General features: G+C 41.8%; 6 protein-coding genes across 11 annotated transcripts in view; 3 read left to right on the top strand and 3 right to left on the bottom strand.

Moving 5' to 3' along the window:
- dap (death-associated protein) overlaps window positions 1-6,717 on the top strand; it is an 11,046-nt gene extending 4,329 nt beyond the window's left edge. The window contains exons 3-4 of the mRNA XM_034560326.1: window positions 1,716-1,758; window positions 5,296-6,717. Coding sequence (XP_034416217.1) covers window positions 1,716-1,758; window positions 5,296-5,415 — 163 coding nt within the window. The 3' untranslated portion in view covers window positions 5,416-6,717. The remainder of the gene's footprint in view (window positions 1-1,715; window positions 1,759-5,295) is intronic.
- Window positions 6,718-11,762: 5,045 nt separating this feature from the next.
- LOC117749756 (ankyrin repeat domain-containing protein 33B-like) lies at window positions 11,763-23,380 on the bottom strand. The gene is made up of 6 exons (XM_034560487.1): window positions 22,931-23,380; window positions 14,358-14,487; window positions 13,931-14,071; window positions 13,455-13,596; window positions 13,059-13,257; window positions 11,763-12,305 (listed from the first exon to the last, which is right to left on the bottom strand). The coding sequence occupies exons 1-6, from the start codon at window positions 23,378-23,380 to the stop codon at window positions 11,763-11,765; spliced, it is 1,605 nt and encodes a 534-aa protein (XP_034416378.1).
- A 3,724-nt stretch (window positions 23,381-27,104) lies between these two features.
- On the bottom strand, window positions 27,105-33,611 carry ropn1l (rhophilin associated tail protein 1-like). Of its 4 annotated transcripts, none has more exons than XM_034560776.1 (6): window positions 33,286-33,611; window positions 32,462-32,594; window positions 31,602-31,722; window positions 31,050-31,211; window positions 30,307-30,482; window positions 27,105-27,766 (listed from the first exon to the last, which is right to left on the bottom strand). In XM_034560776.1, exons 2-6 carry the CDS (start codon window positions 32,590-32,592, stop codon window positions 27,649-27,651), a joined length of 708 nt encoding a protein of 235 aa, XP_034416667.1. In that variant the 5' UTR covers window positions 32,593-32,594; window positions 33,286-33,611; the 3' UTR covers window positions 27,105-27,648. The 4 variants fall into 4 exon arrangements, 3 of the variants coding, with proteins under 3 accessions (XP_034416667.1, XP_034416666.1, XP_034416668.1); XR_004611748.1 differs by having other exon boundaries at window positions 27,106-27,766; window positions 27,935-30,482; XM_034560775.1 differs by lacking the exon at window positions 33,286-33,611 and having other exon boundaries at window positions 27,165-27,766; window positions 32,462-32,694.
- Window positions 33,612-34,105: 494 nt separating this feature from the next.
- Window positions 34,106-46,563, bottom strand: nup58 (nucleoporin 58). Of its 3 annotated transcripts, XM_034559584.1 has the most exons (14): window positions 46,115-46,563; window positions 45,478-45,590; window positions 45,253-45,285; window positions 44,907-45,170; window positions 44,542-44,707; window positions 44,301-44,366; window positions 43,779-43,953; window positions 43,384-43,463; window positions 43,070-43,188; window positions 42,704-42,786; window positions 42,407-42,608; window positions 37,191-37,274; window positions 36,169-36,261; window positions 34,106-35,705 (listed from the first exon to the last, which is right to left on the bottom strand). In XM_034559584.1, the coding sequence occupies exons 1-14, from the start codon at window positions 46,192-46,194 to the stop codon at window positions 35,539-35,541; spliced, it is 1,725 nt and encodes a 574-aa protein (XP_034415475.1). In that variant the 5' UTR covers window positions 46,195-46,563; the 3' UTR covers window positions 34,106-35,538. The 3 variants fall into 3 exon arrangements, with proteins under 3 accessions (XP_034415475.1, XP_034415477.1, XP_034415478.1); XM_034559586.1 differs by lacking the exon at window positions 37,191-37,274 and having other exon boundaries at window positions 46,115-46,562; XM_034559587.1 differs by lacking the exons at window positions 36,169-36,261; window positions 37,191-37,274 and having other exon boundaries at window positions 46,115-46,562.
- A 1,502-nt stretch (window positions 46,564-48,065) lies between these two features.
- Window positions 48,066-61,293, top strand: mtmr6 (myotubularin related protein 6). The gene is made up of 15 exons (XM_034559583.1): window positions 48,066-48,285; window positions 51,357-51,488; window positions 54,037-54,199; window positions 54,304-54,461; window positions 55,157-55,285; window positions 56,872-57,006; window positions 57,114-57,246; window positions 57,352-57,461; window positions 57,764-57,889; window positions 58,083-58,132; window positions 58,253-58,346; window positions 58,443-58,549; window positions 59,777-59,911; window positions 60,012-60,138; window positions 60,635-61,293. Exons 1-15 carry the CDS (start codon window positions 48,262-48,264, stop codon window positions 61,016-61,018), a joined length of 2,007 nt encoding a protein of 668 aa, XP_034415474.1. The 5' UTR covers window positions 48,066-48,261; the 3' UTR covers window positions 61,019-61,293.
- Window positions 61,294-67,612: 6,319 nt separating this feature from the next.
- The window catches only part of amer2 (APC membrane recruitment protein 2), a 3,729-nt gene continuing 747 nt past the window's right edge, over window positions 67,613-70,594 (top strand). The window contains exon 1 of the mRNA XM_034560513.1: window positions 67,613-70,594. This exon is cut by the window's right edge and continues 747 nt beyond it. Coding sequence (XP_034416404.1) covers window positions 67,801-69,888 — 2,088 coding nt within the window. The 5' untranslated portion in view covers window positions 67,613-67,800 and the 3' untranslated portion in view covers window positions 69,889-70,594.

The raw sequence follows: 70,594 nt of genomic DNA, 5'->3' as shown, positions 1-70,594 counted from the left end.
ATAAGAACAATTCCGAAGGAGTTAGATGCTTGTTGGATGTCTGTTCCTCTGACAGTTACACTCCTCATGTCCGTCTGGCTGGTCTCTTATATCTGCCCTCTATCTCTCTAGCCTTCATGCCTATAACAACGTGCAAACGTGCTTCACAATGCTTGGGTTCCTTCATACCTCCCCTCCTTTTTGAAGTCAGTTTTCAATATCTCAGGATTTATCTTCAGATTGCAGAGGCGATCGACACTCAATAGAACACAGACATGTGACAACCCAGCGTGAGGTGAATACCGGCCCACGCTCTCTCAGCATGTCAACATGTCTCCAACTCAACCCCGCTGCGTATCACCTCGCTGGAGCTTCAACTAGAATTGAACAAATTAAGCTACTGTACATATGTGCCGCATTTATTCCCCCCACTTGCTCCTCAGATAACCTTAACATGTCTAAAACTCTACTGCCAAGCCAAATGTTAGTGGCAAGCTAGCAAAGACATAAATTTGAACGAGGAACACTCGCGGCGCTAATATGCCATATAGTTAATTGACTTGCTAATGGAGAACCTCTCAACCCCACGTTATTATGACAAGTAGCTAGTGAGGAAATGATCAGTGAAATTCAACATACCCAAGCATTAACTTAATAGCAAGGTGTGTGCGCTCTCATTAAGATATGTAGCAGAAGGCTATACTGTGCCAAGATGTTGATTGCAGAGAGGGAGGTTAGCCAGATGTGTTAAACATCCATAACTGTTAATTGATTGCAATAAAATAAAGTTGTGCATGGATCATAAAATAAATAAGGAAGTAGCAGATGTTTTAAAATTGTGTTTCCTGAGTGTTTGGACTCTCTCTGCTGAGGTTGCAGTTTGTAGTCTCTGTGAGGAACTTTTCGTCTTTGCAACATGTTTGTGCCGTACGTTGGGATGCTCGCCGCTATAGCTAATGTCTTTTGACTGGAGTTTTGAAGGTGGCTACCACAAATGTACTCTTTTTTCTTTTTTTTTGCCGGGGGGGTGACTACGCCGTTAAATTATACGGCGGTCGTTTGTCATGACAAGGTCGATACTTTCCTCGGGTTCCGCATTCCTCCTCCTCATCTTTTTTCTCTGCCTCCATCCATTCCGTTTCTCTATGTCTGAGTGAGCGCTGGCCTTCCTCTCTCCTCCGTCTTTTTCTCCTCTGTTATTATAGAGGTATTTCGTGTCCCTGTCCTCCCTGCCCTCTCGCCTCTTCCACTCCCCACTCCCCTCTGTCTGCCCCGACCCGCCTTCACCCCCTTGTTCCTACACTTCTTTTTCATCTCCGCCCTTCCAAATCCTTTCCTTTATCACCATCCTCCTCTTTATTTAACTCTTTCTCCCCCTTGCCTCCCTCCTTCTCTCCGGTCATGCTTTCCATCCAGAAGCTCTGAGTCCCAGTGTTTGGCCAGGATGAATGGGAGCTATTTAGGCTGTGTGTGTGTGTGTGTGTGTTTTCTCATTTTTGCACTGTCACTTTTGGAGGTTTTGAAGTGGCCCGCTTGGTCAACTTTTTGTAAACGTGGCCATACAGCAAGATGCACCCTCGGCCGGCTCAAAATACTATTAAATTACAAACAATCGGCACATAATAAAGCACTGGACACACACTCTGATTACTAAATGTTATGTTTTTATGAATTCTCCAAATCATTTTCAATATAATTCTCTCTCTTTTTCTTTTGTTCTCTTTTTTTTTTTTTAGTCCACCAAAGGTCCCCGTGATTGTGTCTGGAGTGGTGACAAAGGTAAGACCCACCCAAACTGTCTCTTAGTCGTCTTAACACTTACTGGACCCAAATGTTGAGTCTAAAGTAATCACTGCAGAAAACATATTGGCAGCATACCTTATGCGAAAACTAGTTTGGAATGTATTTCCTGCATTTTATTTTATTTGTATGTGTCTCTTATTAATGAACATAGTGTAGTTTTGAAATGGGAGAATTCCCCAGTGAATTGATTGCACATGTGATGACCTTATCAGACTCCTGGTGACTTGTTAGCTATCTCAAGTGATTAAAAAAACCTTTCAAGGTTTCATTTCTAGAAGCATATTCACAGCTATGGAGGTCAGGATAATTGTTGGGCGTGCGCACACGCACACACACACACACACCCACATATATATATATATATGAAGACCACCAGTAGTGTTGAAATAAGGTGGTTTATATCTGGGACATGAGCTCTGCAGGAGAGGTGGAGGCTTAGTGTGGAGACTGAACAAGAGAGAAAATGAATCACAAGGAGGAGAAGAAGAACATTGTACTAAAGTAAAGAAGGGTCAGTAATCAAATATCTATAATTAAAGCTGATGCTGTGAGTTTGATTGATAGTTTGTCTATCAAAAGCTATTGTTGGTCTTATTGTTGGTCTTCATATATATATATATATATATATATATATATATATATATATATATATGCAGGCCAGTAACTTGACCATGGAACACATCAGTGAAAAGTGTTACTATTGCCTGACAATATAGACACTTCTGGATTGAAAAAGTGTCTAAAAATATATGACCCCCCCATTTGAATAACTTTTATATATATATATATAATTATATATAGTTGTTATGTACTGTATATTGCACATAATAATGCAGCTGAAACCCCCACAAATATTAGTACAAACAAAAGCACTACGTGTGTGTGTGTGTGTGTGTGTGTGTGTGTGTGTGTGTGTGTGTGTGTGTGTGTGTGTGTGTGTGTGTGTGTGTGTGTGTGTGTGTGTGTGTGTGTGTGTGTGTGTGTGTGTGTGTGTGTGTGTGTGTGTGTGTGTGTGTGTGTGTGTGTGTGTGTGCGTTCTCTCTCGACCTGCCACTTTTGAAAAGTGGGTCAAAGTCCTATGGACTTTTTCGTGTGTGTGTGAAAAAGCGTCCTTGAGTTCGGCCGTGTGTGTGTGAGAGTGTCACACCAGGCAGATTGTTTGCGGAAGATTGCAGCGATATCAGCAAGGTGGCAGGCATTCCATTTATCCCCCGATCCTCCTCTAGCCTTTCCATTCGCCCCGTATCGCTGCCATCAGACCCCGAGGCTGGCACTGCACAAAGCCTCAGAAAAGCCTTTTAGGACTTAAGTGAAACACTTCAATGTTTGTGGCCTGCTGAGACTCTTTTATTTTATTTTTATTTTTTAAGGGGAACAACAAGACGTTTCCCCTGCTATATATTTTCTGTCTCTTTGAACAGAATCGGACTCAAGTCTTTTGGTGTTAAAAGTATTCCACCAAAGGTACCCGAGGTGGCCGTCTAATGCTAGACAGTTATTTGAGTCAATGGATGTGTTCCATCCAGACCACATGTCCTCCTGCCTGCTGTGATCAGATCTCGTCAGAAATTCATATTCTTTACCTTCTTAGTGTCAAATTAAGTCATCATACCTCAGCAAAAAATCTGAAACAGGATATCTCAAGAAGAGAACAATCTGTTAATGTGGGTTTTTTTTTACACGGACAGTTATATTCATAAAATCCATGTAGAATTCCATTGTTGACAAGTACTCAACAAGAAGCTGGTCTGCATATTATGAATATACCTAAATCCATGTTGAGTGAGGCAGCTTTCTTTCGAATAATTTAGCAGAAACATTGCATCTAACCACATACTCTTAGACTGCATGGAAATAAATGATTGATCTTCCATCATATTTTTTCCACTTTCTTCTAAACGTCTTCAAATGTAAGTTGTAATTGTTACATATCCACCGTGATGTAAAAAATAAGTAGTTTAATTCTTCCATTTTTTTACAATTTCATCCTTTGGAGCTTGTTTTGTGTTTTTTATCGAAATTTGATTTGGGAAAACAAAGTTGCAATTATCACCACATAAATGGGTATTTTAGCTGTGTACTAAATGGTAAAAAACCAGCAGGTAGGAAACATGCCTTGCCAATCATCGTGATTTCTGTTCACAGTTCGGTGCAATGATACAGTTAATTAGTTGCATTCCCTCCCATACCTCTGCAGTAGGACAGAGATGGAGGGAAGAGTAGCTTTGAGCTTCAGAAGAGAGAAGAAGGGCAATTGGAGGTCAAATCCATCCACATCCCATCCAGTTAGCTGTGGAATTGGCTTTAAATGAAAGAAGCACACACACATGCACACTGTAAATGTTTTATGCCCACCTACACACACACACACACACACACACACACACACGCATGCACCCATGCAGGAGAACTAGTGCACTGCCTCGCATACAGTACAAAAACCTCACATACAGAGAGCATTAGAGTCAAGCAAGGATGGTGTGGTACGAAAGTTCAGCTAGAGGTACAGACAGACAGACAGTGTTTGTGTTCGTAGAACGTTCATTACATTTCTTATACCTCTTAAACCTTCAATGTTAATCCACTTAATCATGCAAGCTACAGTGTAATGAATGTTATGTATTGTATGTGTGCAATGCATTTTCTATGAATCTCATCTACCCACTTGAACTAATGTTTTTTTCTAATAAATAGGGGGGGTGAGAGAGAAGTGTAGCATGAAAAATACACGTAAACTAAGGTGAGGGAAATAACCAGCGCAGTAACCTTGAGGTGAGGAAAGAAAAGGAAACTTTGAGAAAGACGGATAAGAACGCTGGCAGGTAAAGATGCAAAGAAAGAAGGGAGGAATGGAGTCGTGGTTGTTGTAAGTCTCTGATTAATATTCAGCATTCCCATGTGAATGATCAAATTCCTGCTTTGACCCGATTTAGAAGCGAGCGTCTGTTTATGGGTACTTTTCCTGGAATAAGAGATTGAGGTTGCCGAGCACATGAGCGGGTACAGATGAGTGCGCCATGCTCTACCCTTCAATGTTTGGGATTTCCTCATTGTTATGATTATCAGAGGGAAAGGATTTAAAAATGGGGCATGAAGGGCTCGGAAAGTTACTGCATAATTCTTAGTATTATTAAAAGTATTACGTACTGTACATACTTCCTCACACTTATTGTACGCATTGCTGTTGTGTTTTCTGTTGTGTCCTTTGCAATGATTTTTTTGTGTAAATTCTACTACGCAACTAGTTACAATATTTATTTTGTCTGCGGTGTTTGATCATGAGCCTCTTACTGGTAACAATCACGATCCGACTGGTTAATAGCTATCCCCCGCTTGATGGATATTTGCTGTATGGTATGTGTGCAACAGGTCGGATGCAGCACAGCTTTATGTGTTTTAGCTTTTATCGTCTAAAGGTTTTTGTTTCAATCGCGGTGTTCCCAGCCGGGCTGAGTACGATGCGGTTCACTCTCATGCACTTAAAAGACTTTTGACTGACTGTGTTCCGTTCAGGGCGATAAGGACTTCACCCCCGCCGCCGCCCAGGTGGCTCATCAGAAGCCCCAGCCTGGTGTCTCCAAGCTGCCCGCCGCTCAGCAGATCAACCAGCACATCCACCAGCCCCGCAAGTGAACGAGGCAGCAAGCTGCAATGGCTACGCTTCCTCCACTGGCCGGCCTTCCCCCATGGAACGGCTAGGATGAAGATGTTTCCCCACCAGGCACAGATCTCCTCTAATTAATCAGTGTTTTTTTTGTTTTTTTTTGTAAGCCTCTTGCATTACATATATGAGAAATTTATCAGCAACAGACACCCAATGCGAATACAGCCTTCATAGAAGTCCCAATCTGTACACCCCTGCTGCTTTGCACTATTAGTTCTCCTAAAGAGAAATTGTCTTGACAGCTGTACAGTCTTACGGTGGTATGCATGGCCGGGTGGTCTTCTATAATTGCTACCATTCTAGGATTAAATGATAATGAAGAAATATCAGAGTCTGTGTGAGGGGGGGACTTTCACCACAACGATGTGCCGACCATTACCAAATCACAGCAATCAATCATGCCAACTAGCCGACCAATCACCTCAGCCTAAGCTCCAGCCTTCTACCTATGATCTTCACAGACCAAAATAACCAATGATAAGAAATCAGGGGTTGGACACCAGTTTACCTTTATCAATGTAAACCAAAAAGAACACAATGTGCAGCTTCTCGAATGCAAAACGCAGTTCGATGGGCGGATCACTTAAGAATTGCTAAATTGCACAGTACCGCATGGACCAGAGAGAGGTGAAGTAGCTAATTACATGACAGCATTAACCAATCATCAGTCCTAACGCTGAGGTTACTGGCAAGCTTGACAAGCGTGCCGTTTGGCCATTTCACTATTATAGATGTCCAATAATGAGAACCAATGAGAACATATTGCCCACTTCTCTGTTTTTCTGGTTGCCCTTACCTAAGTAGCTACTTGATGCATGGTGTTAGTGTCATGACTCAAGAAGCCTAGCAACGCTTGTATTAAAGTCTGTTTAGCCTTTGCTAGTTTCCTCCGATGTAATTGTTCTTACCTTTTTATTTAATAGAGGAGTGCCGATGTACTCTCTATTTTTGCCCTGCCTTGTTGGAGCTGTAATGTCTATCCTTCCCTGGCAATGTTCATTTGAATGCAAACTGGACCTGCTTCACGGTAAAAGTATCCCATCAGTGCCTCATTGCTCAGGAATTTTTCTGTCTCATTTGACTCGCATGGATTTACATTTTATTTGCTTTGCACGCGGCGTCAACTGGAATGGAAAAAAAATCCCCAAATGTAATGAAATCTTAAGATGCTGTGAAGCAGCGTCAGGATGCTTTGTGTTTGCAGTAACATGAGCCTGAACATCATCACAATGCCGATCAAAGCATTGCAGAGGAGCAGCTCAGAAGATGGGGAGGATGGGCAAAAACATTCCATATAAAAGTGTTTCAACAAATACGTTGACTATGTGACAATGTCTATTTTTACTTGCCAAGATATCCGCAGGTATAGAAATCTGTATCGGCTCCCTAAAATATCAATACACACAGACACACACACCACCCTTATCCTTAATCACCCATCCCCTTACACTCAAGTGTCATTTGTTGCAACACTAATGTTCAGGTTTCCAGGAAAGTAAGAAAGAAATGTATGTTGCCAAGAAGGAATTAATTCCTATGTTCATTTAATACAATTTAAGAGTTTTTTTTTTTTTCAGTTCATTTTCTTGAGTAAATTGTTCAAATTGTATACATCTTTAGTCATTGAGTGGACTTGGGTATGAGGTGTGGTTGTCATAGTAAATAAAGGTATAGACTATCATTAAAAACCTGCCTCTTTATTTGAATGTAACTGAGGGATGACGTTGTCGTGTATACATTATTTTCACATCAGAGGGCGAACGAGAGAGCTCTCAGGTTCAAAGTAGTCCTACTTGACTGATTGCCTCCTGTACCTCACCGAGAGTGGTTGAGCATCCCGTGGTAAATTAGCACCGTGCGCTGAGGGATTAAGGCTCAGGTGGTGTTTTGAAATGAAACAGAAGCATCTCTCTAAGAGCTGTCCACTGTTTTTCTTCCATCAGCTCTCTCTCACACACACACACACACACACACAGACAGCGAGCACCAGGTGTTAGTGCGTGTAATCCATCTTTACACAAGCATCTGCAACCAGGTGTTCTGTCAGTTTATGTTAGCCCAATAAACCAGCCAGTGCAGGCTTAGTTGGTACGAGCCTCTGTCAGCAAGCTGTAACACCCCATTAAAGCAGACGCAATCTCCTTGACTCTCCATGGTTTTATATAGTTCTCTCAATGTGGCAGAACTCTCATCCCCTGCCATGCCGCATTAGACTGACTGGGGGAACAGAACGAGAGCGAGACACTGCTAAAAATGCATTACACTGCCGTGCTCAGGCATCTCTGGTTGTATGAGTATGAAGAATGGCGAAGGTAAATTGGACCAAGATTTATTCCTAAATACTCAGAAAATGCATTCAAAAAGGATAGCATGTTATTGCTAGCATAGCTAGTTAACATGAAGTCGGTATTTAGCACGTATTAGTGACTGCAAAGAATTCTTCATTCGTAAAACACGTACAAATGAAGCTGTCTATCCTGGTACTGTAAAAGAGCTTTGGAATAGCTATTAAGTTTAATTAAATTGTCTATTTAAATGTGCCTCATTGATTGATTTCTATTAAATTTCAAATAAAGGGAAAGTAGCTTTATCTTTAGAGTGACAGCTTTGTTTAAGCTGGTAGACCCTCTCATTGACTCAGTGGTCTGTTCTGAAAGGTACTGGTGCCTAGTAACCGCAAACAATGACCCATGAGCAAGGCACTATCCTCTCTGTGTATATTTGGGAGAGAATAATGCTTTTGTAGTTCTTTTCTTCCAGCACCATAAAAACAGTAACGGTTACAGTTTAAGGCACTTTACCCTCAGCACCAAGTCCTTATTTAGAGCCACTTTATTGGCCCTGAGTATACTCCACCAGCTGTTAGCCCGAGGTCCTTAGGAACATTAAAACTGGCTTCAGCTAGTTGACACTGGTCATTTCTCTGACGAAGCCACCTGAACACATTCCACCAATGCTAGGGATTACTCAGTCAACAGGCACCAGAGGGAGAAAGGAGTGTCTCAGTCATTTAGGTTGGGACCTTTTTGGTAAGGCATCAAGATTGAAATGACAAAAATATGGTGGCATTTTGGCTCCAGTTTCACCAAAAGCAAACTACTTGCTCTTCCAACTTTCTTTCTTTTTTTCATATTCCGTGCATCACATCATACTATGGGTGTTACTTTACTTTTTCTGCAGTGTCGTTCCTGAACATTTTTAACAAAGTATAATGCAATAACAAAGTCAAAACCCCTGTGAGAAGATTTCTTTCTTTTCTGTAAGAGAGCTGCGCTCTGCCAAGTTTTCCTCACTTTTTATCAGTGATAGCACTGCAACTTGCAGTTCATTTTTAGTTCACACATTGGAGATCATTTTAACGCATTTATAGATAATTTATTCATACTTTTTCAGCTTTTCAGAAATGGGATTCATTAAGGTGGGCCTACTTTATCCTTGATTGCATCACAGTATCATTTCACAGAATACTTAAAAAAAAGAAATTAAAATGATCTGGCTGTCATATCTTCAGCACAGGGATATATTACCCTTAGTTCTTGCTAAGCCCGAGAATCAAAGTGATTGTGACCATAAGGAGAATATTTTTGAGCATGCATTGTTTACAAATATAGCATCAGATTTTCTTGAGAGAAATTAAATAATTGAATCAGTTGTAATTTTCTTTTTCAACTGCCCAGTAGCACTTACCCTCAACTACACAGATTGATTCATGCCACTTCTTGATAATTCAAATAATCATAATAAAAGATTTGACAACTATCTGTAGTGACTATGTAATAACTGCCAGATCACACAACCTATGGCGCGGCAATATTGTTATAATCTAAAAAGCCAAATGTAAAATAATTCACCCAATTATTAATTAAATAAAGCTGACATGTTTTACTCAAAAACATTGAGCAACAGTTCTATGCTATATGATGACGTAATTGTTTTGATAATAAGCAATATATGTAATTGATATGCTTAATGTCAATGCCACTTGTTGTACATGCAGAGATCTTTTAGTGTTGTACTAAAACCAACCAGCAGAGGGCCCCAACTAAGAATTCCCCCACAAATTCACAGGTTTGACAGAAGCATTCGTTCAGCGCTGATCTAGAATCAGGTCATCCTGTTGAATCCCAGCCAGTAGCATCCCGCTATGACATAATAGCTGTCATACTATTAGTGTATAGTGTCCGGTTTGTTTGACCACTACATTTCTATGAGGGATGTGGGTCGGAGTGTGGGAGGAGGGCCGGAGGGGAATCGCTGACCAAGCCTGTAGCGCCTCATAATCTCAGGTTACAATCTAAGCCAACAGCTGTTTGAGCTACAACCATGACCTAAATATTATCTGATGCATACGGGGCTATTAGGTTGTGTCTCTCTCCCACCCACGCACACACACACACGCACACACTCTCACACACACACACACACACACACACACACACACACACACACACACACACACAACGCACTAATGTTCATTCCTCCACACTGTATGAGGGAAATTGGAATAGATGATCAAAACGCAAACAAAATAAAACCGGAATCCAATGCCCTGTCGTGAATATAAGTATGTGATGTATTCAAAGGTATCTCATGTTCTCCGGTTCACAGAAATCCTGCAGAAGCCTTGTGAAGATGCTCCACGCTGAATCACACAACGCTAACAGAGAAGTCCATTTCAAATGAATGTAGTTTTTATTCATGGACTTGTAACAGACGGAAAACTGTAGACATTGTTGCCGATGATACTGCATTGCCAGCATAAATCCATTTTCATATAAAACATGTTCTCATTTCAATGCTAAATGTGTTAATCCATGGGACCATTTACAGTTTAAGGGCATAACTCACTGCAGTTTGGTCTTCGCTTGTCGGGTTAAAATGATTTTCTCTGTGCAGTATCTCAGCCCTTTGCCACGCTGAAGCCAATGAAGTTCATTTGAAGAAATTATTGTGTTGCGCAGTGTCCTTGGAACCCCTTAGCAACTCATCACCATGCATATTAGAAACACACTTGTGGATGACACTTAGGCTGCAATAGCCGTGAGGAGTTAGGGCCATGAAATTGTGCTCTTAAAAACCCTGACAATATCACTGCTCTCCCCATGGCTCTGTGTGTTTTAAACTCAGACATTCTTTTTAATGTTCTAATGTTAAAACAGGGAGCTGACCTCTTGCTCTATAACGGGTTGACTGTTTTACTCAGAGGGTCCATAAATGTGGGATTATCACTCAAATTCTATACTTACTGTCATGTTGGCCGTGGCAAACCCTTCTGCAATTTCTAATAGATTAAACACGTGTCCGTATTGCTCAAATATTTGATAGAAATCCCATCATTTTGTTATTAACTTCCCAACAGAACATAGTGGAGGCATTTCAAATGATAACTGTAATAAAGCATCAATATTTGGCTCAATGGCAATTGCATCCATCGTTAGCAGAAGTGTTTATTTTGTTCACGCCATCCATACCCTGTACACACCTAAATCAATCTCAGAGTCGCATTCAGCGCAATTAATGAGGTTTTTCCAATGTCAACATTTGAGATTTAAGTGTCCCATCACATTAGTGCTTCACATGTCAGTCTTGGTCTCGAATGTTAAGACTAGAAAACATAGCTTTTTTTAATATATCAGAATGTTAAAAAAAAGTCTATATTCATTAAAAAAAATAAAAGGTTTCTCATCAAAAAGCATGAAAATCTCAAATATAAAATGTATATGTAAATACATTCATGGAAGAGTCATTATAAAGCACAACAAAAAGCATCTAAAATATTGCTGTAAAATGCCATTATTATTTATATAAGCTTGTGTTTAGCTTTCTCATTCAATATGACACACCTATTGGTATTCTCCACTGAATAATTAAAAGACATCCCATAATACCTTTAATAAATTGCTTCCAATTTTTAGGCAGGAAGATGAACACATTTCTGCTGTGGTTACAGTTTGAGAGAATGTGGGTCAATAAATGTCCTCCGCTCCAAAACAGTTGAACTCACTGTAAAAACACACAATAGAATATAGACTATAGGCCATCCATCAAAAAACTATAAATATGAAAAATAAGTTAATTAAAAACATTTCAAGTATCAAATCCCCTGATTGACATCATAAAGGACACTGAGCATTGTGCATGTAATGCTGTCAAAGCTGCGGCAGACATTTAAAAGAGGCCAACTTGCATTCCCCCTTGCAGCCTTCAGTCTTTGGTCCTCTTTTAGGAACACATTATTCAGAACTTGTAGAAAAATATTAAAGCCAAATCTCTAAAAGGTAATAGTCTTTTGAAGGGTACATCTTCTGAGGCAATACTATTTCCTTTTCCCGGCCAGATGTCTCTTGGTTACTGCCTCCAGCCTCCTCCTCTCAGCCTCCTCCGCTTTCCTCCTTTCTTCTTTTAGCTCCTTGTACCGCCACTTTGGTAGTTGCAACAGCTCCACCCCTCCATCTTTGGAGCTGCTCTTCCTCCGTATCTTCTCTGGTTCATAAGTGGGCGTGGGGGCCTTGGAGACCCTCACTTTGGGAATGCTGAACCCCGGCCTGACGCTGCTCCTCCTCAGCACCATGTGCATGGGCAGCAGGCTGGTTCTCCGCAGCTCCAGGGCCTCGTTATAAGCCACCGTGGTCAGGCTGGAGCTCCTGTCTCGAGGCAACCGGCTCTGGGCCTGAAGGCTGGCCCGGCGGTCCGCTGTGTTCTTGGCCACCAGAGTGACCCGGGAGTTCTGGAAGAGTTTGAGGTGGCTGTCCACCCTGTCGGGGTTGATGGAGCGGAGCTCCTTGGCGCGCTGCTGGCGGATGATCTCAGGGACTGCATAACGCCGTTTACCCACACTTGGAAGGCTGTCTGGACATACCTGGAGCAAAATCAACAGTCCCTGATTGGTATTACTTGTTATAATATCAGTATTCGTAGCAATAGTAGAAGTGATAATTGTGGAATTCTGTTTTTATATTAAACAAATTGCAGTGCTCAGTTTCTGTATTGTTTGCACTATTGCAGTACTGGTAATCTTGCATGAATAACCTGCTTATCTGATAAGGCTGCCGTTAATTATATCCTTTAATTATTAGGAGCAAATCCCATGAAAAAGCAGAGAATCTGTTGATTAGAGCAAAGATAATTTAGCGCCAGATTTATCCTTTAATAGCATAATTACCACAGTATTATCCTTCGTTTATTTGCACATCAGCGATAGTACTGCTTTATTCTACGACTTTGTAAGAACAATAAGATAAGTCATTTGCATATTGATACCAAAAAAAACACAAATATCAGTGGAGTCAGTGGAAGGTGATTTCCACTTTGTACAATAATGTTTGGTTCCATCTGAAGATAAGTGAGCTCTGCTATCTCCAACTATGCTGAGTATTTACAAACACTGGCATAGTGCAGAGGAGAGTGGCTTTAAAAACAACCTTTATCACAAAGAGTAGTCACCTGCGTAGCCTTATCTCCGATTACATTTGCAAAATGCTTAGTTGGTGTGAGGGGGAAATTGAATGACATGTGGGTTGGGGTTGATGGATCTGGTGGGACACTGTTCAATGCTGATTAATGAATACCTGGATAATGAAGAGTACACATGATCTAGAGCCTAATTACTCACTGTATGGCATGCCACAGCAATGACTGGGCTCCGCATGGCAGTTGTTATAGAAACCATGTGGTCGATAACCCCTTGGTCCTCCGGGTTGGTGACATTCGAGATGTTGAAGATGTTCCGCACGGTGTCAGACAGACGCTTCAGGCAGCCACGGGGCTCCTGGGCTTTGGCCGCCAGTGATGCCAGTGGGGGCCACTCTAGACTGGGAGAACACATTGGGTATAAATCCACTGCACAGCAGCAGGTAGGGTTTACTCTTCTCACCATCATAAAGTAAGTCATAGACTCTGCATGTATTGTATTTCCATGCAGTTTCTACAGCACCTCTTCAGATATTGGTTTATGATATGTTCCATGACAGACAAGCATACAGAGAAACGATGTGAGCTATGAGTTTACCTATATGTATCACAGTACTGGTGCGGGCAGGGCCGTTCCATCAGACGCGTCATCACCCAGGCAGTTTCATAACGGCCCGTAAAGAAGGCCCACTCCCTCGCAGTGAAGTGGCGGCCGAGGTCCCTGGCATTCAGGGTGGCTCCTGGTGGTGACACACAAAAAAAGAAGGTTACATGTGTCAAAGAAAGGATAAAGCAAAAGGTGGATGCACAAGGATATGGGTTCAAAGATTAGAAGAGGAGAGCATACATATATGAAATGAAAGTTTGTTTCCAAATGCTGCCATCTGTCTCGGTGTGCTCCACAACTCATACACACCACTCATACAACCCGCACAGAGCCCATTTATAGATGTATAATGAATGCAACAAATTACAAAGATGTTTAAAATGGTATCTAGAGGCAAGTGTATGACATCTACACATATCCTCCATTCTGATTGTACATCTAGTGTAATCAGACACATTTCTCTTCACCTGCCATCATGAGTGAGCGCACACATTCCACCCTGCCCTGTATGGCAGCTTTCATCAGAGCGGTGAAGCCGTGGCAGTTCCTCCTCTCGATGTCCAAACCGGAGTAGTAGTTCAGCAGATAGTTGGTGATTGTTATGTGGCCTGGAAGAACAGAGGGACGGACGGTTGCTACCGTAAGTTATAACACAGTCTGCAATCACAACGCCAGCTTGGATGAGGGCTGCTCAGGCATTTACACTCATATTTTGGACAAGCGAGATCCACAATCCATACGCTCGTCCTTATTTGCTTTCACACAACACGCTCATCACTTCTCCTTCATGCATGTGTACAACAGTGCTCTGAACCAGCCTGTGTGTATTTCACTGATATACTGCTGTGTGTGTGTCTGTGTGTGTGTATGTGTGTGTGTGTGTGTGTGTGTTACCTGCTTGAGCAGCTGTGATGAGAGCTGTGTTTCCCTCGCTGTCCTGCCAGTTGACGTCCAGATACGGACACTGAGACAGCGCGATGACGACGTCCACAAAACCTTGGTAACATGCGACCAGCAGCCCTATCTGAGACAGAAGGTGACAGGAGAGGAGTTAAAGCTATAATATGCAACACTTTCTGAAAAGAATGATGTATGGACTGAATATAAAATGGTCTGTATCTTTAAAGACCCTGCCCTCTGCCTGTATGTTCTCTTTCCTTCCTATTTAGCTGTTTTGGGGACATTCCCTTACATTCCGTAAGCAAAGACCATTTGGACACCACGTGGGGGACATGTTTAGGCAACCAAAATGTTAATATATTAACTTTCATGAACTGAAAACACACTGTGCGTCATAGCAACCTGCCAATCACAAGGTAGCCACGCTTTAGATGGTGAACATCATTTGGTCTGTATCGCAGAAGACTTGAAACTACCGATTGAGACCATAAAGTCATATTTACAATGTAAATCCAGTAAGAAGTAGGGTCATTTTCTCTTCTACTTCTATAATCAGACTTATCTTTGTAACCAGAGAAGTCGCCCCCTGTTGGTCATGAGAAAGAATGCATGTTTAAGGCACTTCTGCATTGGCTTCACTTTTCAGAACTGGTTGTTGCTGCTTGGTAGAAACCCACAAGACCAGGAGACCTCTGTGCATCTTTCCATACGAATATCTTTAAAAAAATGGGACATTTTTTGTCTTTTAATTTGAGAACTAAACCGCCTAAGTGGAAAAACAAGCTGTCTCGTGTTGTTGTGTGCTCTTGTGCGTTCACGCCGGAATAAGAACCCTTTATGTGTGTGGACGTATATGTAAATGTTAGTCTGTGAGTGTGAGTCTTCGGGAGTTCTGGAAAACTCCTGGAAAAGTTGGGTACTTTCCGGAAGGTGCACACTTCACTTGCCAAGACAAACAAGTTTACCACCAGAGGAGAGATGGAGGGGGGAAGCTGTAAGCTGGATTTTGGAACACGGAGTGCTCAGTTGACATATATATATATATATATATATATATATATATATACACAGTATGTTTATACATATATACATGAAATATTTCTGTTAGAAGGAGACGTCTTTCACGTTCACTCAGATCACAGGTGGATAAATGCTGAGCTTTCATACAGGAAGCTAGAATTCACAAATTCACAAATACCAGGAAATTATAGGATTAATGTGATGAGAATGAATGTGACTGGGAAAACTTTGTTATCTTTTTCTTCTGTTTCGTTCCATCAAAGGTATAAAGCTCACATGTACTACATTTAAATTGACCTTTTACTAGTAAAATATATGATATTCTTGATGTTAAAACAGTTTCTAGGCATCTGAACAAAACGGTGGATACTATGAGATCTTCATTAAAAACAGTAAATTATAGATTTAATTAACTTTGCTCAACTAAAAGCTAAAAATCGACCCTGCGTGTGTCATCAGGGTATGTCATACTGTACATAACGTAAATGAATATGGCATGGTGAAAGTATTACAGCACAGGCCCGGTGATTAAAAAAGGAACTATATCTATCACCTTTGCCATGAAGGGTTATTAATCAGACTTTGGAAATCAATTCAAACTTTGCTGGAAAGCGTGAGGTATTATATAATGTTTTGGTAAGTTGTTACAATGTGTTCCACATTTGATATTCCTTGAGCAGACTTGATTCGTGAACCTTCTTCTGTGACATGATGTTCCCTTCATAACAGCACTCGTAAAACCTACTTGATGTCTTGCACCTCTTTGCAGAGCACACTGTGTTACTCCCGCAAATTATTCTATCAAACTCGAATATAATCAAAAGTTCAGTCTCCCTGAAATGAATAAATGTAATAAAGATTGAAGATTAGTACAGAGAGGGCCTGGAGGCTTATTGACAACATACACAATTGGTGCCCCCCCCCCTTATATACTTACTCCTATACACATACACACACACATCATAGTGACAAGGTGTGCAATAGGTTAGAGTTAAATGTTCATTTCCACAACATCTAAAGAATGTTGCCACTCATCATGCAAAAAGTCTACATCATTCTTTTTCTCAAGTTGCAGCATGTTTCAATCATCCTTACTTAACCAGGATCAAGATTACGCTATAAAATGATACATTAACATGTGACTAATCTAATGCTCCCCCCCCCCCCCCCCCCCCTTTAATTGCATTAACCTGTATCAGACAGGGATTAGTCTGCAGTATAGGCTGTGCAGTACATGTACAGTAAATGTTTTTTTTCACCTGTGAGACAAACTGAATTTAAACCTTTGGCTGGAGATGTAGTCACATTGGTGCTGTCGTATAGTGAGAGGTGAGGTGGAGAGAGGCCCTGCAGAGTAACTGATGCATTGTCTGGGAGAAGTTCCCTTACACTGGCACAGCTCCAGATTGCTTTATCTGGTTAGACACACACGTTGACTATGTCTAAGTCTCTCTCTCTCTCTCTCTCTCTCTCTCTCTCTCTCTCTCTCTCTCTCTCTGCCTTGCTGTGCTGTGTTTTAGCAGCATGCCCTGCAGCATGTCTGGAGCAATCTCAGTCGTCTGGCAATGGCCTATTTTTCTCTGTGAACCTTTTTCCCAAACACGCACAATCACACATAAGCGTTAAACTTTTTTTTGTTCTACCCTTTTCTCCCAGGCTCTAGTTTTCTGCTCAACACATCCCTATCTGTAATATTGGTTACATATATTGGGCTCTGAGATGCTTAACCAGTGGCTGCTGGTAATGTAGGTGACAGAAAGATCTGAGAGAAGAGCACCAGCAAAATGCACACACGACATACAATTGAAGAGAAGCGCATGAATCGAGAAAAGGCAATCATGTGCTACACAATATTACCCCCTCAATGACTAAATGTGAGGCTAAAGGGATAAAAATAACAACACTACCAGGGAGCTCAACAAGCCTGAAACAATCTAGAGAGGCACTTCCAGGGATGGATGAGTTTGTGCGCAGGGCGAGATTGTGAAAAGTGTAAAGTGAGCCTTTGATTACGACAGAGATCAAAATCCTCACCGATGGTTTTGCGAGGATTATGTCTTTTGAATGTAGGCCAAATGAAGATGCACACTATGGCAATTTTAAAGCTTTCATTACTTTATTCTGATGGACGTAGACATATGCCCTCCCTGACTAATCTCCTCTGTCCCATTACACTGGATTGTAGCTGCTCTAATAAATTGAGTTTATTTATTTTTTTAAATAAAAACTTCCCTTCATGAAAGTGCAGTTTTTCTTGTCATTTTTTGACATAATAGCTTGTAAAGTTAAGTATAAAGTGGCATATGTTACATTTGAAGCCCAAATGGCCTTACTCAAATCTAATACATGTAGGTAGCAATTTCCTTATTTTTTCTGCATTCATATGGGCTATAAGTGTGGATACAAAGCATTCTTTTTACACACTGCTATCTAAATACTAGCAATTTAAGATGTCTGTCTCTTCAAAACATTCAACAACGTTCATCTTTCTGGTGAGTTTAAAATTCAAATGTGTTTTTTGCTGATGCCAATTTTGATCAAATAAGTACATATATCATAACAAACCAATGTCACACATAGAGTTTTCTTAGCAAAAATTACTATTCATTTTAGTTGAATTTAACAAAAACTTATATTTTTGCAATAAAGGCCAGTGGGTTCTTATGCTGTCTGAATACTGACACACAAATCCTGGTCAACTTATTATTAGCTGATATAGAGACACATACATACACACACACACACACACACACACACACACACACACACACAAAGTAATCTGGGGAATATCCAGAACTCGGAATAGAAAGGCTTAGCCGTATCAGTCAGCGACACAGAGAGAGGGGGAGGGAGACGGACGTAACTGTGCATCTACAGTTGATGCTGTAATAATTGGCTCCGGTGAGTATGACACGAGACCCAATGAAAGGCTTAAAGTTCCTCATAGACACAATACCTACAGGTATTCCCAGCTCAACTATGGTATTAATTGCTTCTTAATCAAATCATGTAAAGCATGACCAAAGCTACATTTAGCAAATCTTCTACGGGGTAGACAAACGGTATCTCTGCAGCCGGCATAAACCAAGTATAAAACGCTACACTCTTTGGTATTTTACAGTCCATCTTTGTGTGCAAGGACATGCACACACACACACACACACACGGGCAAATACACTCTAGACCGCCCTCAATCACATACAGCAGAAGCACTTACACAGACCGACTGCGCCTGTTTCTGTCAATAGCCTCCCTGTTAACTGTGTTCACATGGCTGTATCAAATCAGATGTGTATGACTGTCGCTTTGATTTTTCCACTCATCTGTGTTTGCTAGCAGCATCACGCCTGCTACCATCTGCAGTGCCAAATCTCTCTCTCTCTCTCGCTCTCTCTCCCCGCCTGTGCCTCATTTAGTCTGCTTGCCTGTTGCCCTGATCGTTGATGTGTTGGTCTGCCTGTCTGAAACTCTGGTTGACTTTGTTGCCTGTCACCTAGATTGCTTTGTATCTGTCCTTTTTCGTTTACAGATCTCACACGATCTGGAAAGTTTGATTGTGTTCTACAGGAGAGAGCGAGAGAGAGAGAGAGAGAGAGAGAGAGAGAGTATGAGAACACGAGAGGGAGAGAGGAGGGGGGGGGGGGGGGGGGGGGGGGGGGGGGTAATAACAGTCAAGCAGGGTGGCCTCATTTAAATTGATTGAAATTATGTGTGTGAGTGTGTGAGTGTGTGTGTGTGTGTGCGTGTGTGTGTGTGTGTGTGTGTGTGTGTCCGCACTTGCGTATTTGTTGAGTATTCATGTGAGCATGACAAGCCACACTGCCCTAAACAACGTCAGAGGTGCATGATGATATTGATATATTAATATACGTATATTAACCTATAATCCTGATGTTTACTGGCTGGCATTATTTTTTTACTTTTTAAAACACAATGCCAATGGTTTGTGGAAATTTCATCCAATACATCCGCTATCAAAGTCACAACACTGAGAATATAGTATCGGGATTCTGACCCTGGCGGCATATAATTACTGTCCCGTAATCATCTACAATGAAAATTAAACACACATACTTATTACCCACATAATGGGCTGTCATTCAGTTCCTTGCTATGTTTAGCCTTTAGGCATGTGTTAGTTGAAACATGGGCAGTTTCCCAGTCGTCTGAGGGTGCAGAGGACAGACACTATTTGTTTATGGTTTATTATGTTGTGATCATGATTACAGTTAATCAAGGTTCACCATGCAAGCTTGGCAGTGGACATTATGTTTTTATTGCTTTTCAAAGGCTGGATTGAGACAAAAATGGTTAAAACAAATAAAAATGTAATAATATATATATATATATATATATATATATATATATATATATATATATTAAGCTGCATAAGCCTTCTCATAAGATATCTAACTTATTCTCAAGTTACCATGGAACATTTACAAAAAGTGCAGTAATTTTGTCAACAGGAGGGATTGTTGATGTTCGCATAACTTTTCATCATGGCCATATTAATGTGATGTAATTATGTGTTGGCTATAAACCAAAGGGCCAGACCTTTGCGAATGCTTTGTTGCAAAAACTGTTCCACCGTTACTGTTTGTCATGAGATATCAAAACACACACATCGTAAATCTTATGTTACCCACATCTCTTACAAAATGTACTTGTTTTTCGATGCAGCAGACAGGGAATACAAAACTACCATCGGCCTAAAGGTCAATCTCTTATAGGCGAACTAGTATGCCATCAAAAAAGTCAACGTATTTCATAGAAAATGTCATAGAAAGTCATAATAAAGTATGCCAAAGAAATGTAGTAAAACGTTATAGTGTGCCATTAAATGTTATATTATATTATATCGGTGTGCAATATGATAATATTAGATTTGAACAATGAAAATATGCGATCAAATATCATAAAAAAGTAATTGTATAGTATGAGTAGTGATTCAAATGTCATCGTATATTTTTCCATGAAAATGTAATAAGAAGTCATGGTGTAGTAAAAAAAGTAATTAACAGTCATTATGACATAAAAAATAACTATTTAAAAGTCATAATATAGTGTTTTAAAATGTCCTAAAAAGTAATTGTATTGTATGCCATAAGAAATGGTTGAAAGTAACTCGTAAAAAAGTAATAGTCATAAAATCATGTGATGAAGCCCTGGTGCGTTTAATGTGGATTTATGTAGTATGTTATAAAGATGTTATAATAATGTCATAGTATTATATGTCAAAATATGTCACACAAATATTCATAGTATAGTATCACAAAAAACGTTGTGAAACTATCACAGTTATCAATAACGTTGTTATTTGATAACCGCTAATAAATAAAACATTTTGACGAAACATTCTGCAGCTGACCCTGACCTCTGACATCCTTGTTAAATCAAATAATTTGTCTGGACCAGGCAAATGTACAACCTTTTCTGCATCTCAAGAGCCTTTTTAGTACTCCAAAATACCCCCCCCCCATGAACTACTCATATTCTGTATTTGGTCAAATTCAAGTCTGGGATGTAACGCCCCTCTCTGTCTTCAAATCCCATTGTCTGCTGTGTTAGGATGTTGAAGTCTGTGTCAGGATGTTGAACACATAGACACAAGCACTAATGGGCTGAACAGATTCACATCAACACGTGTTTCTAATGGCGGGGTTGCCTAAACTGCATTGTGTCTGGGTTCGTGCACCTCCCAGAGGTCACGGGGCATCGCAAAGCAAATGGTGAATGGGCTATAGCGCACATCCTGGTTATGTACGCAAACAAATAACTGGTGCTCACTGCTACACACGCACACACAAAACACACACGAAACACACACAAGCTATAGCCGAGCCTTTTTGGCATGCCAACCAAATGGATCCCCTCTATCTTGCATGTCATACAAAAGAAAATCTTTACGTTTCAATGAGGTCATAACTACTCTTCCTTCCCATGACTTCACGGTTATTACATACATGCAGAGGAACACATGCAGAGGAATAAGGAGAGGGCAAGATGGTGAGCGATTGTCGAAAGGTCAGCAATATCAATACACAGATGAGTGGTGACATTTTCGAAAGACAAAGTAATTGAATAACACACACTACTCCCTGAGCAACTAATTGCACACCAAACTTCTCTGCTAGAGCTCTTTAGTTGTCAACGGTAAGAATCTAAAGTTATCTTCCACATGTGAAGGTATAAAACAAAGTGCTGGTAAGGAGAAAACTCTTTTCTGAATAAAATGGTAATAAATGAAAGCAAATACTCAAAGTCACAACAATACAAAATGCAAGGCCAAAGATCCCTCCTCAGCATATTGCCTACTGCCAGATAATTCAATGACTATTTGCAAAATGTCCAGATAAATGAAAACTAGTCTGGATTCATCTCTTTGCCCTGGGCTGCAGTACTATGGCAGGAGTGAAGCGATACACATAAAGGGGATATATGCTTTGATTGCACAGCAGACAAGATGTCCAATCATTTTCCAATATGCAGTAACTCTTTTGATAAATTGCCTTTCGTGAAAAATATTAACTTGTATTTATAATTTAAAGTCAACGGATCGCAGTTGTACATAAACGGTTGCACATTGCTATTGATATCAATGTTTGCAAAATCAGTCAACGAACAGGCAGCGCTACTTTCTTATTGAGCAAATGGTGGCTTTAAACATTTTTTTTGCTCTTAGACACCAACGGACTCCCAAATGGAATCCAAATCCGGAGTAAGACATGCAGATGCACACTCATACACATATGAAGGGGCCTGCATGACCTCCCCCCCCCCCCCCCCCCCCCACACACACACACACACACACACTCTCTCTCTCTCTCTCTCTCGCTCACACACAGAGGATTGTGTGTTCTGCTAACCATGAGACTGTTTTTATAGAGCTTGAGGTTGCTCCCTCTTGCAAAACTGCAGGTCGCTCAACACACACATGCAAAGACCTGTCAGAAAGTACCAGTTTGGTATGAAAAATGATTCAGGATAAAGGTGTGAGCTTGTGAAAGTGAACGGAACCCGAGCAGAATAGGAAAACATGTGGAAGATTTAAAATGTGGCATCTGGCAACCTGGTAACAAACAGTCTACTCAACCCACATCTCTTTTGAAGTGCCATAGGGGATGTTTGATCACAACTGCTTGATTCATGCATATGATTGTTAGTTAATTGTTGCAATTAGAATACATACTAATATAATTGTTCAGTGAGACAGACCAGAATGGGATGTAAGCATGCCTAAGACACTGCAGCCACATATAGGGCTTACTTGATGAATCTGAGGCTCTTTGACTGAAGTTAACTTAAACGTAAGGGGATGGAGGCTGTCTTGCTGGAGACCATTTATTAAGCCTACTTTCTGCATAACTTGTCAATAAGTTATGTAACCAATTCAGCTAACTTTACTGAACTAAAAACTTCAAGAATGCCATCCTTCTGTGTAATGATAACGCGGACTAAAAGAAGCCCATCGCAGTGACTAAAGCACGCTACCTGTGTGAGGTTTGCGTACTCCTAGTGATTACAGTGGGCTATGTGTGGTATACCCTGTTATTCCTATCCTTCTCCGTGACATCCTCCTCCTTCACTCCGTGCCGCATCATTATCCGGACGATAGCGACGTTGTTGGAGCAGCACGCCTGGAAAAGGGACAGCGGCTGCGGGCTTTCCGGAGACGGGGTGCGCTCCGAGTCCGCGAACACATCATCCGGCGGGTAGAAGGAGTCGTCCGACGCGATACTCCGACAGTCCTCCAAGTCCTCGAAGTCAACTTCTTCGAATTCATCGTCGTCTTCATCCCCACCGCCGTCCTCCTCCTCATCGTCCTCCTCGCACGAGCCCAGATAGTCCTCGTCGTCAGAGTGGGACAGCGGCTCCTCGACTATAGTCGGGTGGACCTGGGGGATGTTTCCCCCGACTTTGTGCTGCTGATGGAGCTGTTTAACCCGGACCGACGAGACGCCTCCTCCATCCCTGTCGTCCGTGATCAGCACCATCTAACCCCCGAGCCTAGGGCACTGTCCTCGGGGCAGATGGCAGCCTGGCACGCGGGACGCTGGCATGGGACATGGGACTCTCTCCAGACAAGAGCGGAACCAAACTACCGTAACTTGCCCTAAAAAAAAAAGAAAGAAGGGGGGAAGAAAAAGTAATTTATATCGCCTATGGGATCCTAAAGTACACCAACTCCTTGACCCGTGGTACGCTGTAAACCTGGGAGTTCAGCATATTGCGCGTGCAGTTGCCATTTGTCATTTTCTAAAGAGCCAAAAGAAACAGCGTTGAGATGTAGTGCCAGTTATTCGAGAGAAAGAAAGTGTTGCGACAGCAGAGTAAAAGTGCTGCACACGGCCGTCCCATGTAGGGCGGAGGGAGCCAGCAGCACGTTAACCTATAGTCGCATAATCCGATTAGATGGGACTGGGACCTCTCTCTCTCTCTCTCTCTCTCTCTCTCTCTCTCTGTGTCACTCTCTCTCTCTCTCTCTCTCTCTCTCTCTCTCTCTAGATTAATTCTAATCTCTCTGCTGAACGCAATCCTAGAGTAAAACATTAATATTCTGAGACTGTCTATAGGATTCGTGACTTTTTGTGATTTTGCAATTGTTTGTTTCTGCGTTTTAGGCCTAAGTATTTTTTTCAAGAGATACTGAAAAAACGAAAATAAAACCCTTTTAGAGAACAATCCCAGTGTGTATGAAAATATGGTACTCTACATCTGATTCATAAAGAGAACTTTTGAGAAACAGCATTAAAGCGTTTCACTTTGCTTTAGCAGCTAAATTAGGGGTCCTAACTTTTACAACTCAGAAGGCAGATTATGTTACAATTAAGTGACAAGAATTATGAAAATGATTATGGCAATTTTTTTGTATGACTGAGATTATTAGCCTCAGTGCGCTCTGTTCAACCACCCCTCTCTCTCTCTCTCTCTTGGTCACTGACCAGTTGAGATAATGGAGACATAGATTGGGCTTCATTACTTGGCACTAAACTATGGATAGATTTTGGCTTGTGTGCATAACCAGCTACCGTGCGGGCAACAGATTCTCTATTGGATGTGTTGGTGTTGTGGTTCACCTGTCAGTGAGGTGACCTTGTTATTACAATTCATGTCCTAGTGAAGCTGGGCTAAGAGGTTTACACTAGCAGGGCTAATATTTGACCTCTGTTTTGACCTCTACATCCTTTTTTGATGTTGCCCAAAGTATCGTTTATATATCTGGTTGTTGTCACTATCCACAGTAAGGTTCAAAATCAAATAAGGAGAGATCATTCACATTGTATGTGACTGGGTGCATGGCGTGTTGTCCATCTATGTGTGGCAGAGGTGTGTGTGAAGTCTGCAGTTCCTTAATATTCTGCTAACAGGCAACAGACTGATTTACAGAGACGCATTCTTCCTCTCAAGAATTAATAACATCAGTTTGCTAACACCACCTGCTGTGGAAAAACCGAGTGCATAACAGTCCCTGTGTGTACCCATTATTATTATACCTTCATCTCCCCCCACTGAGAGCTCTGCTCTCTTGTGGCTCCTCCATCTCTATGGTATCAGTCTCCTGCTGTGTGGGAGACAGTCGGTGTTAGCAGCTCCAGAGATGTATATCTGTGAAATATTGTATTGTCTGGTACAGCCTCCGACATAACCACCAGAGGAGGGAGTGATAAATACGTTCCATCTTCAGTTGAAATGTTTGTGAGGCGAATGGTTCCTGGTGAAGTTAGGGTTACTGGTGAACTGGTGATCACCAGTTAGGATGTGTTGGACCAGGCTTGACTTTCTCAAGTGTGTGATTTTGAGTCCTGTATCTTCAGTATGCCCACATCATTTTCTTTTTTTTGTTTCACCGAAAATATTTACATTTTATCTCTACTAATACTTAGTCTATACTCATAAATGTAAAATGGGTCGACACAATGTGTTAGAAAACCCTCTCAGTATAACAAAACAACAAAATGCAAATATAGTTGAATCCACATATCTAAAATGACAACCAACCATTGATAATGTAGTTGGTATCAAAGTTGTGTCTTCCAGGGCCACTCAGTCAATCAAGCAGTAGGACAAAGCTGCAATAAAGGCAACAATATGCTGCCTTTAAAAAAGGAAATTGGATAATATTGCTTGGTGATAAACTAGTGTTTAACAAGATACAAATGAATAAATAAAGCCCATTACATTGCAGAAATTCATCAGAATTCAAATAAGACACCAGTGCTCAGTGTCTATTCGATACTCTAAGTGGGGCTAGGAGGACACATTTATCTCTGGCAAAATGAAAGGAAATGATTAATTATTTAAGGAGGCTGTCGGTTAATACAGGATGAGAACTCTTTCGCAGCATGAGATCGTTCAGAGGTTCATTTTTAGGTCTGAGGTCAGTGTCCGCGGCACAGCTGATGGGACATTTGTGGTTTATTCAAGTACACTTCATGGGGGCAGATGCCTGCTGATTTGAAGACGTGATTCCAGATTCCAACTATCTCTTACTTGCTGCTGCACAGCAATATATAGCGTTATTGTAGAGTAGTCACATCACTTGCAGTCAATTGCATTAACTCAGTGTGTGTGTGTGTGAGAGATGTCCTGGTCTATACTGGGCTCCGAACCATTACATATGCAAGGCTTTTTTTTTTTTTTAAACGACTACACAAGAATAATAATACCTGTCCGGTATTTTATATTTTCAACCCAAAACTTAAGTGTATTTTTGTGGGAGATTCAATGGGCCAGTAATACTTTAGTATGATTGAAACTCTCTTTGTTGCATGCTATTTGATCAAATATGTGTTGCCATTGGACTTATTTTTTAAGAAGTCATCAGGACCCAACATAGCAACACAGCCAAAGGGTTCCCCATTGAGAGGCTCACATGCACAGGTTACTCGAACACTGAGGCACGGTGGAAGATTCTGCTCACTGAGCAGAGTGTCCCCAGAGTGGTGGTTTTAAATACATATTTGATCATCAGCACAGAATGGATGTCCACATAATTAGCAGTGAAATGTTCCTTTTCACTCAAAAACAACTGCTCTGTGAAAGCCTCTTTATTCAAAGGGGTTATGTTGATCCTAAATACAATTCTCCAACATGCTCTTTCTTAGCATAGCTCAGACATGCCTGCATCCCACATGCACCTAATGAGCAAATTACCTTTTTGCCAGGTAGGGTAGGTTTAGGCAAGCTCCTGTTGTCCTTTCCCCATTCAGTTGTTTATTTATACCCCCAAAGACCACAAGCAGCCAAAACAGCCCAACACACCGTGGTCTCATACCTGAAGCAGGAGTACCACACAAAGATATCCTATGAGTCTCCTCCTGACACAAGTACTGAACTGTTTAGCTTTGTGTAGGCGTGTGATGACAAAGTGAGCGTGTGACCAAAATTGTGTTGCATGTTTAGAAACAGGGTTTTAACGGGAATGCTTGCATTTAAGATTTGGCTGAACATGTGTTCCACTTCATAGCAAAGGCCTACTGTAGTGATTGTCAATAGCTTGATTAAAAACACTTCTTATTGTTAATCAGCTAATGATGCCAGTACACATAAGCTGCGGGGTAAGTCACATAAATCAAGGACAGAGAAAGGCTTGCTTCCAGTTGAAGACATGTAATAGTCCACAAGGGGTCACTTACTAATCAGCCAGCAATGACCCTTAATTAGATCATTGTTGTGTTGTGTGTTCATGTGTGTAAGAACAACTCCCAAACACAGCCTGGACAAATCAACTTCATGTATTGTTAGCATATTCCACAAATACAAAAAAACATGACATAGAAACAAATCTATACTGTTAAGCAAATGAGACACACACACACACACTGTCCTCCAACTTCTCTTGAAATACAAAGTGACTTTCCAGGTCTCACTAATTTATTTGATATCTGCCAATGTGTGTCACAGTGGGGATTGTGAGATCATGGTTCCATTAAGAACATAATTGGGCTTAAGTAGAAAAATGTTTTGGGGTGTTTACCAGTTCCTGTAATAGCGGCCCTGGAGGTTTCTGCTGGCTCATCCCACCCCAGCTATAAGATAATAGTGAGTTGTAAACCCCACGTCTACGCTCTAAAACAGCCCTTGATGAAAGTGTGGTGATGTCAGTGGCATAGCGTCCAGGTTCTTTTAGCACATTAGTGACATCAGATACAGTGTCGTTGGCCACACTGACTTACACATGCTGCACTCACACAAAAAGATCTTTTAGGATTCGGTTCATCTTTCGATGTTAAACGTAATGCTTGGTCATTTCTGTCTTTCATTATTCTGAATCAGTTCTTGATGTTTCTCTGGCACATTTTGAAAGATAAGAAGGAGTTGAGTCCATATCCTCCCAATGGATGAAGTCCAGAGGTTTTATCATCCCACGTTGGAGCTCCCTGAAACAAAGTATTTTGTGAGATATATATGATTGGTACAGTACAATCGTCATAAAACAACAAAAGAGAGTACAGCTGTCCTGTATATAGTAGTAGAACTGACTGATATAATATCCATGTTCTGGAACTTCAGGATACAGCATGAATCATGTTTTCCCTCATCCTTACCCTGAAATCTGTTACACAACAGCTAAAGAGAGGAATGCTAAAATGGAGCCCTGGTGTCCACTCCCTCTTCTTCTGTCTCTTTCACACTGCTCTGCTGCATTCATCATGTCTCTGGAGATGTGATGTAATGAGCAACACTTGAGGAAAGAGTAAGGGTTGTTCAACAATGTCCACCCTGGAGCAGAAATTAATAAGCCACAGACATCTTTGTAATGACATCACGATTCAAACGTTAAAGTTAAAACAATGGAGCATACAGTTGTGGAGCTGTGCTGTATGACCATGAAAATAGAAAAAGTAATATCCAAAAGTCATAAAATCAAAAAAATGTGTCAAAAAAATGTCACAAAGAAGAAAAATCCTACTATAGCAGTTTGTCCAAACAATTCATAAAAGGTTTTGTAAAGTCAGAGTATGTCATCAAAAGGTGATACGTTGAAACATAAATCAAATGTCATAGAATAACAAAAATGAGTTTAGTATGTCAAGAAAAAAAAAAGTCATAGTATAGTATGTCGAAAGAAATCATTACAATGTTTCAAGTATTGAAACAAGTCATAATGAAGTATATTCAAAAAGGTCTGAAGAAAGTAATATTAAAGTATTTTTAAAGAAATAAAAGTCATAGTATCATGTCAAAAAATGACAGTATACTTATTTTGATTTTCACACGCCATATAGTAAGTCAAAATAAATCATAGAATATTATGTCGAAGAAATTGATAGCATATAGTAAGTCAAAATAAATCATAGAATATTATGTCGAAGAAATTGATAGCATATAGTAACAGTATGTCGAAAAAGTCATACTATTATATTATTTTCTTTTTTTTCTTTTCTAGTTGAAAAAAAGTCATAGTGTATGATATCAACCAAAATCGTAGCATGCTATGTCGAAATAAGTGATTGTATCGTTTGTCAAAAAAATCATAAAAAGCCACCCGTCTAAATATTAATAAATAAAAAGTCAAAATATCTCTGTGTGCGGCCTCAGACTGATAAACCTGGGTGCACTTGAACGTGTCCATTTCCAATATTCCGTGGTGGAGTGAACTAAACACCGTGGGTTTTAGCTCTTTAACACAAGGTGAAAACCACGCTCCTGTGCCCTCAGAGCTCATCTCAATACCTCTCCTCTGTTTCATCTGCTGTGTGAAATTAATACGCCAGCAGAGAGGCCAAATGCGGCGAGGCCACCGGCCGTTGGTTGTGTGTATGATGAATTCACTTTGGCTAACCCAGATGTGAGGAAACAAGCAATAAGAAAAGCATACACACCACACCACCTGACCAGTTTGTGGGAGGCAGCTTCGTGCCTCTCTTGCTGCTCATTAAAACATTCTAACCCGACTCAAAATAGCAGCCTTTTTCTGCTGGACAATAATGAATAATAGTCCCCTGTGTCTGCCACCAACAATTAATGGGGCCAATTTCTAGGTAATGAAACAACAGCTGTGCTTGAAGGAGCCTTAGCTCGCCTGTTTATTCATCAAATGCTGTCATTTTGTGGGTTTCTTTCACTTCCTTCCTGTCGTCTGTTGCTTTCCGTCTCTTCTATCCTCACTTCCTGCCTATGTAGAAGTTGGAAATCTGAATCATGCCGCCCTGCTTGTTGCTGTCGGGCAGAGAAACCAGTCTATCAGTGCAACAGCTCTACTCTGCAGGATTCTCACAAGAGTGAATGTTACAATCTCACAGCATCAGCTGAGGCCAAGGGAGCTGGCTTAGCCCTCAAACTGTCTCTGCGTCTTAGCCGGCCAACACTTACTGGCCCCAAATGTTGGGCGAGTCCAAAGTAATCACTGCAGAAAACATGTTGGCAGCATACCTTATGCGAAAACTAGTAAACTAGTTTGGAATGTATTTCCTGCATTTTATTTTAATGTGTCGCTTATTAATAAACAAATAAATAAATGTGTAGTTCTGAAATGGGAGAATTCCCCAGTGAATTGATTGCACATGTCTGAAGTGTTCCCTTTAAGTGTGGGGATGTGTAATGTTCGGCAGCACACAATAATAGGCTATGAGCATGTGTGCTGACATGTTGACCTTATCAGACTCCTGGTGACTTGTTAGCTATCTCAAGTGATTAAAAAAAACTGGAAAGGTTGCACTTGCTTGTACGAATCCCACTGGAGTTTTGAGGTCACGGGAGCCTGAAAAAGTCATTTTGTCTCTGAGTTAATACTATCATCATCATATCTATCATACGACTGTCCATCTTCATAGGCAGCATGAGATTTGACTGGAGAACTGATTCAAATGGGACAAATGAGCGGTTTGAGAAAAGTGGGTAGCACCTATATTGGTTAAATATGAATCAGCCTAATTTTCCACCGCTTACATCCACCCTACAACCACACAGCACCTACACTTGTGCCCGCAGGCCGCTCAGGTAGTTATCAATGTGATACTGTGGCACGTCCCCGTCCAGGTGAGACAGGTAGGTGTAGAGTTTGACAAAGGTGTTGAACGGGATCCTCGCAGCACCGCCCTCCTCGTCCTCGGTCAGGATTTCACACGCAATCTTAAGGGAACTTATTAAGGTCTGAGAAACACAGAGAAGCAGACAATAGGATACAAAACTTTTAAAACGTAACCTCAGCATTCAAGAACGATCACGTGATAACACAAGTACACACTGCAAATACACTTACATAAAACTTAACTTTAACTTATATGCATACACACAGTAACTCGTGGACGTTTACAAAAACAGCCAAACCAATGTAGAACATGACTGCCCTCATGTGGTGAAAGTGTTCAACACTGAGCTGCAACGTCATCTCCAAAGTTCTCCATGCATAAAGGACTTCTCTTTAATGCTTGATCTGCTACTTTGAGATAAAACCATTGGCTTAAAAGCATTGCGAAGATTCAAGTAGTCAGAGATGGATTCATCTCTGGAGTCTGGGGACCTTGATGGACCTTGAAGTCTGGATCACAGATGTCTGGATTTAGTCTAAACACTACAAGACCGGACTGTGAAATGAACAATAGAAAAGACTCTTGCAGGGTCTCCAGCTGTGCTTGGCCTCACAGTAGGTTTTACGGCTCAAAGAAAGTGGTATAAAGTGGTGTTAGCATTTATATCTGGCCTTATATAACATCTTACCGCTGCCAAAGCACTGCAGGCCAGCGCAAAAAAATCCATCCAGTCGATGTCGGAGCCAAAACTGCCCAGCGACAGCATGGTCTCCAGCTGATCCATGGGGAGACACAGACCCTTCCATTTCTTCTGCAGTTCCTCCTTGCTGACTGGTCCACTGGGGGACAGCTAAGATCGGTGGCAGGAGGAGGGGGGTAGATGAGGAGAACAAAAAAAGGTTATCTAGTTTACCAGATATCTGTGCTATTATTCAGTATTATTTGTTTAAGTAAATTCATATGACAAGGATATAAGGAGTTTATTACCGCTCCAAGCTGGTATATTTACAAGATAAATGTCTGAGTGTTACTATAATGTCCACAATACTATTTTGTATTCATGGTAGATTTGGGGCCATGAAATTAGCAGACTTTTAAACAGTTTCAATGAATGAATAACTGTTATACTAATAATACTGGACTCTGGAAAATACATAGTTTTTCTTCCAATAACGACAGTATGAAGCAAAAGGTCACGCGATCAGACATTTAGGGTGTGGTCGTGCTGAAGAGAAAGCACCTGTTTATGGAGAGTCTTAAGTAGACCAGGAGTCAGCCCAGAGTCGGTCTTATGTGTGGCATTCATCTCGAACCTATCCTTGACAGGCAGACTCTCTCCTTTAGACAGCGCATGAAAGTATCTGGTAGAGAGAACACATACATTTATATTTATTATTAAATACTGTGCTGCTTGTCACTCATCTCCTGCGCTAATCAAATAAAGGGATAAAAGCAGACTATGAAAATGATGCACGCATTGGCATTAGGAGTTCTCATGAGGATTAAAAGTTGAAAAATAGCCATTAATTAGTTTTCTTTGTCAGAAATTTCCTGATATTCATGTTGTGTCAAATGGCAAACTGGCTCAGCTCACCTCAGTTTAAATAATCCTAAATAAGAGTTTTGCAGTGAATTCAGAGGCAGCATGACTTTCATTATCTCTGAGAAGCGACAGAGCCTGGTGTTACTTTAATAGCATCGAAACATCTTGTAACCCAGGAGACATTTGAATTGTTTTTGTCTCACCATATGGCTCACTTCACTGCCTTTTGCTGTAACCACTGCCAAGCTACATTGGCGAATAAAATAATATGACTGTCCTCGGGGATACAAAAAAAACCAACAGACGTTTTATATTTAAATTCCACCCAGTACTTCTCGTGTTTTTTCTTTTTGTAGAAGAAAGTCAGATATGGTAGCCACCGCAGTGACCTGGAAGGCCCAAGGACTCAATTACAGCCAGTCAATGCAAAGATGAGAGATGGACAGGTGAAAGGGGCCTGCCGTTTCATGCAATGATATCGTTGACGATATCAAGATTGAAAATCACATGCATGTCTAACCCTGTACCAAACCACCACTGACTATATTTCATCTTACGCTGCAGACCACAGCAGCAAATCCTCGGGCTGTGTACGGATGGCTGCCTTGGTGAAGTTTTTCAGGATGTCTGGCAGCTTGGCGGGGATGTGGATTTGCTGGGCACAGAACACTGTGTCTGGAAGAGGCATGGCTGCAATGTAACACATTGCAATGAATTCCAATTTGCAGATATGAAATCTAGCAGATCTATGCATACAAAAAAAAAAAGAAAAGAAAAATGGCACCTCGGCAGCCACTTAAAACTATCGGCAGTGACAATAACCACACTGTTAGCATAAACATGTCATTCTGGTTCTTCATACTACGTTTAGGCTGTGGAGGTAAAGGCCGTGACAGCAACGTGTTTGAGATACAGACGTAACGTTACATAGCTGCACATGTATGCATGACCTCCGACCGGCGTGGTGATTTCAGGCCTGGATCATAAAAGGAGCCGGGAGACGACGCAATGGGCGACCGTCACTTTGGCAACGTCGACGTTAACGGGATGAGAAACGGCCCCCAGCAGGAGAGTAAAAGGCCGAACGCAACGTGTCTGAATGGACCCGACAGGTGGAGCGTTTTACGGCCCGTTTACACACGGTGAAACGGGAGTTAACGTTCAGGACACCGCGTTAGATACCGGGGAAGTTCGCCTGATAACGACTCGCCTCAAGTTAACGCTAGATCCCTCCGCTCAACACCAACGTGCTAGAAACGGGTAAATAATGATATTCTACGTCTTGTTGTTGTCTTAAATAAATAACGCTAACTGTATTTAGTTAACGTTATATACTGAAATAGCAAACTGATATTATTTTACTGAATAAAAGTAACGTTACCTGGATTGTTGAATATTTAATGTGTGAAAAAGAAATGCAGAAGGCTAACGTTAAAACTTTGGGCGGTTGCTTCGTGAACCGTTGAAGCGTCGTCACCTAGCAACAGCGTTCTTCTTTTTTAAGAGTAGATGCAATGGGTCGTGAGGCGCAATACCGCCCCCTTCTGTTTGAGAATATGAAAAGACAATAACTCACTCTGCATTAATTCAACATTAGTCTTCCAAACAGCAATAAGAAGAAAAAAGAAAAAAACATTCTGATGCATGATACCACACAAAAAAAGCTTGGACTTATTATGGTGGATGCTGAAATGTTACTGATGAATGAAGGATCAAAATGAAAGACTATTGTATACCTTTGTGGAGAATGAAGGGACACTTCTTCATCAACACAGCGCACGGGACCGCAACTGGTAAACTGTACAATCTGCATGGCTTTGTAAATTCCAATATGGGCCTTTGGTGTTAACAGGAACGGCTGATGCATCGTGTTCCCGTAAATAAGTAGTCCCATTTAATTCAATCCAACTATTAAAAATTGCGCTGCTGAAGCAAACAATCTGCAATTTTCCATTGGCACTACGCAATTTTTAAACTTACTCTACAAAGCCGTTAAATAAGTTTACTTGTTTCCCAAGGAAAATGTAAAAGGGACACTGGAAAAAAAGAGGCTCTGGAAATGTTGACAGCCTGATGTGAACATTCCCATCCAAGTGGTCAAACCCGGTGCAACCAGGAATCTTGTCTTCATCGTCAGATTAAAGTCAAAAACTGTCCTAAACCAGGTGACGCACATTCTGACAAACACATGACAGACATCATTCTGTGTCAACACGCACATTTATTATAGCGTTGCCATAAACGGGCAAAACATCCTATTGGAGATTTTATTATTAAACAGCTTCTTGAAAATACAGGTTTACACAGACTGTGATTAGAAAATAATAGTACAACCAACAGTATTTGGTAACCCAACAGAAATGGACAAAAAACAGTATATCCCAACCATCTCCCGACACTCAAAAGAAGTCAGCAATTATGATAGACCAGAGAGACAAATTCATACTTGTGCAATAGGCACACATGCACATTCACTGCCAGGTCATGTACACTGACAAGTGCAAATGTATTTCTAGCACGTGTAAACGTCCAGTAGCTAGAACTTGCTTGTAAAATCCCTTTCAGATTCAACTCACTTAACATTTAAATGGGACCCATGGAATACAAACAGCACGGTGTTTCCTCTCCCAAGTTCTTACATTATGGCAAATTAAATGAGTCTACATAATAACTATGAAACAATGATAAGGATGGAATTTAGCAAAACAACACAGTTTCTGTGGACTCGATAATGGACTATCCCAAGGTGCTGGTGCCCTTTTACCCCTCCCCGTGTCATCTCTTTCTCCACTTGATACAAAAATAAAACTGTGCCTCCCCAAAAACCCACCCTGGACACCCCCTGTGCCTAATTATATTTTTAAAAAATCATACTCTGATTGATACCTTAGGCAGCAACTACACTGTTCCAAACCAACTACACTTCCTTCCCTTAACGTTGCCTTCCCTGGACGAGGCTTAGGCCCAGTCATCGTTTGAGGAGCGTTCGAGTGCAGTTATGCGATCGACACAGTTTGTGTCACTCAATGAAACAAACTGCATTGTCGACCTCAAAGCAACACAAACACATCAGTCTTGTACAATATTCAGACAAAAGCAACGCCTCGCGGACAATTTAACTATTTGTAATCGACGTAGCTCTGTCCGTGTCTGGCATTCCCAAAAGCATCTTCAGAATAGAGAGGGCTGGCAGCATTTGGTCAACACAAATGGGCAAAATCATATTTAAAATTATGCAAAGAGCATTTCCATGCACTCCACTGTCGAATACATTTATTTAGAGTTGCCCAAGTATCGATGAGACCAAATAAATAAAATGTTTAATCCATAGGAACTTGGACAATGAGGTAAGGCTCAGGACTTGGGAATTTGGAATCAAATGTAATGGAAACAAACCAGTGGACAACACAGTCCAATGTATAATAGAAAGATTGAATACAGTATATACACTGAATTTAAATGTGTGATCCTGTATTGCTGTTTTATGGTGGTTTAAATCCCAGTCCTTGTGATTTAAATCATTTTTTTGCAGTTGGATAGTGATTAATAAAGCACTTGTATGCTTTTGGGAGACCAGGCCTTACCCACTACAAACCCGTTAGTCAGCTGGTCGGTCACAGGGTTGTTTTTGGTTCTATCTTTTTCCCCTTTTATTACCAGCAGGGGGTTTCTTCAGCTGGAGAAGGGGTGCTGTGCCAAAGCCTGTAGCGGTTTGGTTAGAAACGCCAAAGGTCAGGCCAGCCGAGGGGTTGATGCCGGGGTTACTGAAGTTAAAGCCTGAGCTGCTGCTGCTACCAAAACCTAGAAAAAGCAGGAAACAGGGGATGCAGGAAAAAAAGAAGAGGAAAACATAGAACATGTTAGAGAAAACTAAAGTAATAGAGCAAATAAAGGATCATAATAAAAGGACGTCCATATGATACAGATTCCAGATTTTGTCCACCTGGTGGAACACCCCATATCCCAAAACCTGTTGGCCAAACTGCCTGAAATCTTGCGTCAAAAGCATACCAGACTACATAAAGGATCATGCTGTTGACAAAGCCTACACACAGCAGGGAGGAAACCACAGGAACCTATTATACAGCATCTGTACATCTCTCTGAGCAGCTTGAGACGGGAGGCTCGATCCAACCGCTTCTGACAACAAAGGCTCAGAGAAATATCCCAATTCTGGAGGTCAGCCTGCAAACACAAGACTGTCGTTGTATTGTAACCTTTTGGGGGCGGCTGTGAAGGGGGGGTATAAATAATATGTATGTACCTGCACTCAGACTGCCTCCTGTGGGCTTACTGGTGGAGAAGGCAAAAGACCCCCCAGTCCCCACCCCACCAAATCCTGGCCCACCACCAAAACCTGTGGGAGAGAGTGACATGGAAGTCAGTTTGGGCGACGCACACAGCCCACACTAGGAATGAATGGAAGGAGCAGGGGCTCAGGAGTATACAAACATATCTGTGCCATTCCATGTCAAATCAGAGTTGTTTTTGTTTGTTTGCATTTTAGATTTTGTCAACCAATAAAAAAAAAATTTTAAAAAAAAATAGGCAACCAATTTCAACCTCGTCTCGCCTTACTTGCCATGTTTGACTTCATACTGAACCCTTGAAATGGCTTTTTGTCTGCTGGCAAATACAAAACAAAAAGCTAAAAGCCTCCATCTGATTTGACCCAGAATTTACCGCAAACAAATGCCACAACCTAATCAATAGAGCTCTATGCACAGCTTTACTTGTGACTGGAGAACAAAACAGTACTCGCAGCACACTGCATGGCGAAGCAAAGACCACAGGGAAGACAACAGCATGAGAAAGGTTTCACCAAACACAAACACACCAACTTGGTGTGCGTTCAGACCACTTGCTACCACACGGACAAGAATATTTGCCAGTTGACATCCAAAAAGGTAGAGCATTGTTTTAATACAACAGGCTGGTGAATTTCTTGGACCACATATCTCCTCATTGGAGGAACATAATGTGTCACGTGAAAAGGTACAGTGACTTGTGGCAAGTGGTTGCTCAGTTTACTTGTGGTGTGAACGCACTTCAACTCTTGCACAAGGAAGAACAGGAAAGACACTGCCACGCTTTGACTGCACCACTCTCTAAAGACACATACACACTGCCTACCACTTCATTCACACAGGAGAACACAACATCCTCAAGCAAAAAGGCTGCTTGGCAACAGGTAGGAGGCATGAGGGAAATGGTAAACTGGTCAAGAGAAGGGCAAAACAAAAAGGGAATATTCATAGATAAAAAAAAAAAGGCAGAGGGTAATACCTCCAAGGGTAGAAGAGCCCAAGCTACTGCCCACTGCCGAGGCAAAGGGGTTTCCAAACCCTGCCCCCATGGGTGCCTGGGACCCTAAAGGCACAGAGAGAGAGCATATGCTTAACTCCTCCTAATGCATTGTGTATGTGGTTGAAGTTAGAAAAATAAATAAATGAAGGTTGTAATACCTTATTTTTTTTCAAGTTTTTAAAAAGCATCTGTAAACAAACAATGTCTGCAATAGATTGTACAACAATAATCTAACACAGCTGTTGCGTTTGTCGGGACATTACAGGTCTGCAGCAGCTAAGTAACTAATCTCTAAAACCGTCACATAAGGCTTTGGAAATACAATACCAAAGTATAACTGCGGAATTAAAAAAAATGCACCAGGCATTTACAATTTGCACAAAAATATAGATTTTGTAAATATTAGAAAGGTTTTAGACTAAACATTCCAGATAATCAGTAGTGCGGTTCACACTGCTGACAAACTGTGGAAAATATGCTGCTAGTTCTTTCACTCAGAAACTTGTCTTTTTTTCATCTATGGAATTTTTATTCTTTTAAGTGGTAATTTTGTAAAGCTTCCAATTAGTCTGCATTGTTAAAACAACTTCAGTCGAAAAAGAAACAAGGACAAACGTTTCTTTGTTTAAAAATTGATTTATTGTCAAATTAATATGCAATTCCACTTACATAAAACACAAACAAACAGTTTAGAACAGAATTGATTGTTAATTGCTAACTGCTACTGCATTTGACAAGTTTCCAAATTGTTTTGATTTCTGAGAGAGTGAATGAACTAGCATATGCCAAAAAACACAATTATTGAATATAGCTTAAAAAAGGCACACCATATTATATATTAGATATACTGTATCGACAGGCATTGGTTACATAGGTTTAAAACACATTCATCTGCAAGTAAAAGGACTTGAGATTTAGATAAGAAAAGTGAATTTGGCATCTACGGCTGCCTCTCAAAATAAAGGAAAACTCAGTGACATGTGACAGTTCGCCTGTGGAAGTCAATGTGGTCACGTTTTGGGCCATTCTTTCAACAGGAATCAAATGACCTCCCATGGTTTGTGTTTTGAACACTTTTCACCAGTGTATCTATCCTTAGACATAATAACAGCCAGATTGTTGGTGGTTGATTACAAAAGCTGCACCGTGGATAAATCCACCCACGATCACAGGCTACAAACACGTTTCTTTGCTGGATCAAGTCTGATCTAGGTGAAGTGACTGGTTAACATATTGTAAAGACAGTCAATCTAGTTTCTATATAAACATTAGCAAATGTATAGCTTTTCAGAGACCGTAAAGATCCCCCAAAACACAACCTGCAATAGTAGTACCTCCTGCAAGCCATATAAACCACTACAAAAAAAAAAGCTAAATGTAAGCACGCGATAAATGGTCAAACGGAAGAAATAAAGAGAGAATAGGAACATTCAAAACAGTCTGTGACAGCCAATTCCTCTAAACAGACCGATTTCCAACATTGGAACCCATTTTAGAGAACTGTGGTGAAGCTCAACATCACACAGAAAGAATAAAAGATATCATATACACAATTCTGAATCATTGAGTTTCAGAAAAACTCAAAATCGAGTTGAGCACTGTCGGCAAATTTTGGCGCTAGTACCGTCAGCCATCCCCTTAGAAAAAAAAAAAATTCACATTTTGATTCCTTCACTAATTGCATTCAAGAAAATACAGCAGTCAGCATTTGCATACACATTACTGACAGATATTAAGAAGATACCCAACGTACAGGAATAAGGTGGCTTAATGTCCACGATCACCTTCGAGTTCCCAAACAGCTTTGACAGATCACCAGTATTACATAATCCAAACGTAATTATTGTGCCAAGTGCATCTGTAGAGATGTGGAAGACTAAAGGGAAAGTGTAAGCTAAATAACACCAAAAAAAGTCACAATTCTGGACAACTCGGGAATCTGGCCAACAGAACACTGAAACTCAACCCTACAAAATGTTGATTTTGAGGACTGGAATATCCAAAGCAGCAGTTTCTCTCTGAACGCGCAGTGGCTCCGCCAAGAAAGAGTACCGGTACACTAGGTTGGGTTCCCCCGAGCGCCATTTTTCATTTAAGTGCTGGAGAGTGAACTGACCATATTATATCAGAACACAAACAACATGTTCATCCTCAACTCTCACCAGTATCTCAATCAATACAACTCAATATCAAGCATAACCTTTTTCCTCATAAAATGGTGGGAAATATCACCCCACGCAACAAAGAGATGGAGACACACAACCTTGCTTACTGGTACTGAAGGACCAGCGGAAAGCATCACTCCCTTCTTCACTTCCAAACACACTAGACTCAAACAAGGAAATCAAACTAACGAGAAAGTAGATTTTCTACAAAAGTTTCTCAAGAAAAGGTCCATACAAAGTACCACCTTGAATAAAATACCTGAAATGACTCGGTACTTGTTAACAGCACTTTTCCTCTACATTTTAATTGAACTGAATGTGAAAGGATCCAGCCGCTGTCAGTAGCCCTTAGGTGATGTAGCTTAAATCAAGGAACAGTGGTATGGCCTCATACAACCAAATGTAGTATTGAACTGTGAGGTAAGGGTGACTATTTTTTGCCACGTTCCATTTTGAAAATGAGCCTTCAACATAAACATTAAAACTTAAGCCATTTGTTCACTTGATTGTATACAAACACCGAGCACACCGATTCATTTAGGCCAGCAGTAAGGGACAAAGACCGGGGCCGTTTTAGAAGTAAGTAAAAAGCAGTAATGGAAAGACGATATCTTAGCTTAAACTACAGTTCAGGTTATAAAATAGTCAATATATAGTCTTTTGGCACCTTTCACCTTTTGTGGCACAAATCTGATCAAGCTTTTGGTCGACACAATCAATCCACACACCAGAGTATGGATCTACCTGTGCAAGCGCCAGCCAGCTGCATGGTTAGTGTTCTAATTGCTGCGATACTGGCCACCCGCCACTATGCCGTTCCAATTACTAAGTTACACACAAACAAAAATTAAATAAATAGGTAAATAAATACTGCAGCGACTAAGACAACCATTTGTGATGAGGCTTAATCAATGAAATGACTGAGTTAAATACTAGTTAATAACAACTATTTGGCAATAGGGATGGGAACTTTGCTAAATATTATTATTGACAATGAAAAGTCAATCTTGTAACCTATACCCAACTCCAGGGTTAACAGATTAGCAAAGCTATGCGTTTGAAATAAATTACAGTGCAACGCAGCCTTTTTAGACAGCTAGCATACCCAGAGCACAGTGTTACAAAAAACAAATGATCAGAAATGTATTTGGCTTTATATTAAATAAAATATAAATAGCAATACGGAAAAAAAAAAAATTCTTCAGCAGGCACCAAGGTAGTGTGTACCTCTACCACGCAGGCGGATTTAACCTACTGTGGCAAAAGGACTCGTTTGTGAGGCTATAAATTGGGGTTCAGCAATGGATTGGTAAAATATTCCCATCCCTACTTGGCACATACTTAAATAGGCTAGATGCTCATTCAGAATAGCTACTACTTGTCCTGTTAAGAGAGCAAATATCCAAATATTACTACACTCAAAAATAAGCCACATTGTCAAATTGACAATTCTTGATCTGATGGATATCTGAGTTGAACTGATGATCCTCCAGATGGTGGCAGCAGCAGATATTTGCAAATGAAACAAAACTTATGTGAGAAATTGTAAACCATGCTGCTTTTGCAATCCCATCAAATTTAAATATTTAGAAATGTTTTGAATTACATTTTTACTCCACTTTACAAGAAAAAAAAGAAAAAAAAACAGACGTCAGAAACATGCGAATATACATAGTAGCTTAGTTTGTTCATAGCGAGTGCACTGATATGCCAGTAAAATGGCCTATAAACCAAAGCCTACAAAAAAGGCTGACATTGTGTTTAACACCTCAGAGATGTGGCAACAACTCTCATGGACACTACTCTTAACAGTCGTAAAATGACTAAAGCATGACTAGCTTCATTCGGTTTTGTAGCGTGCTTTTTAGTGTGCTATTTTTTGGGATATACATTACCAACTTTAAAACAACCCAAAACACCTCTGATGCCAATCTGTGATTAGGCAGTATGTGAAATAAAAAGATCATTCTTTACCTGTCTGCATATGCTGGATAATAATACTGTGTAGAATAATCTTCATAAATATATATTTTTTTCTGCCAGATGATGGAAATAATTAACATTTAAGGATATAATTTCCATTTTTTTAAACTAATAAATAGGACTTGCTTTTTTGAATACAAGTTGATGTAGGCCATTAGTTTAATTATACAAGTGTAAGGTTGCTTATAGATGTGGGTCCTGGCCTAAACTATGCCTTATAATGGGTAAGGCCCCAAACCAGAGATACTCCATGCTTCAATCTTCTTTATATAAATACTGTTCTTAAAAATGAGTGCTGTATTTTCAGTAAAGTAAGATCAGCCATTTGGCATCTGATCATTTGGAGCTCTGCCACAAAGAGACTTCTTGAAAGAGTGTAGGCGCTACAATACAATTAATTAATACCTTATGGACCAACTGATCACTCAGACAACAAAAAAACTACAAAAGACATCTGAATGACTGATCATTCAGACAATGATTGACAAGTATATCTTAAAAATCACACAACAACCTTCATTGAGTAGGCTCAATTCAAGCATCCGTTAAATAAAAACTAAATTAAATTTGAACGCTCCAATTATAACTTCAAGATTCAAGAGAGTAAAATTGAAATAGCTGGACTTTATCTCCTATTATATAATTGTACGATCAGCCCCACATACCTGCTCTAACGTACTATTAGAGAGGTCAAAGAGAGAAATTAAGTTTAAGCAGGCCACTATGTCCTTGGCATTACTGAAATTGTTGTAGGTTTTAAGGTTGTTAAGTTGTTGTTTAAGTGCAAGTATAACAAGATAGTAAGGCAGTACAAAGGTTTCCTGTCGGAGTTGAGCAACTAATGTATCTCATCTCTGCTTTTCTCGAGGCATTTCTTTCATTCGAGAAAGTACAGACACAATAGCTCGGGATCAGCTAAGACTTTTGTTGTTGTTTTAATTGTTTTTAATCATCCTCTGTCCCCTTTTGACCTTTCCACTCCCATCATCTGTCTCTCCTCTCGCTGACACTACTGCAAAACTTTCTAGAACTTGTAGGCAGTCAGACCTGGAGTTGGCTGCTGTTGCTGGGTCAACGTGGCTGCCATGGCAACCGCTGCAGCGTTGGGCACACTGGAGAATGGGGCAGGCCCAGTGGTGACTCGCGGCGTACTCTGCCACTTCCTGTTAGATGCCCGTTTGGATTCAAAGACGTCCGTCGAGTCTTCCAAGAAGGCCCGACGGTAGGAAAGGTACTGGTGCTTCAAGATCTACGATATCAGATATAAACAAAGGGTAAAACAAAAAAAGTGTACATGCTGTACATCATTTTGGTTATAATTTGATTTTTGGAAAAAAAACTGACCTTGACATTCTCATGAACAGACTGGAGCTGGGCAGCCTGTGCAACAAATGTCTGGTACAACTTCTGCATGGCCAAAGTCAGGTCTGTAAACAAACATACATTATGATCGCAGTGCACTTTGCAGGTGAGTTAATGATCAAAAATAAGGGGTGGAGATATAATGAGTAGGAAGAGTCAGGAATGAGAAAGTCACTTTAATTTATGTGTTGAACTTGGTTCTACATTGGTTTAACATTACACCGTCATCAGCTTTAATGTTGATATAAAATATAGGAATCGATGCCGATTTAAAACCTGGAAATGACAATGGAAATTTTTTTCTTACTTAACTAAGTTGTGTTAAAAGTCAGACAACAGTCCTCTTACCCTGAGGAGTGATGTGGGAGCCACCACTCTGCGTTGTCAGGTGATTCTCCAGTTCCTCTATCTGCTGCCGGTACTGCTGCAACTGCACCTCAAACTGCTCTACCAGGCTACGGAAATAACTAAAACACAGAATAAAATTCAAATAATTAACCATATTTGAATCCATAAGGCGAAAGAAGCTGTCATTTATAGAAAACACCAGCCAGGAGGGGCCTATTACATGAACACGGGAAGAAGCTGACACTACTGCAATCTGAACTAATGTATATCCCCCTTTGATTTGCTTCAGAACTACTTTCTGGTGGCTTACTTACTCTGATGGAGCAGTGTTCTCATGCTGGAGTCCAGGGGGAGTCTTTTGTGTACGTAGTGCTATGTCAGCATTTTTCAGCTCCTTGAGAACAAAAGGAAAAGAGCGAAAGTAATATGACTATTTATTTATCTCTAGCTATAATTTAGGGGAAAGAAATACCACACAGTTATCTTGGTATACCACTGGAGCATTATCTTGTGATAATTTGTTGTTGTTCTTTATGATAAAAATGAAAATGGGCAACAGTAGGTACATAGTGTGTGATAAATCAATGTATGCTCATATTGACAATCAATCTAAAATGTGTCAGCACTGAAAAGACTCGAGTTAACTTTTCACACTTAAGCGTGTGTGTGTGTGTGTGTGTGTGTGTGTGTGTGTGTGTACTGTTTGTACCTGCGCCGTCTCCAGCTTTAGCTTGTCGATGGCAAGAGCTTGACGCTGCAGACCGCTGGCACTGACCGAGAGAAGCTGTTTGAGGCTCTTGATGTCATCTTGGACTTTAGAAATGGCCTTAGATGACATCCTGCTGATGTTCTCCTGAACTTGTTTCTGATCTTTCACAAATTTTCTATGAAAAAGAAAAAAATAATAATTGGAAATTACTCAACACAGCAAAACATTATTGGTGCAATACTAGGGTAAATGTGACATATGGATATTTAGGGGAACCCCTGGATACACACTAAATGTGATCTTGTTTGGAGTACATTGCCACACAATCGAATAAGTAGAGGATATAGCTTTATGATTCAACAATCTTTTGATCCAAGTGTACAACACACAGCGTAAATGAGTCTACTTTGTTACAATAATATCACTGATAAAACAGGTTATTATTTGCATCTTTAAAATAAATATGCATGATGGTTGCTGGATTAAATCATGGGGCATTATATATACACACATAACACTTACTGGAAATTCTCAACATCCTGACAAATAACTGGAGGCAGGTTCTCATCTTTTAAAGCTTTACTGTCCCTGAGGGAGAAAAAGAGAATGATTTTCATCATAACAACAAATTGAATCTTGCTGTTAAGGTATAAATAACAGGATATGAAGCCACTAAAAGCCTCTCTGCAAACAATTTTTAATTAACAATTCTAGCATTCCCATGTAATCAATAATCATGAATATGTTGGTCAGCAGGACTTACTTTGCATTGGCTCCAGATGATGGGTCACTCTTACTCTCAGAGGAAGTGCTGAAGTCAACTCCACCAAGGCCTATACTTGGGGCAGGAGCTGCCGATACTGCTGTGGATGCAGCTAATAGAGAGCCGAGCATTAGCCCACCTGGTCCAAGAGTGGTCTGACCTAAACCTGCAACACCAAGTAAACATATACGTTAGGTTACAACATTGTGATTCAGAACTACTTCTAGTCCTCAGTTAGGACTGATGAGTCATACAAAATATATATATATATATATATTTATTTTTTTATTTGCCAATAACAGTTCACCTTTTATGCCATGCTCGAAGCTCAGTGCACAAGCTCACCTTGTCTGTTTGCATCTCACCTGTAGACAACGTGTTGGAGAAGAGACTACCGCCCAGTGATGGGACTGTTGAGGCTGCGGTCATTGTTGTGCCACCAAGACCAAGGTTAAAGGCTACTGCAGGCTGCTGTGGAGCCGTGGCGGTCAGGACAGAGCCAAATGATAAACCTGCAGGGGCTGCTGAGGGGGTGGAACTGGTGGTGAGGGAGAAGGGTGTTGCTGAGGCGGTGGGCTTGTTGAAGGCCATGCTAAAGCCAGTGGACGCACCTGTGGCAGCTGGGGCACCTGGGAGAAAGTACATAGAAATCAAGGTTATAACCTACTTTCCAAGATTTTACATCATGTGTCCCCAAAAACACAAACATACCTAACGTAAGGCCTGCCGTGGGTGTAGCGGCACCTAAAAGAGAACATCCCAACATAAGAGGTGCATATAACATAATGTATGGTGTACAAGTGTATAACTGCATCTCGCAAACACATTAATTAAACAAATAATGAAGTCAGTGTTTTCAATAGGCTTGGTTTTCTATCTGTGTGACATTGTTACTTGAAGCAGGGGTGTTGAAAGATAATCCAGTAGGTTTCTGACCAAAGAGAGTGCCTCCAAGACCAAGAGATGGGGTGGTGCCGGCGGTAAGGGTTGTGGCTGCTGTACCCAGAGCAGATCCCATCGAGAAGCCGCCAGTATTGGCCATAGGTGCACTAATGAGGCAAATTGCAATACATTCGGTCACATAAACACAGTTCTTTCATTATCCCAGAGTCAAAGTGGCAAACTATGACGCAAAAGAAAACCGTGATGCAAACTGTTATTCTTCAACAGAACTTGGTTGAGCTACTGGATACCTTTTTAAAAAGAAAAATAATGATGTATTAAACGTCAGACTTTTACTTGGCATATCAAAGTGTACGCTGTGACGGCTTCAAGTCCCTTCTGCATACGAATGTCAAGTCAAATGTGTCGATGCTCAACAGGACAATTCACGAGCAACAGAACTTTGAACCGAACACGATCACAGTCCCTCTCGTTCCGCTGCTAACGTCACACCGAGCAACAACCGTGTCTCCCATAGTGATGGTCGCCACAAACGGATGCACCTTTAACATAACGTACTCAGACGATGTTAGAAAGTCATGTACACTGTGCTACCTGCTAACGTCAGCTTTACTCTGGCTATGCTAACCTTAGCTAAGTCGGCTTTTTTTTAATGTAGCGTTATAATTACCTGGCTGCAGCCCCAAATGCAAATCCCCCACTGGCGTTGGCGGAACCGAGAGTCCCCGAGGCAAAGTTAAAACCAGACATTTTGTCTGATGAGGTTCACATTCAACACCAACTTTCGATTCGGTCTTCAGTCACTCATGAAGACGCTCAGAGAGCCAACTAGCATCCCGGCTAACACGCTAGCTAGCTTTGAAAGATGCCCGCGTGAGGGCCAAATCCGCGTTGTTGCCTTTACTGAAAAACACCAAACAAACTGTCGGCTTTCCCAAATAATGCTATCGACAAAATCGGGAAATGTTCAGCTGTCGTGTTAATTTTTTGCACACCTCCGATTGTTTTTAAGATTTATAAATGTCGTAGAATGACTTCTCGCATGGTGTTACTTTTCCTATTCCCCGCCTGGTATTTCCCGAAAGCTATTGCATTTTGGGTAATCTTTCAAAGAAAAAACTACATTCCCCATCGTCCCTATCGCTATTTTTGTGTCGCGTGATACCTCACACATGCGCAAGTTACCAACGTGCAGTCCCGAAAACTTCCCAACCTTGCTTTCAAAATAATACACGCCATTTGAGACCTGTTAAAAGAGTAGGTCAAGTAACACCCATGCATTTGTAAAATAATGTTACGAACCCTATCTGCACAAAACCTTTTCCCTCTGACTCATTATCTCTTGTGTTATGTTTTTCCCACCCTGCAGCTTGGTATAAACTCATCTTATCAAAGGCCACACAGTTTGCAAAGTGGGCAACTGCCCCATATGGTAATAGCATATAATAAACTGAAATAATTGTCGGCCTTAAGGTTACATCTGCATATTAGCACACACATCTATTTTCAAGACCATTATTACTTCTGTTTATTTCAGATTCAGATTCAACTGTATTGTCATTGCACAGAGTACAGGTACTGAGGCAACGAATAGGGGATGTCAACATGGTGCAGAGTTGAGGGTGTTCTTGACCAGGGTTGAGGGACCAAGAGAGGTCCTCGGAGATGTGGACACACAGAAACCTGAAGCTGGAGACACGCTCAACCTCAGTTCCAGTGATGTGGATGGGGGCGTGTGTGTAGCGTTTGGTCTTTCTGAAGTACACAATGATCTCCTTGGTCTTTCCGGTGTTGAGGGCAAGGTTGTTGTTGGCGCACCAGAGTGCCAGTTGCCGGACCTCCTCCCTGTAGGCCGACTCATCATTGTTATTGATGAGGCCCACCACCATTGTGTCCTCTGCAAACCTGATGATGGTGTTGGAACCATGAACAGGTGCGCAGTCGTGGGTGAACAGGGAGTAGAGGAGAGGACTCAGCACACAGCCCCAATGCAGGGTTAAGTGTCTTGCTCAAGGACACATCGACTAGGGCGGGGATTGAACCACCAACACCCTGATTGAAAGACAGACCTGCTAACCGCTGACCCACAGTCGCCCCTGAACTGAACTGAACTGAACTGAACTGAACTGAACTGAACTGAACTGAACTGAACTGAACTGAACTGAACTGAACTGAACTGAACTGAACTGAACTCGATGAACAGCATTCTCACATAAGTGTTTTTATTGTCGAGGTGGGAGAGGGCGGAGTGAAGCGCTGTGGAGATGGCGTCTTCTGTACACCTATTCTTGCGGTAGCGAATTGGACGGGGTCCAGTGTGGTCGGTAAGCAGGTTTTGAGATGAGCCAAGACCAGCCTCTCGAAGCACTTCATGATCATGGGTGTACGTGCGACAGGGCGAAAGTCACTGTAGTGGAGTGTTTTGGCACTGGCACAATTGAGGTGGTTTTAAAACACGTTGGCACAGCTGCTTGGGCCAGTGACAGGTTGAAGATGTCAGTCAGGACCCCAGTCATGTATACATGCGTGCGCACATTCCTGGGCTACATTCGTGATCCATGTGGTTACAGACCTACATGAAGTCGTGCTTTTACTTTGAAAGGTATGCAACGCCAAGTGTTGACGTGATTGCCGGGAACTTGACGCGGATGGAGGAGGAGAATAATTGCCAATAAACACATATCGTATGCCTCCGAAAAAAAGTGCAGGCGATTTGTGCAGCAAATTGACTTAACAAATGCCAAATGTTACATCTGTCGCCGGAAGTCGTCGTGTGAAGCTCGTTGCAGTCGCTGACAGCTGTTTGGACTCGGGGAAATGGAGCACATCCGAACGCCAAAGGTAGCTAACAGCTCTAACCTAGCTCATTGCAAATGGACAGGAAACAGTCAGCAGCTCGGCCCGTTCAGATGGGATTCCTCCAATGTTCGAGAGTGATTACGTGTGACAGACATCTTTGTTAAGGCTCGTTACATTGTTTGTGGATCAAATGGCAAAGACGACTAGCGGGTGTCGCCAGCAGCCAGAAGTGTCAAACGTGACGAGCATCAATGAGCTGTTTGTTTCTCTCCCCCCCCCCCCCGTAGAGCAAATAGCTGCTCTGTCTCTTTTGAAATGTTACTTCCTGCAAGCCCTGTGATTGATTGAGTTAAAGTTACACTACCAAGCCAGGCAGTGCATCCAGTGTGATTTTTAAAACACCACGAGGAGAAACCAAACTACATCCAAGCATGATGGCATGGTGATGTACAGGGGGCTGCACACCTGTACGCCCCCGAGTGTTTGGAGGCACCTAACCGAAGTCTCACTTGTTATGATGGTGACACGTATCCTGAACATAAAAGCAAGGCAGGCCCTGCAGAGCATCTCTAGAAACTATACCAAGTGGCTGGTGATAATAATAATAATAATAATTGTATCTTTTATTGATTATTATTGTAAATAATGTATCTTTTATTGATCCCCAGTGGGGAAATTCTTCTCTGCATTTGACCCATCCTTAGTTATTAAGGAGCAGTGGGCTGCAGTGAAGCGACGATGGCTTGGATACTGACAGTGATTGGTTGTTCAGGGTTCATTTATTGTCATTCTACAACACAGGCTTGCACAACGAAATGCAAGTGGTAGTCCCTTTATGTCACACACACACACACACACACACACACACACACACACACACACACACACACACACTCAAAGCATTATTTTTAGTTGTAAGGGCTCCAGTTTATACACGGTTCGCCCAGTATGTAGATTCATACCTTCAGATTAAAGCTTAGACAGACAGCACCATAATCATTGTTTTACCTCAAATCTAGAATAATTGAGCACAAAAGCAACACAGCAAAGAAAATGTCAGCGTTCCATTACTTGTAGATTGCACCCCTTGATGGTTTCAGGTAACTTTCCATTGAAATGAACGACACATATCCTACATAAACTTCTATAGCTCGCTGGTTGCGACACGTGTGTGTGTGTGTGTGTATGTGTGTAATCAAGTGAAGGGCGTGTATGTTGAAAGGTCTAGGCTCTCTTCATGGCCTAAGGGACCTGTTACACCTCATTGTGGAGGCTCCAGGGGGGTCATACATTACAGTGCACCCTATTCTTTGGGATCTTATAGGTGACGGGCTGGGATCAAGCGGGTGGGATCGCAAGCAGGCTGGGTGTGGCCCTATTGTCTCAAATCCTCTTGCTTGGTTGCTTGAATAAAACAGCGGAGGAGGATTTCATTGCTTTCCAAGAAAGCAAACGTGTTTTCACTTGGTGTAAAAATAATTAATAAAATACTCTACTAATTACTTGTCAACCAGCTCCACAAATTAGTTGATGCTACTTTAAAAAGATTAACGTGAGAAAAAAGTATTGGGAGATTTTTCAAGCTATTTGGTGAACATTGAAGTCAAAGTAGCTTATATTGCATTATTAGTTGACAACAGATATTAAACATAAACAACTAACCACTCCTTCCCCCCTCACACACACACACACACTACTGACTTCTATGTTCTTAGTAACCTGTTCTATGTTCTTAGTAACCTGTTCTATGTACTATGTTCTTAGTAACCTGTTCTATGTTCTTAGTAACCTGTTCTATGTACTATGTTCTTAGTAACCTGTTCTATGTACTATGTTCTTAGTAACCTCTTCTATGTTCTTAGTAACCTGTTCTATGTACTATGTTCTTAGTAACCTGTTCTATGTTCTTAGTAACCTGTACTATGTTCTTAGTAACCTGTACTATGTTCTTAGTAACCTGTTCTATGTACTATGTTCTTAGTAACCTGTTCTATGTTCTTAGTAACCTGTTCTATGTACTATGTTCTTAGTAACCTGTTCTATGTACTATGTTCTTAGTAGCCTGTTCTTAGTAGCCTGTTCTTAGTAGCCTGTTCTTAGTAGCCTGTTCTTAGTAACCTGTTCTTAGTAGCCTGTTATTAGTAACCTGTTCTTAGTAGCCTGTTCTTAGTAACCTGTTCTATGTTCTTAGTAACCTGTTCTATGTACTATGTTCTTAGTAGCCTGTTCTTAGTAACCTGTTCTTAGTAGCCTGTTGATGCCAAAGCTGAGGCCCACTGGTTGCTGGGAGACAGAGATAGGTTCAAATATTTCTCCATATCAGAGAATGACCGGAAAACGGAAGAAAAGGAGAGCATGTCTGAGTCAACCAGACAACCGCTAATATGATGAATCATGGATTTGGACAGTTGGCCGCAGTCGCCGCTAACTGTCGTACGGACCTTTTAGACACAGAGTGAAGGTCACGAGTTACAATCAGCTGACTTTCCTTGTTTTCCATTATTATAATGGCTTTTAGTGCCACAGAGGGATTTGAGTGGAATGCAACACTGTCATTGTTATAATCAACACAATGAGTATTTGGGGCATGAACGGGCGTTCTGACCACCTTAAGTTCTTAAAACCTGTTTCTTCACGACTAGTGGACGTCAATCTACTTCCTGTGTGAACATGTGTGACTTCAGTACATGTTGCTGGCTCATGTGTGTGGAGGAGTTGGGGTTACACACCTGCAGTATTTGAGAATACATTTTGAATGACTGGGAAAGGAGAGAATAGAGCAATAAATAGTTGCATTTGACTTGAGTTGCGCCACATTCGTCACAATGTGCAGTGAAAACTAAGTAATTAGACTTTTCTACCATTGTCCAGAAAACATTTGTGACTCATTATAATGGATCTGGCAGTTAGAATTGAAACCCAGGTGATCAGGATTAGGTAATGTGCCAGCTGGAGCCAGTGCCAAGTGCCATGAACAGCACTGTTCTGTTTGCAATCGCCTACCTTCCTTCTTTTTCAGTTTACCCCATCCATAACTTTGCACCCAGATGAAGATGTTTAACTGCGGATGCATGTTGTTTAATACTTTTTGTGTGTCTGTGTGTCTTTTGCAGGTGGAGCAGGTGAGGCTGTTGGATCGCTTCAGCAACAAATTCACAAATGGCACACTGTACCTCACAGCAACACATCTCATCTTTGTGGAGAGCAGCTCAAACAACTCGACATCTGCCGCGCAGGAGATCTGGGTGAGTCGTGTTGGTGGAGACTGCTTGCTGCCAGTCACGCTCCGCGTGGATGTAGCGTTAAGACACCATGCTCTTTGAGTTAATACAGTTCGGCTCACCGTGCTGGGTGTGGTCCACCAGACTCGTGCAGGGTTACAGGGAGAATGGGAGTGGATGTCGACAGTGGAAACATGTTCTCCTGGCTATGACTCCATGTGTCCCAGTTTTTTCTCCCGACGGTGCCAACTTACCAAACGTCAGACGTGGGATGGTACAATTATATCCGGTTAATGAGGATGCTCATTTGACAAGATGGACTTGCTTGTAGCGCATACTTGTTACCATTCAGTCTGCAATGTACTGTATAATGTTTGCATTACGTACTGGAAGGACTTATCCGGCGTAATGCTGCCAGTAGCTTCTTACCAAATCAATGCTGCTGCTGTCGGAAATTCCTCGCGCTGAGTTTCTGCAGCCAGTTTGAAAGAGACTTCAGCGTGGCCACCACAAAGAAGGGAGGGTGAGTGTGCAGTGTGTTGGGTAAACTTGCGTGTGGTAAGAGGAAGTAGGGGTGAGGTTTAAAGCCCTCCATTATAAAGTTGCAAGGTATCCGGTTGTCTCCCTCCATCTTCTAAGAGAATTACTTTCCGCCAATTGACAACTCGGTTATTGTCGTTGGCTGCAGTTAGTAGTGCATCCTGATTTGCTGACGCTAGCCTTTAAAAAAAAATGTATTTGTATTTATTTTTTTCTGTTACAATGGCAAACACAATTGCAAAATGTTGTATCCTGTTTGTATGATGGAGTGACAATAGTACTCTCTGTATTTCGACTTGCTGGTCTGCATTCTGGAAAGGTTAGCGTGGTTCAAAATGCTTAGTGCAGCAGTTTCTGCGCCGTGACCTCGTCCCCACTCTCCTTCCTGCTTTATATGCTGAGACAAGGGGAACCTTTTCTTTTCCTCTCTGTCTGTGGGCTTATCTTGTGCAGCGTGGAGTGTTGTCTCCTTCTGCACACTGTGTGTGTTTTGGTGCTATGGCCGCCTGTAAACGTGTGCCAGCATACGTGTGCCAGCATACGTGTATGTGTCTGCATTTGTGGAGGCAATTTAGGATTAATCTGTTGGTCAGCAAGAGGGAGGGAGAGTTGTTTTACTTTGTAAATCAAGACCTGTTAGAAATAAATGGACTTGTTTCAGGTTACTTGTGGTTAGGCTTTAAGAGTGTTACACTAGTTAATCTGGACATGCATAATTTTTAGTATACATTAGGTGCAGAAAATAATGAGAACCACAACGTTTCTCACCTTCTTACTGACACTGATCCTCATTTTGACCATCTCTTCATGTCTGTTGACATCAAAGCTGATACTGAATAGGGAGGAATCTGATATTTAGATATATTCAGGGACACACGGACTACTGACAACATACAAGCCGTAGGGTTGCAAAGGGGCGGAAAGTTTTCGGTAAATTTCCGGAAAGTTTCCACGGGAATTTTGTCTCGAGAATTTTGGGAATTTTGCAAAAGCATATAACTGGGAACTTAAATGTAGTTGAGAACAAGACTATGCACGCCTAGCTCAGCTGGACCCTGAATGCAGCTGGTTGGGAACATTGTCTGCCTGAAATATAAACGTTTTTGAACGTCTTTGTCATCAGTGTTGTGTCTGAACGTTTCAGCCCTATGCCCGCCAAGTGTGAGAGCGCCGAGTTGCGTAGAGGCCAAGAGCGGTATTGCAGACAGATAGAGATTTTAATTATAGCTAGCAACATATTGAAAAAAATAACTGAACTAGTTCATTTTTTGGAGCTGTGAACTTAGTTTAACATTTTGAACTATGAACTGAACTAGTTCATTTTAAAATGTGTGAACTATGAACTGAACTAGTTCATGTAGAAAGTGAACTTTCCCAACACTGTTTGTCATATAGCATATTGATTACTTGGTAAACTGAAGCCATGTTCAATTTAATACCAAGTTTATTTGTTTACAGTAGACTAACTTTTTACAGCAGTGAGGAGGACGTTGATGAGGTCCAGGAAGAAAGCATTTAGACCTGAAAATTGGGTTGGGGGGTGGTGATCATAGGGAATACACCTTTTTTTTATTCAACGTTCATGTTTTTGTTGTTCGATGAAAGAATAAAGTTCTACTCACAAAATGTCATTTTTAAAAGTTGTATTATAAATGTTTGCATGCATGTCTGCTTATGACAAGGTAAATACAGTTAAATTACCCCAAACGTTCCCGTTAATTCCCGTATATTCCCGTTTATTCCTGTGGAAAGTTTCCAACTTTGAATATTCCCGGAATTTTGCAACCCTGACAAGGCGTCGGAGCTCATTCTCTACACAGTCCAGGCAAAACGGCCCCTTGCATACAAAGAATCTCTAGCAGTATACTCCTGTAATTGTTGAACAATGTATTTGTATTTTGGTTGTTGTTTTTCTTTCAACATGAATAAGTAAATAAATGGAAACAAACCAAAACGCAGCCTAAAGCCATTCACTGAAAGCTCATCAGCTGTCTCTCTCTTTTGCCCCTTCTACTTCTCCCCTCCTCTGCAGATTTTGCATCACCACATAGCGTCTGTGGAGAAGCTCTCTCTGACCACCACGGGCTGTCCTCTGGTCATCCAGTGTCGCAACTTCCGGTTGGTTCATTTTGTGGTCCAGAGAGAAAGAGATTGCCATGACATCTACAGCTCGCTGCTGCGTCTTCTACGGCCCGGTGGGTTTCAGCTCGTCTGTGGAAGATCGTTTGCTTTTCTCTGTCCACGTTCGCATGCCTGCGTTTCATTTGTATTTCTAAGGCTCTTTCTCTGGCTCCCTCAGTGTCCTACCAGGAGCTCTACGCGTTCTCCTACAACCCCAAACAGAACGACCAACAGAGGGAGGAAGGATGGCAAATCATCGACCTCGGGGCGGAGTTTGAGAGGATGGGCGTCCCCTGCGACCAATGGCAGCTCACGAACGTCAACAGAGACTACAAGGTAGACAGTTAGCTTCATCTGAGGCCCCACATTCAAAACACTGGAGGATATTTTGGCAATTCCTGGTGCTTGTTTGTTACATCTGATGCTGCAGTTATGCATGCTTCTTTTGTGTGCTGAGAAGAAGAACCCACACAGTGGACAGTTTGTGCATGTCACATGATAACAGTGCAAAACAAACAATCATTTATATAGCTATTCTTGTGTTGACACTTGGTAATACTTGTTATCTTGTGTTTTGTGTAAATTTTTTAGGCTTGCCTTCTCAAACATGAGGCAAGGCATCACATAGTTGTAATAGACTCAGGCTGTCTTAACTCGGGGTGCGGTAGTATTTTAGATTACCACACATTGTGAGAATGTAATGCATACATGTCCAGCAGAGGGCGCTAGTATGACAGACAAGCAGAGCTTTAGTCCACATTTACAAAAGTGATTATTTCCAGGAAAGGGCAGAACCAAAGCTATAGCTGTGTCCCATTTCTGTTTAAAATGTAACATGACTTGTTAAAGCACAGAATAGTTTTTAGAGTATAATCTTTAATTTATTTTACTATCAACTAATGGACTTTAGTTATCTGCACCATTTTGCACAGTTTCAGGTGACACTAATTCTAACGCTCACTCATCAGGAGACACCTGGCAATCCCTTTTGTGTATGTGACGTGTGCATGTTTTGTGTTTTGGTTTCCCAGGTGTGTGAGACATATCCACGCGACCTGTATGTGCCCATCACAGCCAGTAAGCCTATCATTGTGGGGAGTTCCAAGTTCAGAAGCAAAGGACGCTTTCCTGTACTCACCTACTTCTACCAAGAAAAGAAGGTCCTGTATGAGTACCATTTTACAGGATTTTTTAAATGTATTTATTTTATTAAGTTGTGGGGTTTTTTTTGTTTGTAGAGAGAATGTAAAATACAAAAGAATTTACCAAAGACTGCAGGTGTGGCAGAATATTGGTGTCCAACAGAAAATGTTCTTCCATCAATGAATAGTTTTTTTTTCAAATGTTTTCAGTAAAAACACAAAGCCAATTGGTAATCCTTAGTAGGTGCTGCAGTGTACTAGCATTACACATATAACACAAAGTTAAAAGGACCAACAACCTAATGATAATCATTTTCTAAATGTCCTATTAGTAAGAAAAGTAGAAATATGTCTTTTGCCAATGTGGTGCTTGAGAAAAGGCCTTAGGATTCATGTCAATGAAGGCAGTTTTTCTTGGGTTGTATGAATAGGTGCACGAAAAAAATCAACAAAACCTGTGTATATCTACTCACTCGTGTATTTTATGATTAGATAGGAACAACACAAACATAGACGCACACGGGCATGCAAAGTTCTGACATTTGAACTCAGCCAGTTTGATAAAGATTGACCCTAACTTGATTAAAGATTGACCCGTAACCATTGTTTTTGTTTTGGCTTTAGCAGACTCATGGGCGGTGTAGTTGTTAAATTGTAAGTTTTACGAGGAGGATGATAGGCACATTTCACTAACAAGACAATTCAAAGCACTCAAAAGATTAAAAGCATCGAGAAAAATTCAAAAGAAACACATTATAGAAGGTAAATTACAGTTTTTTTACGATTGAATATACACTAAAATCAAAAGTATTACACAATTATCCAAACCGTACAGTCAAGGAGCAAAACTCGGCCCAGATTTGCAGCACTATAAGCACAATGTACACTAAACACACTTCTGTACATTACACACAGAAGTATATCAAGATGTCACTTTCTTGCAATTCCAAAGCACTGAATGGCAAATGACCACACCTCTGTGCCAATTGATTAAACACAGCAGTCAGGTACGCAAACACAAGAGTGCTTGATTGAAGACACACCAATAAGGAAACGAAAATAAATAAAAAATAAAACAAATGTGCGCGGTGTTTTGCACTTTCTCTGTGTACTTCACAAGTAGAATTGCTAAAAGTGTTGTAGGTTTTCAACAGCAGTGTGTAACTGGTCCAAACCAAATGAAGTCATATGCAACGTGTGTGTTTCATACGGTAACAAAATATGTTTTTGATAAATTAGTTTTTACAAGAGTGTTTTCATTTTGCAAAGGATCTGAGGTGTTTTGCTAATTGGGTTTGTGGGTGTGCTAATTGTGTGTGCTTAAGCAATCGAGAAAAACTGTAAGATTAATACATTAAAAAAATTAAATAGAATCCTTAATACAAGAGACGAAAACTCAGAGTATCTTGCCTCGAGTGTGCACTTGGTCTCTGAGGCTATAAATATACAGAAGAGAATCTACTTTTCACGAGGAACACACACTGGTGTTTGTCACGAGTCACAACGACACCAAAATAGGCATTTGTTAGCTACTAAGTTATAGTTTGAGTTGTGAGTTTTGGAATTGCCGTGTTCTGATCATCATACTCTCTTCTCCCTGATAGGCGGCAGTGTGTCGATGCAGTCAGCCTCTCTCTGGGTTCAGTGCGCGGTGCTTAGAGGATGAGAGCATGCTGCAGGCCATCAGCAAGGCCAATCACAACAGCCGATTTGTCTACGTCATGGATACCAGGCCAAAAGTAACAGCCAAAGCTTCTTCTGAAATGCTTTAAATGTGCAGTGTGTACCTGGCTTAAAATTAAGTCCTTTTTTGTCCCCCTTCTTTTTTTTCTTTTCTGTCCTGCAGTTGAATGCGCTCGCTAATCGAGCAGCAGGTAAAGGCTATGAGAACGAGGATAACTACTCCAACATCCGCTTCCAGTTTGTTGGCATTGAAAACATCCACGTCATGAGGACCAGCCTGCAGAAACTGCTAGAAGGTTTAACACATGTTGCTACTCAAACACAAATGTCATTGCAGTTTCTTTAAGGGCACTTCACAGTCAATGATTGTTTTTCCTGAAATGACTACGCGTCTGTCTCAGTGATTGGGACTCGGTCTCTATCCATGAGCGACCACCTGGTTGGCCTGGAGAGTTGCGGTTGGCTGCGGCACATCAAGGCTGTCATAGATGCAGCTATCTTTCTCAGCAAGGTAAAACATTTCCCCTCTCCTGCTCCTTGATTTTCAGATTGTCTAAATTAAGAATTTCTTCGCACATTTTTTTTTCATTTAGGCATATTCCTAAAGTGTAAAGCATTCAATAAAAGCAATTGTTATTTATTATCCCTGTCTTCTTTCAAACTTGGCTGTCCACCTAAACCTCACTTCTCATCACTGGCCCGACTACACTGGTTCATCATAGGCTGTGACTTTCAAGGACCGCTTAATTAATATCTTTAAAAAAAAATGTCATGCCATAATCCTCTGCTGTCTGTCTTCTCTCTTGACCCCAGGCGGTGACAGTGGAAGGAGCCAGCGTGTTGGTTCATTGTTCAGACGGATGGGACAGAACATCACAGGTCTGCTCACTGGGGGCGCTGCTTATGGACCCGTACTACCGCACTATCAAGGGCTTCATGGTACTGACCACATACACACATACACCCATACACCCATACATACACATACATACATACATACACGTGCACACACAAACAATTTGGAGCTTGTGGAAAAAAAGGACTTAAGTGTTGATAATAATATGAGCTTACTCTTCTGCTAAATAGTGTCTCTCGTGCTTCAAATTTGATCTTTCTTCTTTTACTCTTCTAGGTACTGATAGAGAAAGACTGGATCTCTTTTGGCCACAAGTTTGCCGACAGGTGAGGTTTCAACTGGATCAAATAAGCCAGCGTATATACTATTTACAGTACTTGGTAAATGATTGGTTATCACATGGCCGTATGTGATATATATTATGTGTTTATATTGTTTACCCTTAGGTGTGACCAGTTGGACGGGGATCCAAAGGAAGTGTCCCCTATCTTCACTCAGTTCCTGGAAGGTGTCTGGCAGCTGACAGAGCAGTTCCCACAGGTGTGTGGGAGCTACGTAGGCGTGTATTGTATTTACACAAGCTTGTGTATATGTGGAGAGCTAATTGTATTTATTTAATGTTAACCCTCTGCGTAGGCTTTTGAGTTCAGCGAATGGTTCCTGCTGCAGATTCATGAACACGTCCACTCCTGTCAATATGGAAACTTCCTTGGCAACAATCAGAGACAGAGAGAGGACTTGCGGTGATTCCAACACACACACACATCTGTGGAGAGTAGTTTTCTGTGCCGCCTGGCTTCTTTTGCGCAGAAAACGACATAAAGGATAACGTTTCCATGCTCAATAAATTCTACATTGACTTCCAGATACTTTTCTGTGTACAAACCTTCATAATTAAAATCACTTCATTTATATAGCACCTTTTTAAAAGTTTACAAAGTGCTTTGACGGACAAAGCAAAGCAATATAACAGAAAGCTCAGCAGTGAGGCCCAACAAAGCAAGATCAAATTTAAACCCTGATAAAACAGTACAATAGATGAAACAATAAAAACAATCAGTACGATAAAAACATGTATACAATATTATTAAATAATCATTTAAATTAAAAGGAAAAAGAGCACATTGCATAAAAGTCTGTAAAAATGGGTTTTAAGAAGTGATTTAAATGAGATTACGGATTCTGCTAGCCTCATCTCCTTAGGTTAGTCGTTCCAAAGCCGAGGGGCCCGAATGGCAAAAGCAAGGTCACCTTTAGTGTTGAGACTCGACTGGAACAGCCTGAAGGGCCCCGCCCTTGTCCTGTGTGGGGAAACGTCCATGTGCAGGCTTTCCAATCCAAAGAGACATTTTGCCCTACTTTCCACCAAATAAAATGTGTCTGCAGCTGCAAAAGCTATGTGTGGTCGTGTAACTATGGCTCTGAATGTAGCGGAGCATAAGTACAGTCTCCAATCTTTTTTAGCAATTGATAGTTACAAACAATACTTTTAATAATTTATCTTAACTGTATCTGCACTGGGAGCATAAATAAAGTCAAGAAAACATGGACGGAAACCTTTTTTTTTCTCTCGATAGAACACAGAGACATTTAGTGTGTGTGTGTGTGTGTGTGTGTGTGTGTGTGTGTGTGTGTGTGTGTGTGTGTGTGTGTGTGTGTGTGTGTGTGTGTGTGTGTGTGTGTGTGTGTGTGTGTGTGTGTGTGTGTGTGTGTGTGTGTGTGTGTGTGTGTGTGTGTGTGTGTGTGTGTGTGTGTGTGTGTGTGTGTGTGTGTGTGTGTGTGTGTGTGTGTGTGTGTGTGTGTGTGTGTGTGTGTGTGTGTGTGTGTGTGTGTGTGTGTGTGTGTGTGTGTGTGTGTGTGTGTGAGAAAGCAAGAAAGAGAGTAGTTCAATCAATTTGAAAACCTCTTTCAGCCCCAATTGGGCTGCCTTTAAATGTGTTATGCATCTCTAAGTGCTATTTTGTTTTCAGGATGAGAGAGCGGACCCACTCACTGTGGGCATATCTAATGAGTGAAAAGCAGAACTACTTGAATCCGTTCTACAGCCTGGCGTACTCTGAAACGCACCCTGTGCTGGAGCCTTCCACTCTGCCCTACCATTTCAAGTCCGTACATCCTTCAACACCTCCCTACAACTGTTCCACAATTGACCCTTATCCCCTGTCATTCAACTAGGCTTCTTATGGTATGTTTCCTTTTCTCAAGGTTCTGGAGGAACATGTACCACCAGTTTGATCGGTCTATGCACCCACGGCAGTCCATCCTCAAAACGGTTCTAACTCTGAGAGAGAACAGCCGCGAGGCAGAGGGCACATTGCAAGCACTGGAGAATGTGAGTTTATACACGCTAATGATCTATGAAGGGCCTATGGAACAATCCCTTGATGTACATGGCATGGGGGGGCGGGGTTCTTTAAGACAATGATACATTATAAGCACCGTTAGACAAAACATTTCACAAAAAACAAAATATCTTGTGTGGTGAACAAAGCAACTATTCTGTTAAGACAACACGATAAAGCCATAACTTTAAAATAACAAGGTAATTATCTTGTTGTCTTGAGATACAATAATTACAACCAGCTTCTCTGTTACCGAAATTCTTTTTACTTTCCAAAAACATTATTAGTGGACGCACGTAAAATCTAACCTAATCTATCGGAATATAAATATTAATCTTAAAACCTGTTTAATATTCAAACGGGTAATGTTAGTTGGAGCATGACGATCAAAAGGTGACGAGTAAATGGCTGCATTTACACGGTTTGGTTCTGACTTCCTGAATGAAAACGTCTTTCTCTTTTGTTGTCTTGTCCCTCCCTCTCCAGCGGCTCCACCAACTCGGTGTGACCCCCATTGTGACCTCTGACCCTCCTCCACCCTCCAGAGATCAGCGCTCCAACTCCAACACCCTCCCGCCACGTCCCGATTCCCTCATTCTTGGGGCGCCTATAAACCACAAAGAAGTGCAGCGGCGGGAGGAGGAGGACGAGCAGGAGGTGGAGGAAGAGGAGGAGGAGGAGGAGGAGGAGGAGGTGGGCGAGGAGGCCACAGAGAGCACCGACACGGAGAGGAAAGTGGAGGGGAGCAGTGGCAGCGAGAGCAGGAAGCAGAGCTACGGAGAGCTGGAAGGGACACACAACAGCGAGTTGGCCAAAGAGGAGCCAGCTGTTGTCAGCCTGGAGTTTGGAGTGGCGCGCATGACCTGCTGAGACCAAACAGGGGGATTGTGGGATACTGAAAGTGTGTGCGTGGCAAGGGGAAGCTGTCGTTCTGTATGTGATAACCTGCTGTTTACGCAATGGTCCTAAATGGGCTGAGTGAATGAAGTTGTATGTGTGTATAGTCTAAATCTCAATGGAAAGTGTCATTATTATGTCATATACTGCACCTATAGGAAAAAAGCTTGTTTTTTTATGAATGTTGAAAAGCACTATAGAGAACTAATGAATAGAATAAGAGAATAAATTCAACAAAATAATAGTGACTCTTCTACTTTCTTTCATCTTTTTATATAATCCTAAACGTATGACCTTGATATTATCAAAAAATAGTCATATTTCTCCACATGAAAACCCACAGAAAATCACTTTTTTGGCATCAGTAATATTTCATCTGGTCCAAAGGCTTGAAACCAGCTTAATCTGAATGTTGTTTGTGACCTGAGCTGATTTGGCTCTAGTGATTGAAAAAAATAAAACATAATATTTTGCATCAGTAAAAATAATCTGGCATTGGAAACTATGCTAACCCCACATTTGGCCTCACTACTAACTGACTAAACACAGTTTTCATATAAGTAGTCACTGCTCATTGAACTATTAATGTCACAAAGGACAAATGAACTGTGACGTTCAAACCCTGAAGAGGTCCAGCTGTTCACTGTCACCCTTATTGATCATTTAATCCTATTTTACATGTCACATTGATTAAATAATCCGAATTACTAATTTGCATTGATCGCAAAAGCCTATTGGTCATCTCCGTTTGCCATGTCAATGACTGATTATTTATGACAGCTGTTCCTGATCAGGGGTCGCTGTCACGGATACACTGGCACAAGGTGTAAGGTCAATAAGGCCGCGTGTCTAAGAACTGGCAAATGCTGGACTCTTTTAAAAAGGACACTTCACTTGATTTGATCGTTGGATTTTTGGAGAAGAATTTCTTCAACTCTCGAGTTATTGTAGGTGCTAAAACTCCATTTAAATATGTTTCATGATATTTTTATCTGCATATATTATTGTACGCAACAGTAAAACTAATAATATTTAGATCAAATCTATCATTTTTAAACGCCCTTATTTTAAATAGGTTAGAGTAACTTCCCTCTGGATGTGGATTGATAATTTAGACCTGAATTTCATATTTATTGTCAAGCCAGAATGTGTGTTGGCTCAGCTTTTATTAAAGACTATACTAATTCTGTGTTAATTCCAGACCAAGGTTGGAACTGTGTTTCATAATTTGCTGGCTGACTCGTGATCATCTATATTTGTGTTGCGCTTTATGTGGATTTAATGGGAACAAAGCACAGGCACCTCCTTTTGTGCTTCTACATCCGTTCCCATCCATTCTCAAAAAACACTTTTGAGTCCTCACATCCTGCAGGAATAAATAGAGTGTTATGTTTACACACACACGCACACGCACACACACACACAAAGACAACTTGCAATACAGATGGACTGACAGTGCAATGTGATGTGTATACCCTGTGTGTCAGCTTTCCCCAGAGCTACTTTCTCTTCACAATCTGAGGAAAAAGGGCACAATAAGTGACGCACAGAGCAAACACACATGTAGAAGAATGAAGAATTAGGTTTTTGGCAACCTTAAATTAACTTTGAATTCATATTTTAACTTGTTCTCTCAAAGGTCTCTCTGACCTCTTATTGTTCTGTTCGATTAGTCATTTACATGCATTAGTTTGATTAACGTGAACTTTATTGTGCTTTATTTCAATCACAAACAAGTTCTGGCTTATAGGGTTTAGTGTGTCAGGACTCAGCCAGCCGGACTCCCTCCTCAGCCCGTCCACACAGTGACACCCGGTACCTCAGAGCGCACAGCCAGGGAGCTACGGGCTTGGAGGCGGGGCCAAGCCAGGTGAGCTCCAAACTCACACCTGAAGCCACTCAGCTCGTCAGCTCGTTGTCTCCGGGAATAAAGATCAGGATTGTCTGTGCTGACGTGGCGAGTTCGTGCCATGATGTCTGTGGACTGTCCCTCCTCGTGTCTTTGCTGAGTATTTTCTTGGATTTTTTTGTATAGATTATTTTCTGTTCGACCATCAAGTGGATTACCTTTTTTCCCTTCCCCTGGAGAAGAGGAGTTTTTTTTTGTGTGTTTCGTTTGTGCTCAAATAAACTACGCCGTGTGTTCGGCTAAGACTAGAACCTTCCTGTTGTCGTGCGCTTGGGGTCAGAGACAAACCGTAACATAGTGTATGTAATAGAGTTGCTTACATTGGTATGTATGTATTTCTATAATATGTGTAAGTTCATTCAAGTTGCAACATCAAAGTACTGATGAGAACAATATTGATTTGCTTTAAGGCATCATAGCTTTAAGTGACGCATGCGTTCTATTTTTAATTTAGCCTGTAGCCTACTTGTGCACGTCACCTCACATGAAATATTGAGGAGTCTCTTCCAGAGACAAGCTGCTTGGGCCTCTCCCAGGGCTTTGAATCATTCAGAAGAGTACTGCACGCCATGCTGGGAAAACACTCCTGAGGACAAGGAGGGAATACTGTACTCCATCTCAACATAAACGATAGTACTTGTGCAAAATGTCTATATGCAGAGAGCTCACATTGTTTTTTTGCTCGATGATTATTGTGAAGCATGCACACAGAAAGTGTGGAGCTCTTTCATGGCACACATTTGGACTTGAAAAGCGAAGGTGTTGAGCCAGCATACATAAAACCAGTGCTCTGGAATCAGAGCCATCATTAATATGATCAATTACACATGTGATTGTAATGATGAGCCACAGTCTGCTGCAAGAACGGTCTGTCATGTGCAGAAAAAGTGCTACAATCAACATAGCAGGACTAGACCATTATTCTGGTCATCATTATCATTTATTTTATTCTAATTTCTTTATATAATATGGGAGTATTTTATTGGGTGTGGGTTCTTTGGGCCCTCGTGCTCTTAGAGACATTGTTTACGGCCTTTGCAATGTAAAAGTGTTGGGGAGTCGGCACCTATACGGCTTAATGACAGTTAATGCCACTCCCTGTTGATAGGGGCTTTAATACTTTACACATGAACATGTGCGCCAACACACACACACACAGACACACACACACACAGTCTTAATCTGGAGCTGGAAGACGCTGTGTCCTAAAACAACCTGATGAACTGAAATAGAAGAATGTGTGCGTGACCTCAGGAGGCTGGATGTGTGTTTGCACTGTGTAAAAATGCCCTTTTTTGCATTATTCATCTTTTAATATTGTTAAGTACACTATTGTATTGTACCAATGCTCCAATCATTTTATTAATCTCATCCTAGATATGTGTCACACACTAACATGCACACCTGATCTCGATTAATTCTTAATATGTCATGCTGACACATGACATATATTTCAGTTGTGGCACCCCATCGATGTATAGTTCATAGGAGGTGTAACTTGTTGGTTGTATTTCCAAAATAAACACCTTTTGTGGACAGCTGACAATGGACAGTGGACAGAACAATTAAGTGTTCACTAACTGGAGGAAAAAGTAGTGTTTTGCCTTAACGTGTTGCCTAGTTGCCAAGTTTCTGCTACTCTTCTTGTTCTCTAAAATATACATTATATATAGTGTTTCAGGTTGTACACTATGTTAAGGAAACAATGACTAAGCAAATGGGCAAAGATTTTTGCCTAGACTTCGCACTTTTATTTGATTGGCAAATAATGATATACATGCAAAAATAGGCAGGATATAAATATGATTTGAATGAACTCACTCTATCACCAGATCAAGAGGTTCTCATCGCAACATATAGTCGTCCATCAATCAATCCATTATTCAATGCATTCCCTCTGCCACACACACATATAGGCTACACACCCATGTGATTTTAAAAGCACGTCAATATTTGCATCCTGGCTTTTTCACTAGCAGAGCATGGAGAGTGTAAAAGCACATTCAGCAGCCACATGCAGGCATAGTGCAAAGGGTGTGCAGACTATGCAGGCACACTCAGACACGACACATTGTTAGAACACACAGTAAACCAAGAAAGAGAGGCAGAGAGAGAAAATGTCCTCTAACGGCTCCACTTACTGAAATGGGCACCCTATTTAGACAGATGGGGGGGGGAGGGGAGAGGGGGAGGGTGACATGTATAGAGTGTGTGCTTCTTCTGTTGCTTGTGTGCACGTGTCTATAGTTTTGCTCACAGTAATTAGAGAAATACTTTAATCACTTGGTTGTGACAAAGGCGCTTTTCTTTCTAGAATTAAGCATGGATAATTGTTGTTGATTATCCATAATATGCTTGAGAACCACAATTACATAGGGGAGTAGTATCTTCATTTTCTGATAGTTAAGCCTAATATTTCCCACCCAATCCAACCAACACCGTAACATAGATTGTGAAGGCTGGTATACGGCGTCAGTATTCATCAGAATGGTCTTAATGACTGAATATACAAATAGTAATAACGCCTTACTGATGTTATAAGAACTTAGCAACACCCTTTGTCTCATCGTGTGATAGCTGAGCCCACTCCTCAGTCTACACTGTTGGCCATCTGCTGCTTAGGGTCCGTTTCAAGTCCGTCCAAAAGCCGGATGCTGACCTGCTATGGCTGTAGGGCATTCTGCTTGGCTATCTGATGTACTTGAAAACCTGCACACTAGGCGACTGACTGAGTGGCAGGCAGATAGTCTGGGGGACTGACTTGTTGGCTGAGCGGACAGATTATCTTTCCTATTTGGGGTGAGCACGAGGAAGATATGCTTCAGTGCTTCACTCTGGGGAAGCCTTCAAAATGTGTTTGTGTGGGTGTGAGCATGTCTGTGGATCTGTGGGGTGTGTGCGGAGCCTTGGGCTGATGAATGCAGACATTGTTTGATAGCAGTGGGCTGGAAGAAGAGAGCCTGTGCCCAAAGCAACTGAGGAGGAGGAGGAGGAGGAGGAGGAGAAAAAAAGGAGCAGGGGAGGGAAGGAAGGAGGGGAGAGGAGGTTTGTAAGTGGGTCGGGGTATCAGGGAGATTCATGGGGGGTTGGGAGGATAGAATAGGCAGTAAAAAGAGCACCCACAGTGGAGCCCGCTCTGCATGAAAAATAGGGAACTCTGGGTGAATCCACCGCGGACGAGGATGACTTATATTTTGGAAATAAACGATGGCTCAACTGGAGAAATATGGGGATCAGCCATTTCAAATCTCTTCTTTGTTTTACAGATGAAGACATCTTAGATTATCTTTGCCACATTTGCTTAGTCATTTTTTCCTTAACACAGTGTAACACCTGAAATACTATATAGTATGCATAGTTAAGAGAACAAGAAAAGAAGAGTAGCAGAAACTTGGCAACTAGGCAACACGTTATGGCAAAACACTACTTTTCCCTCCAGTTAGTGAACACTTAATTGTCCTGTCCACTGTCCATTGTCAGAGGTCCACAGCTAATGTAAAAAGAAAGATTTTACTGTCGGTCACACACACACACACAGACACACACACACACACACACACACACACACACACACACACACACACACACACACACACACACACACACACACACATGATGATAGGATGACAGTTAGATGTGTTAGCTCTTAGACACCTGGTACTGAGTGTCCATATGGAAGAGGGCTTGGGGCCATATGGCCTATATGTCCTATATGGCCCAAACGTATTTGAGGGATGTCTGAGCTGTGTGTGTGTGTGTGTGTGTGTGTGTGTGTGTGTGTGTGTGTGTGTGTGTGCACACTGGAATGTATTTTCTAAATCCATATCCCGGGCTAAGCCTGGTCATAATGTTGATCAGCAGGTCTTGTATTTGAATCCTCTAAGACGGCATCTGTCATGGTTATTTTCATTTACTTTGAGCTTCTCCACGCTTACACAGACACACACACACACACACACACACACACACACACACACACACACACACACACACGCATACACAGGACTGGGTTAAATAAGTAACACTTATACATTTATAATGTCAAGCTACCATTTGCACAAACTACAACAGTATGAAAAATCTGAAGAATTTATTAAAAGTAATCAAACTCAAACTTGTACTAGTATGCTTTTACATGTTAGATTTATCTTCCACAGACATTCATAAACAACATCAAATCCAAAACGAGTTGATGCAAGAAGTCTTTATAATTAGTCTCATGATCCACTGAGAAAGCTCATAAACATATTGAGCTCATGTCTAATCCGTCATAATTCATTAGAGGGTGTGCATCTTTACATACTTACCAAACACACTGGGACGTGTACAGTATAAACACACACAGACACAAACACAGGGATGGAAGCAATGTGGGGCTCATAAATTGATGAGTAGTTAAAAGAAAAGAGCAAACAGTGCACTGGTGACCGGGAAGGTAGAGGAGGAGAGGAGGATGAGGATGGGGGAGGGTGTGGAGGACAGACACTGGCGCCCCGCCAACGTTGACGAAAGCTGCTTAGCCCACCCAGTTGCCATGGTTACAGTAAGGAGCAGCTCCCATCATGTGTGTGTGTGCGTGTGAGAGAGAGAGAGAGAGAGGGGAGGGAGGGAGGCAGAGAGAGAAAACCAGCAGGCAGGCATTAGAGCAAGTCAGAGTGGGAGTGAAAGAGCACCAACCAACAGGGTGGAGAGAGAGACACAGAGATAGAGAGAGGGTGAGTGTATGTGTGTCCAGAGAGAGAGAGAGAGAGAGAGAGAGAGAGAGAGAGAGAGAGAGAGAGAGGACAGAAAGGCTGCTGAAGAGCTTGAGGGAGACGATAGAGTGGGAGCGATAGAGTGCTAGATAATGGAGGTGCAGACGGAGTGTGTGGAGCCTCCTGTGGCCCCTCAGTGTGACCCTCAGCCCACAGGGAAGATCAACAAAGCTGCCTTCAAACTCTTCGGAAAGCGGCGCACCGGGTCTGGGATGGCCAGCTTCTTCTCCTTCAGGAACAAAGGGGCTACAAATAGCGGGAGCAACGGGACTTCTGACAATGGGAATTCTTTGAATGGAAATGGCTCGGCGGCATCGGTGGAGCTTGTTCGAAGCAAAACCCACGATGGACTAACGGGCTCTAATAACGATGCTGATGGACAGAGAGGGGAGGGGCTTGCTATCCTGGAGGCAGGGCCGGTGAGGTCCCTCAGCAAATCCCTAAGTTTCTTCTCTCTACTCCGACGTGGGAGTTTTAGGTCGAGTGCAAATGGGGGGGCAGGGCTTGTTCGAAGAGGGAGGGGCTTGAAGGGCTTTTTTAGCAGCATGCGATGGAGACGCAAGGAAAAAACAAACGAAGGAGAGGGGGAAGAGGTGGAACGGAAGACGGAGAAGGATGGGGATGTTGCCGACTCTGAAAAGGTAAAAGATATTACGCTCACCCTTGAACCGCCTCCTCATCATCACCAAGTGGATTGTGGGAATGCAGAGGCAACCCCTAACCCAGAGACTCCCACTACTACTGTTACCATGACACCACCACACTGTGCTGCCATGCCAGGGCAATCTGGTGAACCAGATTCCCCCTTTCCTTACACACCCACTGACTCGCCACTGCGCCCTCCCATCCAAAAAGCCAAAGCATCAATTTCCAGCCTCACCCCCTCCCTCGCTACACCCCCTTTGGATCGCTGCAGCACGGGTGACCCACCGTCAGAACCTTCGGTGGACCGCCTCTGCTCTCTCCTCTTCACTGACGTCACATCCCTCAAGAGCTTCGATTCACTGACCGGCTGTGGTGACATTATTGCTGACGCAGATGAGGAAGGGCCAGCGGGTAACGGGGGCAGTGGCACCAGCAGCAGCAGCAGTGGGGGAGGAGGGGGGAGTGTGGGAGCGGGCGTTGGGAGAGCTGTTGGTATCACCAGTCCCACATCTCGTGGCTCCCCAACCAAACCCGCTCTGCCTTCGCAGCTGACCCAGCCCATGTTCTCTGTTCCCACAAGCTCAGTGCCTTCTACCCTTCCGGCACGGGCCCGGGCACCGCTTCCGCCACAGCAGCACCCGGCTGGTAGTGGTGTGGTGGCCTACATGGGCGGAGGGGAAGAAATGGCAAGTCCAGAGGGAGTGGATGATGCAGACATGCAGGGGCTCTGGCACATGCTGCCCTCAACAGGTGACAACTCTCCTGCTCTGCCTCGATCACATCAGCCTCCCTCGACCACCCCAACTTGTACTTATCCCCCTCGTGCCATGTCCAACCCTGCCAGCAGCCACCTGCTCTCAGCCCACAGGAGTGCGGACCGCAGGTTACCCCCGGTGAAGGCATTGGGGCTCAGTAAGATTCCAGTAGTTGGTGCAACAGGAGGCCGTGCAGCGTATCCCCCCCTCCCTCACACACACGGTCGTCACCCCACATCACCCGGAGAAAAAGAGCCACTTAGTGATGAGGGTTACTGGGACACACCGTCCGCAACGCCCACAGCAACACCCGATGAGAGCGGGCTGCAGCGTAACCAGAGGACGGCCCTATCGCGCGACAGTTACTCTGGAGACCACCTGCACGACCTCTACACTGACCCAGAAGAGGTAGGAGAGGATATAGAACAGGAGGGAGATGAAGATCTAAACAGTACTTCCTCTCCATCTACTGAATACAAACTGAGCCCCACCTCCCAAACAACTCCTCCTTCCTCTTCCTCCTCTTGCTCCTTCCAATCAATGAAAGGCAGCACAAGCCTTCCTCGGGAATCCAAGATCCCAGTAAGCAGCAGACAAACCCCACCTCCCCACTCTGTAAGCCAGTCAGCCCTCTCGTCTGTTCTAGAGGCTGAATCCCCTCCACCAAAGACCGAGGCGCCTCCCCCGGCTCGCACCAGAATCCCTGTATCCAAGGTGCCCGTCCGTCGTTCTGGAAAAAAACCTGGCAGCACGACCAGAGGAACTGCCCATAAGAAGTAGGCCCTGTCGCCCACTTACTAAAAGACTTGAGTGTACATCACTTCAGTGCTGTTTATGCAGTGTTTTCCCACACCAAACGTTTTCCCAGACCAAGAAAACATGTTGAGCTGTAGAGTTAACAGCCTATAAATTCCTCTCAAATCTTAAAAGCTTTCATTCCTGAAGTGTTTTGACCTACGACGGGCTGGGATAGAATAGGTGGTTTTGTTCACTTGAGAAATTCACGAGGAGACTCAAAAAGCTGGGTGAACACTTCACAGCCCTCACTGGAACTATAAGAGGTTGACTTTTGACAATCCATCGACTCGCTATGGACACATTTGCCTTGTAACTTCCTGGAAAAGCTCCTGACCTGCTGAGAGTTTGACAGCTGATGACTGCACACTGCAAAAAAAGGAAAAAAAAGCAGAGCACCTTTTATCTTTTACATTTTTACTATGGAATTCCACACGGCATAACACAATTTGCTTTTATGGACCTAATCTAATCAACGTTGTTTTTTTCTGAGATTGTCAAATCTGTAACAAATTACCTCCTAATCTTTTTTGATTTTAGAGCCAAAGTCTAAAAAAAACCCTCCTCATTTCCCTTGAACAGACTCAACGAGACCCACAGCCTGGAATAACCCACCACTCTTTGTTTGGCTGTTTCTTTTGCTTTTTGATGATGGTTTTCTTCTAACCGCACACTGATTATTAAACTGTAT

The sequence above is a fragment of the Cyclopterus lumpus genome, chromosome 20 (genome assembly GCF_009769545.1).
Source record: "Cyclopterus lumpus isolate fCycLum1 chromosome 20, fCycLum1.pri, whole genome shotgun sequence".
NCBI lineage: Eukaryota > Metazoa > Chordata > Actinopteri > Perciformes > Cyclopteridae > Cyclopterus > Cyclopterus lumpus.
This window is presented reverse-complemented; position numbering and strand designations above follow the sequence as displayed.

Excerpts from the sequence above, each read along its gene's own strand:
- LOC117749756 (XM_034560487.1), bottom strand. The coding sequence starts at position 23,380 with ATGGTGCTGATCACGGACGACAGGGATGGAGGAGGCGTCTCGTCGGTC. Across the intron at positions 14,072-14,357 it reads CATCACAGCTGCTCAAGCAG|GCCACATAACAATCACCAAC; the intron begins GTAACACACACA and ends CTGTTCTTCCAG. Across the intron at positions 13,597-13,930 it reads GCGCTCACTCATGATGGCAG|GAGCCACCCTGAATGCCAGG; the intron begins GTGAAGAGAAAT and ends TGTCACCACCAG.
- ropn1l (XM_034560775.1), bottom strand. The coding sequence starts at position 32,658 with ATGCATAGATCTGCTAGATTTCATATCTGCAAATTGGAATTCATTGCA. Across the intron at positions 31,723-32,461 it reads TTGCTGCTGTGGTCTGCAGC|ATACTTTCATGCGCTGTCTA; the intron begins GTAAGATGAAAT and ends TCTCTCTACCAG. Across the intron at positions 31,212-31,601 it reads TTAAGACTCTCCATAAACAG|CTGTCCCCCAGTGGACCAGT; the intron begins GTGCTTTCTCTT and ends CACCGATCTTAG.
- nup58 (XM_034559584.1), bottom strand. The coding sequence starts at position 46,194 with ATGTCTGGTTTTAACTTTGCCTCGGGGACTCTCGGTTCCGCCAACGCC. Across the intron at positions 44,708-44,906 it reads CTCCAACACGTTGTCTACAG|GTTTAGGTCAGACCACTCTT; the intron begins GTGAGATGCAAA and ends TTGGTGTTGCAG. Across the intron at positions 43,189-43,383 it reads GAGAACACTGCTCCATCAGA|TTATTTCCGTAGCCTGGTAG; the intron begins GTAAGTAAGCCA and ends TCTGTGTTTTAG.
- mtmr6 (XM_034559583.1), top strand. The coding sequence starts at position 48,262 with ATGGAGCACATCCGAACGCCAAAG. Across the intron at positions 54,200-54,303 it reads GCTGCGTCTTCTACGGCCCG|TGTCCTACCAGGAGCTCTAC; the intron begins GTGGGTTTCAGC and ends TGGCTCCCTCAG. Across the intron at positions 60,139-60,634 it reads CATTGCAAGCACTGGAGAAT|CGGCTCCACCAACTCGGTGT; the intron begins GTGAGTTTATAC and ends CTCCCTCTCCAG.